General features: G+C 43.1%; 1 pseudogene; it reads right to left on the bottom strand.

Annotated features, from left to right (window-relative positions):
* Nucleotides 1-60,061: 60,061 nt before the first annotated feature.
* Nucleotides 60,062-64,468, bottom strand: LOC123405469 (annotated as a pseudogene).
* Nucleotides 64,469-72,089: the final 7,621 nt, after the last annotated feature.

Here is a 72,089-nt window from a genome sequence, read left to right as displayed (position 1 = left end):
TACTCATAGTAGATATTCACGAAGTAGGCGATCTCCTTGCCCTTACAAACATCTTTGTTCAACTCCGCAACACGAAGTAGGAGGCTCCCAAGTGACACATAACCAATCTAAGAGGCACCCACTACAGGAATCAGCTATTTTGATGATAGGTATAATCTTTGCCGTCAGCAAATCATCGGGGCAGACGGCAAACGAGAAGTTTGCCGTCATGGGCAGACGGCAAAGAGTTACTATCGTCAAAAATCATGAAAAATAGACGTAAAAAAAACCATACGGCAAAAAATAGTTTTGCCGTCAACTATTTGGGTAGATGACGGCAAAAGCACGATTTTTGCCGTCTACTTATGCTACGGATGACGGCAAAACAAGATGTCCACGCTCCTGTTAACTGACCCAAATGGCAGGCAGTTTTGCCGTCTTGGGTTAGCAAGAGAAGACAACCAAAATTAGTCTTTGCCGTCAGTTACTTCGTATAGAAGACGACAAAGAGTAAAAACACAGCTGCCCTACCTCCCGCGAGTGGAAAAAGAACATACCGGATAAAAAAACGAGCGCAAGTGCCCCTCCCTCTCGTGACTGGTGGTTCCCTCCTCTAGGGTTCACGGCGAGCCTCCCAGCCGCCGCCGCCGGGCCCTCCCCGGCCGCTGCCGCTAGTGCCCTCCCCGGCCGCCGTCGTCCGTCTGCGCGACATGGCGGGAGGGTAGGCCACCTCCAGTCGGGCCTCCCTCCACCACTCCTCCGGTCGGGCCTCCCTCCACCACCGCCAGTGCCCTCGCCGGCTAACGCCGCCGGTGCCCAGCCACCGTCGGACCTCCCTACCTGTCTCCGGTCGCCACCAACGCCCTCCTCCCATTTGGTAACCAGTGACCGATGTGTTTCAGATCATGCGCGCCGCTGCCTCCCTCTCAAACGTCCATTGTGCGTGACGCAGCGGCAGCGAGGGCGAGTCATCCTGGAGTGCTGGATTCTTTCTGTTACTTTCAAGTACGTATTTTCTTGAGGGAGATTTATACTCTACAGAACACAATACTGGTACTTTGATTGCACTTCAGTTTTTCTCTCTCTTAATGTATATCGTACATTTAAGTTTTCCCAAACCTGCATGATTTTTCAGCAGTCCGGGATAGGGTTCTAAGATTGATATCACGCTAACTAGGGACTGTACTATTGTGATTGCTGCTGGCGCTGGTTCAGGTCAGGTCAACAGCGGCGGCGGTTCAATTCAGGTTATTTGAGTGTTGCCAATCTTTAGATTACTGCTCTTCACTGATCTTCCCTGTATTTTTAATAATTTATACATTGGATTTTCAGAAAACACGAACTGCTCTGCTTTACTAAAAGTTGGATCTCTCTAAGTTATCTTATTTAACCGGTTATTCCTAAGTAACAATAAACTAAACACTTGTGCAGTAGAAAATATCATAAATGATAAATGTGCATGGCTAAAAGTGCTTTCTCTTTGGCACTAAGCCATCTACAAATATTCTGCCTTAATTTCATTATGTATATGAATACAATTAAAACATGTTACAAAATGGAAGCATTCGTTGGCTCTACATGCATTTGTGTCATGATCACCTTCGCTTGCAGTTATATTTCATTTTCCTTGGAAGTATTGAATCTTTGGGTTTTACTAGACTGTCATTCTATGACTCACCCTCGTTCATCTTACTGAACATCACTTTTGTTACTGTAGTTTATACGAAACAATTTGTTGCTCTATTTATCAGCGGAAACTGTTTGGAGAAGCAGTCCTGTAATGCCTACTTGTCACAATCTACACGTGGCATGAGGTCACTACTACGAAAACAGGTCAGTCCTTCATTTTGTTTTTCCGACCTCATCATCGTTTTCACATTTCTATTTAAAATCCATATTAAAGTGCCACATTTCTGTTACGGACCAACAATTATGTACATTAGTGCCTGCAACTTCTAAATTCTAATTATTTCAATTAAGTAGATCAACTTATTGGTTGACAAGTACTCAATTCTTCATTTCTTCATGTAAAAGAGTATATTATAGATTTCTTCATTTCCCTCTTTCATTTTTTGGGGACTTACGGCATATGAGTTACAACATCATACTGGTTTCACATGTGAATAAAGCATCTTTAATACTTTTGTGATTAACCCAATGCTTATTGTATTTTTTTGCCCATTTTGCTGAAAGAAATATCTTTTTGGTTGTTGAAGTCAATTTTCTACCCTTATTTGGTACCATAATAGGAATGAAATATTGACTTGGTATATTGGTCTCTAGGGCATTGAATTGCTCCAAGCTAATCCAAGCTGTGTTGATTTAAATCTTTGTACTGGGTTCAAATATCATTGTCACTTACAATCATATTGTGTGACCATGTGGCTGCATTGTTGCAGGGTGTTTGCTTTTCTATGCCCCTTTGCAAGGCTGAAGTGGAGGAGTCTACCGAAGACGACCTGCTTGAGTTCTCAAAAATCCGAACACTCGACCTGGGCCAGGTTCTATTTGATTCTTCAACTTTCCTTTATTTGCTTTAGACAGACTATAGTTACCGGACTGACTAGGATTGTTTTCTATTGGATGGGCAGACACTTCATGTAGATGCTTTATCTGAGGTTGACAATACCACGCAGTCGCTCCTTTCGTTTACTGGCAATAAGAGCGTTCATGGCTTATATGAAGGTATTTATTAAATTTGTACTGATCTGCAACCATTCTTTTTTTCTGAAAAGGTATTTAACATTTATAAGTAGATAGCCATTCCAACATTAACAAGAACATAAGGAAGAAAAGTAACAAGAACCAAATACACTAATCAGTTTCAAATTTGCGCAGCCTATAAGAATTTAATAAATACCTTTTAGAAATTATGACCCAGCTACTTTGGTCCATCCCAATACAAATTAACATGCAGGCTGGGGCCCCCTTGCGCTCAGGGGCCGGGCATGTCCTTAAGTATTTTCATGCTAGATATAAAGAGTCACGTGTTTTATTGGTGCTTGCAGATCAGTACGTACCATATACTATGGCTATAACTCTCAGACATGATAATCATGTCCTTATACTTTACCTCGTATCTTTGGTAGTGGCACCAACGGGGATTTCATCAGGCATCTAGCTAGTGAAAAAAAATCAGAACTCTTAGTGTGAATCTATAACTATTGACTGGCGAGAAAATTTCATTTAGGTACAAATGATTTAGCGCACCTTATTTTGTTGTTATGGACATGAAAACCTTTATTTATTGTGTGCCAAAATCTGACATATGTGCATGACTTCATTTTGTAGGTTGTCATACGGATGTTCTTTGAACTACGATATTGACATGAAGACATTTATCGTAATGCCAAATTTTATGTAGTAATGCCAAATATTGTGACATGGATGTTCTATGGATTACGCTATATATATATATATATATATATATATATATATATATATATATGGATGTGCTATGGATTACGCTATATATACATGGATGTGCTATGGATTATGCTATATATATGTAGATGTGCTATGTATTATGCTATATATATATATGGATGTGCTATGGATTAAGGATGTTATATATATGATGTATGGATTATGGATGTGTTATATGCTGTATGGACTAAGGATGTTATATATATGATATATGGATTAAGGATGTTATATATATGATGTATGGATTACGGATGTGTTATGTACTGTATGGATTACGGATGTTATATATATGTTGTATGGATTATGTTATATTTATATATATGCTGTATGGATTATGTTATATATGTATATATATGCTGTATGGATTATGTTATATATATATATATGTATGTTGTATGGATTATGTTATATATATATATATGTATGTTGTATGGATTATGTTATATATATATATATACATTGTATATTTATGCTCTTTGATGTCATGTTCATGACGGCAAATAAATGTGGCGCCCTCAACATGTGGTTTGTCGTCTTGTGTAACTTCAGAAGACGGCAAAAGTATGGCATATTTTGCTGCCATGTACAGGTTACGCAGACGGCAAAAAATGTGGCATATTTTGCTGTCATGTACGGGTGAGGAAGACGGCAAAAGGGCTAACGTCGACCGTTAGTTAGGCCGTTACGTCTTCTGACCATTTTTTGCCGTCTACCAGATAAGCTGACGGCAAAATAATTTCATTCATGGCAAACATTTTGCCGTCTGCTCTGCCGGACGCTGACGGCAAAGATACCCTTTGCGGGCACATGGTGTGACGACATTATTTGCCGACATGGGCTGACGGCAAAAATTTTGCCGACTGTAATTCGCTCTTTGCCGTCTATAGCGTCCTGACGGCAAAATGCTCGATTCCTGTAGTGACCACCTTCCAAAAGGTAATAGATATGGTAGATCAATGAACTCCTTGCTCTTGTTCTTCTAAAGATAGTCTCCTCAACACAAAATCACTCTCTCACAGAATATGCATGGGTAGGAGATATTGATTTGGTGGAAAGCTGTTTGGGGAGGCTAGAGATCAAGTTTCAAATTGTTGGATTGGAATATCTTGGTCTCAAGACATGAGTAGGTGTTTCTCTCTTAGAAAATGGATCTGGAAATGAAGTGTGTGTTCTAAGTGTGTGTACCATGAGTGAGAGGTGGGTGAAGGGGTATATATAGGTAGCATAAAAAATCCGACCATTACACCTAAAGTGGCAAACTCAGTGACACCGAAGTTACAAACTCGATGGTACCGATTCAAACAAAGGCAGTAACTTTGGAATCTCGGTGGGACCGATATACAGAACTCGGTGTCAACGAAAAGGTAGCTAACGGTCATATGGCCAAACTCGGGGGCACCGATATCAAACTCGTAAATTCTGATTTTGTGTACCGGGGCAACAAAATGTTGGTCACACTAAACTCAGTTGCACCGATATTGATTCAGTTGCACCGATTTGGTGGGAATGGCTAGGGTTTTTCTCCCTGAGGTCAAACTCGGTGGGTCGGAAGTGAGAGAGTTGGTGACACCGAATTTGAGTATGTGGAATTGGACAAGATGGATATGTGGGAAAAATGTTGAGTATTTTGGTGGCAAACTTTGAGCACTTGAGCAATCAGTTCATTTTACTACCTCACCCCCTTTTAGTAGTATTGGCTTTCCTATGGACTCAAAAGTGGTTTCTCACAAATATAAAATGAAGAGTCTTCTAGCTTGAAGCTTGAGCAAATCCTATTCCTTTCTTGCATCAAGGGGCATATCCACATAAATCTTTAGGCAAAGCTCTCCAAGGACTATTCTTGAAATATCTAGGTAAAAGTGTTAGTCCAAGAGATAGTGTATGTTGTCATTAATTATGCAAACCACCAAGGGAGCATATTGTGCTTTCAATCTCCCCCTTTTGGTAATTGATGAAAACATACAATCAAAGCTTCAAATAAAGATAAGCATTAAAATATGACAGCTTTGAAGGAAACATGACTGGTACAGGCTCCCCCTAAATGTGTGCAATTCCTTTAAAGGATAGTTTCTTTGGAATTCATGGACACACACAAGGTAGAAAGACCAAAAAAGTCATAGGCATCCTAGCTATATGCATCAAACATATGTGAATGAAGAGTTTCCTTGTTCAAGACTCCCTCTTGCAAACAATATGTGCAAGAAATAAGAGGTCATCATGAACAAGGATATGATGCATATACTTACCTTGACGATCTTGAGTGTCTTAACATAGGAGTACACTTGGGAAAACAAATGTTGCATAACACAAGAGTACTCTATTTTAAAGATGCAAAGAGCTTCAAAAGTACCAAGATATTGAAGACATATTGAAGATAGGATATGATGAAATGATATGTCTCCAAGAGAAATAAGATCTTTCTCCCCTAAGGATTAATATAAAAATTTCCTCTCCCACTCAATCATAGGATTGGATATGGGGAGTAGGTAGGGTAATATAAGGTCAAACCAATAAAACAATTTTATCTCTCTCCCCCTTAATATGTAAGGTTTGATATATCTCCCTTCACGTAGATCTCCGTGTAGATAGTGTTGGGTAACGTAGCATAAATTCAAAATTTTCCTACGCATATTCAGATCTTCCTATGGAGAGACCAGCAACGAGAGAGGGGTGAGTGCATCTTCATACCTTTGAAGATTGCTAAGCGGAAGCATTGCTAGAACGCGGTTGATGGAGTCGTACTCGCGGCGATTCTGATCGCGTTGTGATTCCGATCTAGTGCCGAACCACGGCACCTCCGCGTCCAACACACGTGCAGCCCGGTGATGTCTACGGCACCTTGATCCAGCAAGGAGGAGGGAGAGGTTGGGGAATATATCCGGCAGCATGACGGCGTGGTGTCAATGGAGAGACGAGGTCTCCCGGCAGGGCTTCGCCAAGCACCGGCAGAGAGGAGGAGAAAGAAGAGCAGGGCTGCGCCGAGGGAGAGGGAAAATTGTGTGTCCAACAGCCCCGAAACCCCCACTATATATAGGAGGAGGGCAGGCGGGATTCCACCCCTAGGGTTCCCACCCTAGGTGGTGTGGCAGCCCCCCCAGATGGGAGGTGCGGCGGCCTGGGCAGAGGAAGGGGGTGGCGCACCCCTAGGTGGGCCTTAGGCCCACCAGCGCCTAGGGTTTCCCCCCTCTCCACCTCTTGCGACTTGGGCTGAGTGTGGGGGGCGCACCAGCCCACCTAGGGGCTGGTTCCCTCCCGCACTTGGCCCATCTAGCCTCCCCGGGTCATGTCCCCCTTCCGGTGGACCCCCGGGACCACCTTTGGAGGTCCCGGTGATCCCGATACATTATCGACGACGCCCGAAACACTTCCGGTGTCCAAAACCATCTGTCCTATATATCAATCTTTACCTCCGGACCATTCCGGAGCTCCACGTGACGTCCGGGATCTCATCCGGGACTCCGAACAACTTTTGATAACCTCGTATAACAATTCCCTATAACCCTAGCATCATCGAACCTTAAGTGTGTAGACCCTACGGGTTCGGGAGGCAGGCAGACATGACCGAGACACCTCTCCGGCCAATAACCATCAGCGGGGTCTGGATACCCATAGTGGCTCCCACTTGCTCCACGATGATCTCATCGGATGAACCACGATGTCAAGGATTCAATCAATCCCGTATACAATTCCCTTTGTTTGTCGGTATAGAACTTGCCCGAGATTCGATCGTCGGTATACCTATACCTTGTTCAATCTCGTTACCGGTAAGTCTCTTTACTCGTTCCGTAGAACGTCATCATGTGACTAACTCCTTAGTTACATTGAGCTCATGATGATGTTCTACCGAGTGGGCCCAGAGATTAGAAAAGCTTTAGCATACGAACAATACGGTCTAGTGCTATGCTTAGGATTGGGTCTTGTCCATCACATCAGTCTCCCAATGATGTGATCCCGTTATCAATGACATCTAATCCCCATGACCAGGAAACCATGATCCTCCATTGACTAACGAGCTAGCCAACTAGAGGCTTGCTAGGGACACATTGTGATCTATTTATTCACACATGTATTACTCTTTCCTGTTAATACAATTATAGCATGAACAATATACGATTATCATGAACAAGGAAATATGATAATAACCATTTTATTATTGCCTCTAGGGCATATTTCCAACAGATAGACGTTCCTTTAGGAACAAATATCTCATCGATTGACATTTCTCCATCTTATATGTAAGCTTCTTGGTGATATACCTCCCTTATAAAATAGGTTGATTGGATAAGCTTTGAGTATTTCTCCCCCTTTGGCCTAAATTTCCAAAAAGGTGAGAGGGTAAGTATTCATCGAGATAAAGGGATCCTGGATAGTTCTCTCTTTTATAAGTGTTCCTTGAATTTGTCTTTTCTCCCCCTGAGATAGTGTGTAGAGTTCACCGAATGTTCTCCCCCTTTTATATGGATAAGAGTTCCTTGAACTATCTCCCCCTATGTTAGGGATCCTAGATTATTCTCCCTCTTATATTGTACGTGATCACTGAGATTTTTCTCCCCCAAGAGAAGTTTCCCCCCTAGAAAAATAATGCTAAAATGGATTTTGTCTTAGAAAATTTTCAATAAGATGTTACGAGGCAATGAAACATGGGATCATTGATAGTCTTTCTTCCCCTAAGGGAAAAATCAAGACGAGAATATCACAAAAGCTAAGGCAGTTTTAATATCGGAGTCACCGAGGCAAATTTGTTTCATAGTACCGAGAATGAGAATCATGCCTCCCGAAGAAATCGGTTGGACCGAGTTACAATAAATATCAACTCCTTATTTGAAAATAGACAGATTAGAATCGAAGAATTGTTTCAAGATACCAATTGTAAAAGATACCAATAGTGAAAGAAAACAAAAGTAAAAGAGAAACATAAAGTAATAACAAATAATATATTTTTTTTTAATATAAACATAGATGTAGATGAGAGTTGAATGGTTCCGAAAGGGTATGAAATGTCAAATGTGAACCAATCGATAATCTCCATCTAGATGTGGGGTAGTAACTAGGTCACCTATATTAGTGTATTTGACTTGAGGAGTCAAGAAAGGATGCTTGATCATAGGACATACTCATCTTTAAGCACAAAAATAGGGTTACCATTTTTTGATTAAGAATTTCAATGTCTTCATATCACTTGAGTTTCTTTACCTCATGAATTGGTGTAAAGCTTTATCAAGGATATGAGTACATACCTTCGAATGATGTTGATGACGTGGCATGTAGGTTAACTTGTTGTGGATGCTCAAAGTCGATGAAGATCATCTTGAGTTGGGAGCAATTCATGTCGTTTGGGTTCACTTTTCACCTACAATGGTTTGTCGCACAAGGAAAAACATAAAATATCCAAATGACAAGAGTGAATAGCTTCATCAAATGATAGTCAAGGATATTATTTTGTTGTCTTCTTCCTCATATCCGAATAAAAAGGTTGTTGATACTTGGCCATGTCAAGATTTCTTATGATGTGAGTTGATTGCAATCTTGTGGAGTGTATTTCTTCCAAGTACCTACAAAAGGTTAGATGCGATACAAGGGAGCATAGTTTCCAAGTTATGGGATAGTCATATCAATGGCATCATGGAATGGGCAATCAAGCTCATGCCCCTGCATGCATCCGAGTGACTATAGCTTAGGTTTGAAGCATCAATGATATTCAACTCACTCCTCAAGTGAAAGAACACGTTCTCATCAAGTGGTTTGGTAAAGATATCTGCTAATTGATTGTCAATATGGACGTGCTTGACATCTATATCTCCTTTACCAACATGATCACAAATGAAATGATGTCGCCCTTGGATGTGTTTTGTTCTAGAATGTTGCACAGGATTATAATCAATCTTAATAGCACTTTCATTGTAACATAACAATGGAACTTTTGTAACATGAATGTTATAATCCTTAAGCGTTTGTTTCTTCCAAAGTAATTGTGCGCAACATGATCCAGCAGCAATGTATTCAGCTTCGACAATAGATAAGGATACCGAGTTTTGTTTCTTGGATGACCAAGACACAAGAGATCTCCGAAGAAATTGAAATGTACCCTAGGTGGATTTTGTGTCAACCTTGTCTCCGACATAGTCCGAGTCGGAATTGCCAACAAGATTAGAAGAAGATCCCTTGGGATACCATATGCCAAGGTTTGGTGTATGTATAAGGTATCTCACTATCCTTTTTACAACCAATAGATGATACTCTTTTGGTGCTGCTTGGTATTGTGCACACATGAAAATGCTCAACGTGATGTCAGGACAGGAGGCACATGAGTATAAGAATGAACCAATCATTGATCGGTAAACCTTTTGATCAACCGGTTTGTCCTCCTTAGTGAGGTCAAGATGTCCACTAGTAGGAATGGGGGTTCTCATACCTTTACATTCTTGCATGTTGAACTTTCTGATTAAGTCCTTGGTGTACTTGGTTTGAGAGATAAATGTACCTTCTCTCGGTTGTTTGATTTTCAATCCAAGAAAGAACTTTAGTTCACTCATCATGGACATCTCATACTTCTCTCACATCAACTTTCCAAACTTTTCACTAAAATGTGGGTTAGTAGAACCAAAGATAGTATCATCCACATAAATTTGGCAGACAAATAGTTCTCCATTATCTCTTTTAGTGAATACGGTTGCATCAATTTTACCAATCTCAAAACCCTTTTCAATGAGAAACTTCCTTAGGAATTTGTACCAAGCTCTAGGGGCTTGTTTAAGACCATACAAAGCTTTATGAAGTTTGTAGATATGATAAGGTTTCTTAGGGTTCACAAATCCAGTAGGTTGTTTAACATAAACTTCTTCCTCAATTTATCCATTGAGAAAGGAACTTTTGATATCCATTTTGTAAAGAGTTATATCATGGTGATTGGAATAAGCTAGAGGAATGTGAATGGCTTCAAGTCTAGCAATAGGAGCATATGTCTCACCGTAGTCCATACCTTCGACTTCCGTGTATCCTTGGGCTACGAGACGTGCATTGTTACGTACAACCTATACATCTTCATCTTGCTTGTTTCGAAACACCCATCTTGTACAAATGATATTTTGCTCGCCTTCGGGCTTCTCAACGAGTGCCCATACTTGGTTCCTGTCGAAGTTGTGTAGCTCTTCGTGCATGGAGTTCACCCAATCCGGGTCTTGAAGGGCTTCTTCAACCTTCAAAGGTTCAATGCTAGAGATGAAAGAATAATGCTCACAAAAGTTAGCTAAACTAGATTTAGAGCGAGTGATTCTCCCGGTGTTCATGTCACCATAGATTTGATTCAACGAATGATCTCTGTCGACTCTTGCTCTAACTCTTGACAACTTCTTCTTGTTGGAAGGTGGAGGTTCTTATTCATCATCAGCATCTTGCACGTTGTCGTTGACATTGTCATCTCCTTGAGCTGGTGGTGAGGAAGGTTGAGGTGGATCATCACAATGTTCTTCTTCCTCCTCTTCATCGTGTTGTGTACTGCTTGTGGATGCTTCCATGGTGTTTTGTGGATCGCCTTGATGCGAGGTAGGATCTTCCACTTGAGTTGATGAAGTTCTTTCCTTGACCTCTATGGGACGAATCTTGACAATTGACAAGTCTTTGATAGCTTCCGAGGTTCCTTATCTCCCACATCATTTGGCAATTGTTCGACTTGCGAACCGTTAGTCTCATCAAACTTCACAGCTACCGTCTCTTCAACTTTTCGAGTGAAGTTGTTGTAAAGACGGTAAGTGTGAGAGTTTGATCCATAACCGAGTAGGAAACTGGTGAGTAGATCGTATGCTGTTTGCCGAGAAACTTGTGTAGGTAGAGTCGGTTTATGGCATGCCAAGCTCTCTCCACGGCCTCAGCCCAAAAGTGTCTCAGAGTCTTGTATTCATCACGCATCATTCTCGCCATCTCTATGAGAGTTCGGTTCTTCCTCTCAACAACTCCATTGTGTTGAGGTGTGTACGTCACCGGGAACTCATGTAAGATACCTTCATTGTCAAGAAAAGTATCCACATTCGTGTTGATGAACTCCATTCTGTTGTCGCTCCGAACCTTCTTGATCTTCACATCAAACTGATTTTGAGCTTTCCAAGCAAAGTTGTTGAAGATCTTTTGTACCTCCGACTTATCATCAAGAAATAATACCAACGTAAATGTGGAAAAATCATTAACAATGACTAAACCATAATAAGTTACACCGAGAATCTTGTAAGCATTGGGACCAAAGAGATCCATGTGAAGCGGCTCAAGTGTTCTTATAGTAGTCATGATGTTCTTAATGGGATGACTTCCACCAACTTGCTTTCCTTCTTGACAAGCACTACAAAGTCTATCTTTGTCAAAGTTAACATCTTTAACACCAAGAATATGATCACCTTTGATAACTTTGTCAAGGTTACGCATACCAACATGTCCTAGCCTTCTATGCCATAACCAACCTTTACAAGAGTTTGCAATAAGACATGTACTGGGTTTGGATATCTTAGATCACCTCTACGAAAACCAGTAAAGACAATGTTATGGTTGTCTCTACGAAACACTCTGAAGTCAACTTCCGTAAATAGCAAACTGAAACTAAAGTCTGCTAGTCCAGATACGGAAAGAAGATTGTAGCCAAGGGATTCAAAAAGCATGTAATTTTGAATGGAACTATCATGAGATACGGCCACCTTACCAAGACCAACTACCTTACCCTTGTAGTTATCTCCAAAAGTCACATACCTTCGAGGTCGACTGTTTGGTGTAATTGTTGGGGAACGTAGTAATTTCAAATAAATTCCTACGTCATGCAAGGATCTATCAATGGAGAAACCAGTAACAAGAAAAGGGGTAGATCATCTTCATACCTATGAAGATCGCTAAGCGGAAGCGTTGCTAGAACGCGGTTGATGGAGTCATACACGCAGCGAATCAGATCGCGGTGGATTCCGGTCTATGCACCGAACGTCGGTACCTCCGCATTCAACATATGTGCTGCCTGGTGACGTCTCTAACGCCTTGATCAAGCAAGGAGGAAGGAGAGGTTTAGGGTGAGCTACGGCAGCATGACGGCGTGGTGACGGTGGTGCTACGTGGCACTCCGATAGCGCTTCGCCAAGCACTACGGAGGACGAGGACGAGGAGGTGTAGGGCTGCGCCGAGAGAAAGGAAATTGTTGTCCCAAATCAGCCCCAAAACCCTCACTATATATAGGAGGAGAGGGACGAGGGTGCCACCCTCAGGTTTTCCCTCCCTAAGGGTGTGGCAGCCGTAGATGGTCCTTGGGGCGGCGGCCAAGGTGGAGGCGCCCTAGGGTGGGCCTTGAGGCCCAAGGTGGCCTCCCCACGCCTAGGGTTTTGCCCCCTCCAACCCTTGCTACGCCTTAGGCTGCTTGCAGTGGTGCACCAGCATACATATAGACTGGTTCCCATCCACCTTTAGGCCCATGTAGCAGTTTGGGGCTGGTGGCGCATCCCGCTGGACCCACTTTGGACCCAACAAATCATGAACTAGGAAATATAATAATAACCACTTTGTTATTGCCTCTAGGGCATATTTCCAACAGTATCCCACTTGCACCAGAGTCAATAATCTAGTTACATTGTGATGAATTGAACACCCATAGAGTTCTGGTGCTTATCATGCTTTGCTCGTGGAAGAGGTTTAGTCAACGGGTTTGCGACATTCAAATTTGTGTGTACTTTACAAATATATATATCTCCATCCTGGATATATCCACGAATGGAGTTGAAGCGGCGCTTGATGTGCTTGGTCTTCTGATGAAACACGTGCTCCTTTGCAATGGCAATAGCTCCAGTGTTGTCATAGAACAGAGTCATCGGACCCGACGCACTTTGAATCACTCCTAGGTCGGTGATGAACTCCTCATCCAGACTCCTTCCCGTGCTGCTTCTGAACAGCTATGCATTCCGCTTCACATGTAGATGCCGCCACGACGCTTTGCTTGCAATTGCACCAGCTAACTACCCCATTATTCAAAATATACACATATGCGGTTTGTGACATGGAGTCATACGGATCTGTGACGAAGCTAGCCTTGACGTAACCCTTTACGACGATCTCTCCGGCACCTACATAAACAAGAAACATATCTTTAGTACTTTTCAGGTACTTCAGGATGTTCTTGACCGTGTCCGGTGATGCACTCCTGGATCACTCTGGTACCTCCCTACAAACTTATGGCAAGGTTTACATCAGGTCTGGTACACAGCATGGCATACATAATAGAGCCTATGGCTGAAGCATAGGGGACGGTAATCATCTTTTCTCTATCTTCTCTCGTGGTCGGGCGTTTAGTCGTACTCAACCTCACACCTTGTAATACACGCAAGAACCCCTTCTTAGCCTTATCCATATTGAAATTCTTCCATATCTTGTCAAGGTATGTGCTTTGTGAAAGACCTATGAGGCGTCTTGATCTATCTCTATCGATCTTGATGCCTAATATGTAAGCAGCTTCTCCAAGGTCCTTCATTGAAAAACTCTTATTCAAATAGGCCTTTATGCTTCCCAATAGTTATATATCATTTCCCAGCAACTATATGTCATCTACATATAATATGAGAAATGCTACAGAGCTCCCAGTCACTTTCTTGTAAATACATGCTTCTCCATAAGTCTGTACAAACCCAAACGCTTTGATCACCTCATCAAAGTAAATGTTCCAACTCCAAGATGCTTGCACCAGCCCATAGATGGAGCGCTGGAGCTTTAATACCTTGTTAGCATTGCTAGGATCGACAAAACCTTCTGGTTGTATCATATACAATTCTCCTAAGAAAACCTTTCAGGAATGCTGTTTTGACGTCCATTTGCCAGATTTCGTAATCATAAAACGCGGCAATTGCTAACATGATTTGGACCGACTTCAGCATCTCTACGGGTGAGAAGGTCTCATCGTAGTCAATCCCGTGAACTTTTCGATAACCCTTAGCAACAAGTCGAACCTTATATATGGTCACATTACCATCCCCGTCAGTCTTCTTCTTAAAGATCCATTTATTTTCTATGGCTCGCCGATTGTTGGGCATGTCCACCAAAGTCCATACTTTGTTCTCATACATGGATCCTATCTCGGATTTCATGGCCTCAAGACATTTGTTCGAATCCGAGACGGCTGTCGCTTCTTCACAGTTTGAAGGTTCACTGTTGTCCAACAACATGATTTCCATGACATGGTTGCCGTACCACTCTGGTGCGGAACATGTCCTTGTGGACCTTTGAGGTCTAGTAGCAACTTGATCATGAGTTTCATGATCATCACCATTAAGTTCTTCTGTAGCCGGTGCAGGCTCCTCAAAAACATTTATTGTACTGCGCTACTTTCCGGTTCGAGAGGAGGTACGATTACCTCATCAAGTTCTACTTTCCTCCCACTTACTTCTTTCGAGAGAAACTCTTTCTCTAGAAAGGATTCGTTCTTGGCAACAAAGATTTTGTCTTCGGACCTAAGATAGAAGGTATACCCAATAGTTTCCTTAGGGTATCCTATGAAAATGCATTTTTCCGCTTTGGGTTCGAGCTTCTCTGGTTGAAGTTTCTTCACATAAGCATCGCAGCCCCAAACTTTCAGAAACGAGAGCTTAGGTTTCTTGCCAAACCATAATTCATACGGTGTCATCTCCATGGATTTAGACGGTGCCCTATTTAAAGTGAATGCGGCAGTTTCCAATGCATATCCCCAAAATGATAGCGGTAAATCAGTAAGTGACATCGTACATCGTACCATATCCAGTAGAGTGTGATTGCGACGTTCACACACACCATTACGCTGCGGTGTGCCAGGCGGCGTGAGTTGTGAAACAATTCCACATTTCCTTAGGTGTGTTCCAAACTCGTGACTCGAATATTCTCCTCCATGATCAGATCCTAGAAACTTTATTTTCTTGCCACGTTGATTCTCCACCTCACTCTGAAAATCCTTGAACCTTTCAAAGGTTTCAGACTTGTGCTTCATTAAGTAGACATACCCATATCTACATAAATCATAGGTTTGGATGAGAACATAACGATAGCCACCGCGAGCCTCAACGCTCATTGGACCGCATACATTGTTCTGGAGAACGGAGTCTTGGCCATCTTGCCCAGGAGGCACGGTTCGCATGTGTCAAATGATCCAAAATCAAGAGACTCAAAAAGTCCATCTGTATGGAGTTTCTTCATGCGCTTGACACCGATATGACCAAGGTGGTAGTGCCACACGTATTTGCGAGTATTATTATTAGCATTACATCTTTTGGTACTCACACTATAAATACCATTGACCAGCATGGCATGACCAGAAAACATACCGCTCATATAAATAGAACAACCATTATTCTCATATTTAAATGAGTAGCCATCTTGCATGAAGCGAGACCCCGATACAATGTTCATTCTCAAAGTTGGTACAAGATAACAATTATTAAGGTTTAAAACTAATCCCGAAGGTAGATGTAGAGGTAGCGTGCCGACGGCGATCACATCGACCTTGGAATCTTTCTCGACGCGCATCGTCACCTCGTCCTTAGCCATCCTAAGCTTGTTCCATAGTTCCGGTTTAGAGTTGTAAATGTGAGTGGAAGCACCGGTATCAAGAACCCAGGAGCTACTACGAGCGCTGGTAAGGTACACATCAATAACATGTATATCATATATACCTTTGACGTTGCCGGCCTTCTTGGCCGCTAAGTACTTAGGGCAATTCCGCTTCCAGCGATCGGTTCCCTTGAAGTAATAGCACTTAGTCTCAGGATTGGGTCCTTTCTTTCACTTCTTCCCGGCAACTGGTTTACCGGGTGCGACAACTACTCTGTTGTCTTTCTTGAAGTTCTTATTACCCTTGCCTTTCTTGAAACTGGTGGTCTTATTGACCATCAACACTTGATGTTCTTTCTTGATTTCTACCTCCCCACATTTCAGCATTGTTTACAACTGTGGAATGTGTTTTTCCATCCCTTGCATGTTGTAATTCATCACAAATACTTTATAGCTAGGTGGAAGCGATTGGAGGATTCTGTCAATGACCACATCATATGGAAGTTCAACTCCCACCTGAGTCAAGCAGTTGTGTGACCGAGACATTCTGAGTATATGTTCACTGACAGAACTATTCTCCTCCATCTTAGAGCTAAAGAACTTGTCAGAGACTTCATATCTCTCGACCCAGGCATGATCTTGAAAAACAAGTTTCAGCTCCTCGGACATCTCATATGATCTGTGCTGCTCAAAACGCCTTTGGAGCCCCGGTTCTAAACTGTCAAGCATGCCACACTGAACCAGATAGTAGTCATCACTCCACGACTGCCAGGCGTTCCTAACATCCTGGTCTGCCACGAGAACGGGAGGATCACCTAGCGGTGCATTAAGGACATATGCCTTCTTGGAAGCAGTGAGGATGAGCTTTAAGTTATGAGCCCAATCCGCATAGTTGCTCCCATGATCTTATAGCTTGGTTTTCTCTAGGAACGCATTGAAGTTGAATGAGACATTTGTGTTGGCAATTGGATCTACAATATTTCTAAAGACAATTTTAGACTAAGTTCATGATAATTAAGTTAATTTAATCAAATTAGTAATGAACTCCCACTTAGATCGACATCCCTCTCGTCATCCAAGTGTTACATGATCCACGTCGACTAGCCCGTGTCCGATCATCACTTGAGACGGACTAATCATCAATGGTGATCATCTCCATGCTGATCATATCAACCATACGACTCATGTTCGACATTTTGGTCTCCCATATTCGAGGCCATGTCTGTAAATGCTAGGCTCGTCTATTCAACCTAAGTGTCTTGCGTGTGTAAACTGGATTACAGCCGTTGTATGCGAATGTTAGAATATATCACACCCGATCATCACGTGGTGCTTTGAGACAATGATCCTTCGCAACGCTGCACACTTAGGGGAATACATATCTCGAAATTTTACTGAGTGATCATCTTATCTTTGCTACCGTCGTTCTAAGCAATAATATGAAAAACATGATAAACATCACATGCAATCATATAGTGACATGATATGGCCAATATCATCTTGCTCCTTTGATCTCCATCTTCGGGGCCCCATGATCATCATTGTCACTCGTATGACACCATGATCTCCATCATTGTGTCTTCGTCAAGTCGTCACTCCAACTATTACTTCTACTACTATAGCTAAAGTTTAGCAATAAAGTAAAGTAATCACATGGCGTTGCATCTCATACAATAAATTAAGACAACTCCTATGGCTCCTGCCAGTTGTCATACTCATCGACATGCAAGTCGTGAATCCTATTACAAGAACACGATCAATCTCATACATCACATATGTAACATCACATCCTTTTGGCCATATCACATCACATAGCATACCCTGCAAAAATAAGTTAGACGTCCTCTAATTGTTGTTGCAAGTTTTACGCTGCTGATTAGGGTTTCTAGCAAGAACGCTTCTTACCTACGTGACAAACACAACGTTGATATGCCAATGCTATTTACCCTTCATAAGAACCCTCTTCATGAAATCTGATCCGACTGAAGTGGGAGAGACAGACACTCGCTAGCCACCTTATGCAACAAGTGCATGTCGGTCCGTGGAACCAGTCTCACGTTAGAGTATGTGTAAAGTCAGTCCAGGCTGCTTCATCCCACGATGCCGCCAAATCAAGATAAGACTAGTAACAACAAGCAATTGGCAAAATCAGTGCCCGCAACTTTTTTGTTCTACTCGTGCATAGAATCTACGCACAGAACATTGGCTCGGACGCCAGTGTTGGGGAACGTAGTAATTTCAAAAAAATTACTACATCATGCAAGGATCTATCTATGCAGAAACTAGCAACGAGCAAAGGGGTAGAGCATCTTCATACCTTTGAAGATCGCTAAGCGGAAGCGTTGCTAGAACGTGGTTGATTGAGTCGTGCTCGCAGCGATTCAGATTGCGGTGGATTCCAATCTATGCACCAAACGTCGGTGCCTCCGCGTTCAACACACGTGCAGCCTGGTGACATCTCCAACGCCTTGATCCCGCTACGTGGCACTCCAACAGGGCTTCGCCAAGCACTACGGAGGACGAGGACGAGGAGGTGTAGGGCTGCGCCGAGAGAGAGGCAATTGTTGTCTGAAATCAGCCCCAAAACCCTAACTATATATAGGAGGCGAGGGAGGAGGGTGCCCACCCTTAGGGTTTCCCACCGTAAGGGTGCGACATCCCTAGATGGTCCATGGGGCGGCGGCCAAGGTGGAGGCGCCCTAGGGTGGGCCTTGAGGCACAAGGTGGCCTCCCCACGCCTAGGGTTTTGCCCCCTCCAACCCTTGTTGCGCCTTGGGCTGCTTGTGGTGGCGCACCAGCCTACATATGGGCTGGTTCCCATCCACCTTAAGGCCCATGTAGCAGTTTGGGGCTGGTGGGCCTTCCTCGTGGACCCCGGAACCTTTCTGGTGGTCCCAGTACATTACCGGTGTCGCCCAAAACACTTCCGGTGACGAATTCCTCACTTCCTATATATAAACATTTCCCTCCGAACCATTCCGGAACTCCCCATGACGTCCGGGATCTCATCCGAGACTCCGAACAACGTTTAGTAACCACGTACACTATTTCCCTATAACTCTAGCGTCATCGAACCTTAAATGTGTAGACCCTACGAGTTCAGGAAACATGCAGATATGACCGAGACACCTCTCCGGTGAATAACCAATAGCGGGGTCTAGATATCCATGTTGGTTCCCCCATGTTCCTCGATGACCTCATCGAATGAATCACGATGTCGGGGATTTAGTCAATCCCGTATGCAATTCCCTTTGTCTACCGGTATGATACTTGCCCGAGATTCGATCGTCGGTATCCCTATACCTTGTTCAATCTCGTTACAGGCAAGTCTCCTTACTCGTTCCGTAACACATGATCCCGTGCCTAACTCCTTAGTCACACTGAGCTCAATATGATGATGGATTACCGAGTGGGCCCAGAGATACCTCTCCGTCACACGGAGTGACAAATTCGAGTCTCGATTTTTACAACCCAACAGATACTTTTGGAGATACCTGTAGTGCACTTTTATAATCACCCAGTTACGTTGTGGCATTTGGTAGACCCAAATCACTCCTACGGTATCCGATAGTTGCACAATCTCATGGTTTAAGGAAATGATACTTGACATTAGACAAGCTTTAGCAGACGAACAACACGATCTAGTGCTATGCTTAGGATTGGGTCTTGTGCATCACATCATTCCCTAATGATGTGATCCTGTTATCAAGGACATCCAATGTCCATGATTAGGAAACCATGATCATCTATTGATCAACGAGCTAGCCAACTAGAGGCTCACTAGGGACACATTGTGATCTATATATCCACACATGTATTACGGTTTCCGGTTAATACAATTATAGCATGAATAATAGACAATTATCATGAACTAGGAAATATAATAATAACCACTTTATTATTGTCTCTAGGGCATATTTCCAACAGTGATCTCATGGAACATGTCTTTATCTCCGGTCATGTGATCGGTGCATCCACTTTCGAGAACCCATTCCTTTCCACCGGGCATGTAGTCTTTAAGGTTTGCCATAAGACTAAGGTTCTTCATGCTCTTCTCATATTCGATGTCAAAGTCCTCATCTTCATCATAGTAGCCATGATCCACATAACCATCATCGGATGAAGTTCCCTCATAAGAAACAAGAGTTTCATCAGAATTTTGACTAAGAAAATGTTCATGTTTATGCATTCGAATGGATTCAACAATGATATTGTTAATAGTAATGACATCTCCTTTGGCACGCATGAGGTCACGAAGCTCAAATACGCATTTATCAAAATTAGGATCGGTTGGCTTCATTTTGTGAAAAGGAATGCATTTGTGAACAATGATATCAAGATTCTGCAAGGAATAATTCGGAATATTTTCTCCAAGCCTTTCCACAAGGTATGAGCACACTCAAAGTTTTGCAATTGATTAAGCACATTTCTTGGTAATCCTCTAATTATTAGATTAACATTGTTAAAATTACCAAGCATATCCATTTCATCATCATGAGAAAGATGTATGGGATCAACGGGAGGCGCATAGGGATATTCAACATACTTGCGCAAATGGAACTCATTAAATATATCAAGCATTTAATATTTCCATTGTCTAAAGTACTCCCCATGAAGAATAGGCACTCTACAGCTAAAAATCCCGGAACTTGTCACACTCATCTTCCTCAAACAGTGATTAAAACAAGGTTTTGGAGACCTTGCTCTGGTACAAATTGAGGGATCGATAGAAGATGTGTCTAGAGGGGGGTGAATAGACTATTTGTTAAGATAAAATTTCTAGCCTAACCCAATTTCCAGGAAGGCAGAAATTCAGCAGTTCTATCAAGTCTAGTAAACTGTACACATGCTAGTCAACATATATGGCAGCAGAAAAGTAACGACTTTACACATGTAAAGGAGTAGAGCTTGGGAGACCAAACGCAAGGAGGTTAACACATGAATTTTGGCATGGTTCCGATAGGTGGCGCTATCGTATGTCCATGTTAGTGGAGACTTCAACCCACTGAGGGTAGCGACTGTGAGAGTCCAAGGAGGGCTCCACCCACAAGGGGTCCATGAAGAAGCGGCCTTGTCTATTCCACCACGGCTTCCGCCCAATAACGATAGATCTTCACGAAGTAGGCAATCTCCTTGCCCTTACAAACATCTTGTTTCAATTGCATAACACGATGTAGGAGGCTCCTAAGCGACATCTAACCAATCTAGGAGGCACCACCCTCCAAAAGGTAATAGATGTGGTAGATCAATGAACTCCTCACTCTCGTGCTTCTAAAGATAGTCTCCTCAACACAAAATCACTCTCTCACTGAATATACATGGGATATGAGAGATTGATTAGGTGGAAAGTTATTTGGGGAGGCTAGAGATCATGTTTCAAATGGTTGGATTGGAATATTTTGGTCTCAACACATGAGTAGGTGGTTCTCTCTCAGAAAATGGATCTGGCAATGAAGTGGGTGTTCTGAGTGCTTCTCCCATGAGTGAGAGGTGGGTGAAGGGGTATATATAGGCAGCACACAAAATCCAACCATTACACCTAAAGTGGCAAACTAGGTGACATTGAAGTTACAAACTCGATGGTACCGATTCACACAAAGGTAGTAACATTTGAATCTCGGTGGGACCGATATAAACAACTCGGTGGCACCGAAAAGGTAGCTAACGGTTATATGGCCAAACTCGGTGGCACCGGTACTCAAATCGGAAATTCCAGTTTTGTGTACTGAGGCAACAGAATGTTGGTCACATTGAACTCGGTAGCACCGATATGGATTCGGCTGCACCGATTTGGTGGGAATGGCTAGGGTTTCTATCTGAGGTCAAACTCGGTGGTTCCAAAGTGTGAAAGTTGGTCACACCGAATTTGAGTATGTGGAATTGGAAAGAATGGATAAGTGGGAAAAATGACTCACTATTTTGGTGGCTAACTTTGAGCACTTGAGCAATCCTTTCATTTTACTACCTCACCCCCTTTTAATAGTATTGGTTTTCCTATGGACACAAAAGTGATTTCTCGCAAATATAAAATGAAGAGTCTAATAGCTTGAAGCTTGATCCAATCCTATTCCTTTCTTGCATCAAGGGGCATCTCCACATAAACCTTTAGCCAAGCCTCTCCATGGAATATTCCTGAAATATCTAGGTCAAAGTGTTAGTCCAAGAGACAATGTATGTTTTCATGAATTATCAAAACCACCAAGGGAGCATGTTGTGCTTTTAGAGGGCCTCTACATCAACCTTGCTGCTCCCATGGTGATGTGTGAGTAGCCTACCACAGGCCTCTGGGTCCATAGTTACTATCTAGATGGCTCTCTCTCTCTCTATATATATATATATACATATATATATATATATATATTCTTCAATACAAAGTTCATCACATCTTCATGATGATCTATTCGATGTAATCACTTTGTGTGGTTTGTTTATTGGGAACAGATAAATTGTGGGTTTATGTTCATATTATTCATGATAAAGATTTGAGTCATCTCTGAATTATATGATTCTTATTTTCATGATTATTATAGCTTGGTAAGTCTCTCTGATCTATTGAGTTGGTTTGTCCAACTGGATTGAAATATCTTCAGTGAGAGGTGTGCGTTGTAGTGGGTTTAATCTTGTAGTGCTCAATCCCAGTGATAGACTCGGACATGACACATTTTGCATTGCTGCCAGTAAGGATAAAACGATGGGGTTCATTCATAGTAATTGAGTGTCCTTTGTATACATCATGCCATTGTTATCCAAGCATTACTCTGTTTACTTAATACTCTAGATGCATGTTGGATAGCGATGGGTGGAGTAATAGTAGTAGATGCACGCAGGACTCGGTTTACTTGCTTATGGATGTGATGCCTATATACACATGATCATTGCCGTGAATAAATTTTGCTTAACTCTGCACTTTTCTATCAATTGCCCAACAGTAACTTGGGTACCCATCGTATGCCTTCTTTGAGAGAGATGCCACTATAGAACACTATGGCCCCCAGGTATATTCACTTATAAATTCACAAACGCTATTATTTACTCGCTACCTTTATTTACTTTTATTTATTTTACACTTTATATTTATCCAACTATCATCTAGATTACTTATCTTCTTGCAAGTAACGAGTTCAAGGGGATTGCCAAACCTCTTGTCCGTGTTGGGTGCAAATGTTTATTCTTTTGTGCATAGATGCTAAAGACATGAGTTGCGTGGTCCTCCTATTGGTTTCATAAGCTTGGTTCTCACTGAGGGAAATACTTATCTATACTACGTTGCATCATCCCCTCCTCTTCGGGGAAAAACCCAACACAGATCACAAGTATCACGAAGGATTTCTGGCTTCGTTACCAGGGAGTATCATCAACTTAGTATCAAGTACCTTCTCACAAATTATCATTCACTTGTTATACTTTTTATTTGCTGTTATATTTTGCTTGCTATAAAAATCAAAAATACAAAAATATTTACCTTTGTTAGTTTACTTGTTTGCTTGCTTTACTTGCTACTTTCCTGTTCTGCTTGTGACTTTGCTTGCTCGGTCACCATGTCCCAAGACAATACTAAGTTGTGTGACTTCTCAAGTACTAATAACAATGATTTTATTAGTTCTCCTATAACACCCACTACTAGTGCAAAGACTTATCATATAAATGCTACTTTGTTGAATCTAGTAATGAAAGAATATTTTCTGAGAAGTCCTAATGAGGATCCCGATGCTCCTCTTAATACCTTTGTTGAATTATGTGATATAAAAAATAAAAAGGACATGTATAATCATGTGGTCAAGCTAAAATTATTTCATTTTTCTTTACGAGATAAACCAAAATCTTGTTTCTCATAGTTATCACACAATAGTATTGAAACATGGGATAAATGTAAAGATGCTTTTATTACCAAGTATTTTCCTCCTCCTAAGATCATCTGCCTTAGAAATCAAATTATGAATTTTAAGCCAGATGACCAACAACATCCTGCACAAGCTTGGGAGAGGATGAAATTGATGATAAAAAATTATATACTCATGGTTTGAACTTGTGGATGATTATCCAAAATTTCTATGTTGGACTAAACTTTGTATCTAGAAAACTTCTAGATCCCGCCACAGGTGGTACCTTCATGGAGGTGACACTAGCAGATGCCACCAAACTTCCTGACAACACTATGTCAAACTTTTCTCAGTGGGATACATAAATAACTCCAACTGGTAAGAAGGTAAATTATGTTGAAGAAATCGCTACTTTGAGTGAGAAAGTGGATGCTCTTATTGATTTGGTTGCTAGTAAAAATGCTCATGTTGATCCCAATGATATGCCCTTGTCTACTTTGATTGAGAAAAATTATAATACCATTGATGACAATTTTATCTCGCGAAACAATTCCAATAACAATACTTATAGAAGTAATTTTAATGCTAGGCCATATCCCGGTAACTCCTCTAATAGTTATGGAAACTCTTATGGTAGTTCTTAAGAGAATCCTTCTACCAATAATAATAAGTTACGCTCTAACTGAGAACTCCATTAGAAAATTCATTTGTTCTCAAAAAGTTTTTAATACTATGATAGAGGAAAAGTTACATAAAGTTATTGATATGGCTAGGAACATGGATAAAATTGCTCTTGATGTGGAAACTCTTAAGAATAAAGATTTGTCAACAAATCATCATATCAATTAGTCCATTAACTCTATTCAAATATATATTAATGAGATTTAGGAGAGAACCGCAAGGTTGAAAGCCAAACGAGAATTCCTAGATAGGGCTCTTCCACCCGGTTTCTCCCATTGAATCTTTGTTTACTAATCTGAAAATACATTATTGAGGGACTTAATATGGTTCATCTTTAGCTAGAAGGCATCCCAATTGCTTGGAGGGTGATGATTATAATGATAAAATAAAAAAACGGGTTTGGAGAGGTCAAAACCTTACATAGTGATGTGCCCACTATCTTGTATTACAAGGAATTTAATTATGAAAGTTGCTATTTTAGTAGAATGTATTTCCTTTGTGCAATTCATTATTAGCCACCCAATGTTTATGAACAACACAAGGCTTTTACTAAACATAGTAGAAGCAATGATAAAAGCCTATGATGAGAAACTTGAGCTAGAAGTCTCTATTCCTGGAAAGTTGCATGATGAGTGGGAACCTACTATTAAAATTAAGCTCAAATAATATGAATTCAATGTTTTGTGTGACCTAGGTTCTAGTGTTTCAGCAATACCTAAATCTTTATGTGATGTACTTGGTCTCTCCGGTATACATCAGTGTTCCCTTAACTTGCTTCTTGAGGATTGTAGTATAAACAAACCTTTGGGAAGAATAAATGATGTTATTATACTTGCTAATAGAAATTATGTTCTTGTATATTTCATAGTTCTTGATATTGGATGCAGCCCACCTTGTCCAATAATACTTGGGAGACCTTTTGTATGAACTATAGGTGCAATAATTGATATGAAAGAGGGAAACATAAGGTCCCAATTCCCATTAAATAAAGGTATGGAACACTTACCAAGAAATATAATCAAACCACCTTACCAAAATATCATGAGGGATACTTGTGGGTGGAGTGTCAAATATGACAACAATTGATCATATGCATTATGCCTAGCTAGGGGCGTAAAACAATAGCGTTAGTTGGGAGGCAACCCAATAGTTATCTTATTCTTAATGCTCTAATTTATGTTTGTGTGAGATAACATGATTATTTATACTATAATTATTGTTTTTATGTTTAAATTAGTGTTTGTTTCAATTAAATCCTTTGGTATAATTCAAATGATAAGTAGAATTCATATGGTGCAAAAACAGAAACTTCCGCGTCCAGTTCATAATTTCTACGATTTTTATAGAATGTACTTTTGATCTGAAATTTTTACACATTATTTTTATACAAATTATTATGGTTTTCCGAAATTTTCATAATTTTAGGAGTTACATAAGTAGCATGTTTTTGCTAATCACTACAGATTGTTCTGTTTTAGACAGATTCTGTTTTCACTTTCATAGTTTGCTTGTTTTGATGATGATATCGATTATATAGGGGAGGGGGTATAAGTCATGGAGAAGTTATAATATAGTAACTTATGATATAATAAAATATGAACCAATTTATAACACTACTTAATGTTTATTGTTCACCTATCCTATAGCGGATCTCACTAGTTTTCTGTTGAGTTTTGTATGCTGAAGTTTTCAAGTTTTGGGTGTTATCACGATAGATGAATGAATAAGGAGTGGGAACATCCAAATCTTGGGGATGATAAAGGCATCCCAAGGTAATATTGTAGGAAGAATCAAGTGTCTAAGTTTGGGGATGCCCTAGAAGGCATCTCCTCTTTTGTCTCAATCCATCGGTATGTCACTTGGAGCTATATTTGTATTCATCGCATGATATGAGTTTTGCTTGGAGCATCATTTTCTTTAGTTTTAGTTTTAAAAAATCATTGTTTGTTGTACACACCAACTTGATCGAGATACATGTTCACCATGATCCGTTAGAATACTCTTTGTGCTTCACTTATATCTTTTGGGCTAAGAAGTTTCTCTAGTACTTCACTCATATATTTTAGAGGACATTGGCTTACAGATTTGATAGAAATAATTGCACTCTTGTCTTGACTTAAATTTGTTTGATACTTAATAAACAACATTGGAAATTTGCATGGGTTATAAGACTAGTCCAAAAATAATAGGTATTCAGGGAGTGCATAATCAAAACCACATGTAGCACATAAAACAAAAATTGTGGGTTAATGATATTGATATGGTAATATGAAAAGATATGAGCGCATGCTTGTTGGTTAGTAAAACTATCAATAGTTAAAGGATGTTACTTTTCTATTCATCTAAATATTGGTTATTGCATGGTGATGATGCTTGAGCATTCTTATAACTTGTTGAAGTTATGTGTTGCCTAGTTTGGGGGCACGTGATGGTTAACTCCTACCAACCTCCTCCCTAGGGGCATGCGAGTAGTACTTTGCTTCAAGAGAGCTAATAAAACCTTCTGTATGTATGTGAGTTCTTTATGACTAATGTGAATCCATGGATGTACACATTCTCACCACCTCATATTTGCTAGCCTCTTTGGTACCGTGCATTGCCAATTCTCACCTCGAGGATTGGTGCGAACTTCGGCGGTGTAGCCAAGCCCAACGGAATGATATGCTCAGTTGCACATAAGACACCTTATATCTTCCTAAAAACAGCGACCATACCTACCTAGAATTGAATTTCCATGGCCATTCCGAGATATATGGCCATGCAACTTCCACCGTCACATCATATGACTAGTACATCCATTGTCATAATGCTTTGGATGATCAGGTAGCTGACATAGTATTTGTGGCAAATCCACTGTTCAACATGTTATGCTAGATCATTGCACACCTAGTACATTGTGAGGGGCATTCATATAGAGTCATATTGTTTAGTAGTGATTCATATCGAGTTGTAAGTAAATAGAAGTGTGATGCTATTCATTATTTAGGGCAGTGTCTGAGTGAGAAAAGGATAATGGAGACAATGATTCCCCCACAAGTCGGGATAAGACTCCAAAAGAAAAATAATACAAATAGAGAAAAAGAAAGAAAAGAAAAAAAAAGAAAAGAGAGAAAAGAGAAAAGGGAGAGTGCTACTACCTATTTTTCCACACTTGTGTTTCAAAGGAGCACCATGTTTTTCATATAGAGAGTCTCTTGTTTTATCACTTTCATATGATAGTGGGATTTTTATTATAGAACTTGGCTTGTATATTCCGATGACGGGCTTTCTCAAATCCCGAGGTCTTCATGAGAAAGCAAGTTCGATGCACACCCACTAAGCTTCAATCGAGCTTTCATACACTTATAGCTCTAGGGCATTTGTTGCATGGCAATCCCTACTCCTCGCATTGATATCTATTGATGGACATCTCTATAGCCTGTTGATACGCCTAGTTGATGCAAGATATTATTCTCCACTTTTACCTCTTTGAAACCTACCACCATATTCTATTCCACACGTATGCTATTTCCATGGTTCATGCTCATGTATTGAGTGAGTAATAAAAAGCTGAAGTGCGTCAAAAAGTATGATCCAATTGCCTAGCCTAACACGATGGTTCATGGCATTTGTAGTTATGGGATGAAGACGGAGCCATGCCATGCTAATATTTAAAAATGAATGGGGGGTAAATAATGTTTAAGGATCGCATATTTTGAACATTCATGATCATGTTACTTATATTCACGGATATTATTGTGATGATGTTTGTTAATTAATTGTTTCTCAGTTATCACACCTGCAATAGATTACATGTTGGGTAGCATGTCACCTCAAAAATTCTGTTTTTATCATTTACCTACTCGAGGACGAGCACGAATTAAGCTTGGGGATGTTGATACGTCTCCAAAGTATCTATAATTTTTTATTGTTCCATGCTATAATTTTTTCATTCTAGGATACTTTTGGGGCATTTATTTGCCGATTCATATTTTTTTAGCACTAACCTATTAACCTAGTGCCAAGTGCCAGTTGTTGTTTTCTGCGTATTTTTGGCTTTTCAGGTTTACAATAACAAACGGAGTCCAAATACCACATAACTTTTTGATGATTTTTTCTGGACCGAAAGAAGATATCCAAGCTTCGGGAGAAGGTTGGGGGCCCCACAAGTGCCCCACAAGCCAACAGGGTGCGCCTAGGGGAGTGGTCGCGTCCTGCTAGCTTGTTGTCCAGCCGCTCGTCTCCCGACCTCGTTCTTTAGATTATAAATTCTCATATATTCCAAAAACCCCAGGGGAGCTCCCAGAAAACTCTTTTCTCTGATACAAGTCTTTGTTCCGCCGTCTGTCCATATGGAGCCATGTTTCGGTGCCCTGCCGGAGGGGGTCAATCATGGAGTGTCTCTACATCAACCTTGTTGCGCCCATGGTGATGTACGAGTAGTATACCACAGACCTATAGGTCCATAGATAGTATGCAGATGGCTCTCTTTCTCTCTATGTTCATCGCATCTTACCATCTTTGCTATGGTCTATTCGATAATCACATTGTGCGGTGCGTTTGTCGGGATCTGATGAATTGTGGGTTTACGTTCAGTTTATTCATTATAAAAATTGGAGTCTTCTCTGAATTATACGATTCTTATTTGTATTATTATTATAGCTTCATAAGTCTCCCGATCGGTTTGGCCAAATAGATTGATCTATCTTCAGTGAGAAGGGTGCGTTGTAGTGGGTTCAATTTTGCGGTGCTTAATCACAGTGACAGAAAGGGACATGACATGTATTTGTATTGCTTCTACTAAGGATACAACGATGGGGTTCATTCATATTAATTGAGTTTACTTTTGTCTACATCATGTCATTGTTCTTCAAGCATTACTCTATTTTACTTAATAGTCTAGATGCATGTTGGATAGCGGTCGATGGGCGGAGTAATAACACTAGATGCATGCTTATGGACGTGATGTCTATATACACACGATCATTGCCCTGAATAAATATTGCATAACTATGCGCTTTTCTATCAATTGCCCAACAATAATTTGTTTCCCAATTGTATGCCTTCTTCAAGAGAGATCTCACTAGACAACACTATGGCCTCGAGGTCTACTCACTTATATATTTACAAATGGTATTATTTTACACTTCATATTTATCCAACTATCATCTACACTAGTTATCTGCTTGCAAGTAATGAGTTCAAGGGGATTGACAACCCTCTTGCGCCTGTTGGGTGCCAGTGTTTACTCTTTTGTGCGTAGGCATTGAAGACAGGAGTTGCGGCGTCCTATCGGTTCGATAACCATGGTTCTCACTAAAGGAAATATCTATCTATATTGTGCTACATCATCCCCTCCTATTCAAGAAAAAAACCAACATAGATCACAAGTATCGACAACCGGCAAGCATGCCATGGTCTCTGGTCAGCCGTTGGGCTCGCCGATGCCCGAGTATCCACACACCTAAGAGATCAACTTAGAAGATCCTAAAAAGGATAGTGACCATGTTCTGGTGCTTGATAAGAACAGGAAGAGGGGGGCCTTGATGGAGGACGAGTAGATCATCTTCACCAACATGACTCGGGTAGTCAAGGAGGTGGCCACCACCATCAGGGAAAGAAAGTCCCTTGTCATCCACCCTGACCAGTACATCGTTGTCATGGAGCAAGGTTCCTTCAGCGAGGAGGCTCTCATGGCTGCTCTAAGCCACGTACTGGACAACAAGGCCCATGGTATTGAATTTTTTGCCATGGGAGACGCTCAGAGGGTGCTCTAGCTCGGGAGCTAGCTCGGCAAGCATTACTACTAGAGCTTGTTGCTGGTTAGCGCGTGTATGATCCTGAACGGCGATGCTGACGACAATGACAATGACAGTGTACCTTTTGTGTAGCTAGGGCTTGAAAACTTGATGGCCTCTTGTTAGAGCATATTTCTCCATATGTGGTTTTCATAATTTATGACAATCCCTATGGACTAATGGTTGCCTTAAGTTATATTCAAAGGATTTGTCCATAGGCACTTCTTGAAGTCCATCTATTGGCTTCAAGGAGTTTATATGATGACCAAGGTGGTATTCAAAGTATTATCCAAAGATTGTTCATAAAGGCACAAGGTTGATCAAGACTAAGCAGAGAGTAAATCAAGATGATCAACACACAAATCGTACAAGATGTACCGAGAAGGATCAAGTGATCCCATGGTATGGTAATCATTGTCCATAACGCTTTTGTGTACTAACCCATATCTTCGTGAGAGTTATATGTGGGGTTAGCACTACTGGAAAACAGTAATTTGCCATCAGCCAGTTCTTTGTCGTCTGCTGGCAGATGGCAAAGACCCTCTTTGCCGTCAACTAACCTAAAGCGGACGGTAAAGGGCTCACTGATGGTAAAAAGATTATTTGCCATCCGCCAGGGCTTTGCAGTCTACTTGCGGACGGCAAAGAGACCTAGGGCAGACGGCAAAGAGGGCAGATGGGTCCCACTAGACCTTGGGCCTGGCCAGGTCCAACAGACGGGCTCTTTGCCGTCAGCCTAGCCTTTGCCATCTGCTGTTGGGCCCTTTGCCGTCCGGGGGCAGACGGCCAAGCTGACGGCCATTATCCCCTACCCCCCCCGCTCCACTTCCCCACTCCCCGCTCTATCCCTCCTTCAAACCGTCGTGCGCGCCTCCCTCCTGCACCACCTGCGGCTGGCCACCCCTGTGCCGCCCCCTACGCCGACCCCTGCGCCACCCCCTGCGTCGCCCCCTCACCTGCCCCCCCACCGCCGCCACCACTGCCCCCCACCGCCGCCACCACTGCCCCCCGCCGCCGCACAGCACCCCACCGCCGCCACCACTGCCCCCGCCGCCACCACTGCCCCCCGCCGCCGCACTGCCCCTGGCGACGCCCCACTGCCCCGTCGCACCCGTCCTGCTCACCGCCCCGATGCCCCAGCCGCCCCCGCCGGTGAGTCCCCCCATTTTATTTTTGTTTTTCCTTATTTTTATTTATGTTAAATTAGTTAGGTTAGTTTTTTAGTTTATTAGGTTAGTTAGGCTAGTTAGTTAGGTTGTTAAATTAGTTTAGTTTAGGTTCAGTTTTAGTTTGGGTTTAGTTAGGTTAGTTTCTTGTTTAGTAAAGGAGAAAAGGAGAAGAAGAAGAAGGAGAAAGGAGAAGAAGAAGAAGGAGAAAGGAGGAGAACAAGAAGGAGAAAGGAGAAGAAGAAGAAGGAGAAAGGAGAAGAAGAAGAAGAAGGAGAAAGGAGAAGAAAACAAATAAGAAGAAGAAGGAAAAGAAGAAGAAGGAAAAGGAAGGGAAGGAGAAGAAAGAAGAAGAAGAAGAAGAAGAAGAAGGAAAAGGAAGGGAAGGAGAAGAAGAAGAAGAAGAAGAAGAAGAAGAAGAAGAAGAAGGAAAAGGAAGGGAAGGAGAAGAAAGAAGAAGGAGAAAGAAGAAGAAGAAGGAGCAAGGAGAAGAACAAAATAAGAAGAAGAAGGAAAAGAAGAAGAAGGAAAAGGAAGGGAAGGAGACTTTGTTGGTGTAGCAGCAATGGGGCGGCTAGGGAAGGGAAGAGGCTTGCCATACCTTGGAGCAGCAATGGAGATGGGGCGGCTGGGGCAGATGCGGCGGCTGGGGCAGCTGCGGCGGAGGCGAGGCGCAGCAGCGCTTGGGGCGGCTAGGTCAGGGTGGGGAATGAGCAGAGAACGGGAGCAGCTTCTGCCCAGCTCGTGTGACTTATACTAGATGAGGCAGGGCAGTTTTGTCATTTCAGAAAATAATTAGACTAGTCGGTGCTATTATTTGCTTAATGTAGAGCTAATCAACTCAAAGGGGGCCATTGGCAACGTTGTTAGCACAACTGGGGGGTTAAAGGGGAGCCAAGCAAACAGGGGGGCTTATGTTGTGGTGGCGCACGAATAGGGGGGTTAAAAGGAAAAGGAAGGGAAGGAGAAGAAAGAATAAGAAGAAGAAGAAGAAGAAGAAGAAGAAGAAGAAGAAGAAGGAAAAGGAAGGGAAGAAGAAGAAGAATAAGAAGAAGAAGAAGAAGAAGAAGAAGAAGGAAGGGAAGGAGAAGAAAGAAGAAGGAGAAGAAAAAGAAGGAGAAAGAAGAAGAAGAAGAAGAAGAAGAAGAAGGAGAAAGGAGAAAAAAAGAAGAAGAAGGAAAAGAAGAGAACGAGGAGAAGGAGGAGGAGGAGGAGAAGGAGGAGGAGAAGGCCAAGGACCTTCTAGTCCTTCTCCTCCTCCTCCTTCTCCTCCTTCTCCTCCTTCCTCTTTATTTCTTCTTCTTCTCCTCCTACTCCTCTTTCTTCTCCTCTTTCATATTATCCTTTCTTTAATTAACCCAACAATGACATAATTAGCCCATATAGCTCCAAAATACCATAATAAGCTCAAAATAGCATAAGAACCTTGGTTAGCTCATGAATATTATATACTTAGCTTGTTTTCCTCTAAAATGGGATAATTAGCCCATTTAGCTCCAAAAACACATAATTAGGTAATTTAGCTCAAACAAGAGGAGAAGAGGAGAAGAAAGAGGCAAAATGAAAAGAAAGAAGAAGAAGAAGAAGAAGAAGAGAAGAAGGAGAAGGAGGAGGAGGAGGAGGAGAAGGAGAAGGCCAAGGACCTTCTAGTCCTTCTCCTCCTCCTTCTTCTTGATTTCTTCTTCTTCTCCTCCTCCTCCTCTTTCTTCTCCTCTTTCATATTATCCTTGCTTTAATTAACCCAACAATGACATAATTAGCCCATTTAGCTCCAAAATGCCATAATAATCTCAAAATGGCATAAGAACCTTGGTTAGCTCATGAATATTATATACTTAGCTTGTTTTCCTCTAAAATGGGATAATTAACCCATTTAGCTCAAAAAAGACATAATTAGGTAATTTAGCTCCAACAAGAGGAGAAGAAATAGGCAAAATGAAAAGAAAGAAGAAGAGGAAGAAGAAGAAGAAGAAGAAGAGAAGAAGGAGAAGGAGGAGGAGGAGGAGGAGAAGGCCAAGGACCTTCTAGTCCTTCTCCTCCTCCTTCTCCTCCTTCTCCTCCTTCTTCTTGATTTCTTCTTCTTCTCCTCCTCCTCCTCTTTCTTCTCCTCTTTCATATTATTCTTGCTTTAATTTCCCCAACAATGACATAATTAGCCCATTTAGCTCCAAAATGCCATAATAACCTCAAAATGGCATAAGAGCATTGGTTAGCTCATGAATATTATATACTTAGCTTGTTTTCCTCTAAAATGACATAATTGGAATATTTGTGTTGACCAGGTGGATTTACATGTGATAGTTGTCTCGTCGCTGTGAGGTCTGCTGTGCGAAGACCTGCCCGTGCGTTGTACGAGCTCCGCCCCTGCATTCGTGGGTTAGTACAAATTTCATCTCCAGCCGCCCCTTCATTTACTGTGGCTCGGTTTCCAGATGAAACTTTCTAGATTTAGGTAATTCAATTAATTTATCAGTATGCGTGACCAGTATGCATCTCCCGTTCGAAAGGGCGACATCTGTAAATATGCATGTCTTTGCATATTTATAACTGCCATCCTTTCGAATTGTCCAACATTATCCATGGACAGCCCGAGTATGTGTAGATTGGGTTCGTTTTCCCATATGCTGTGCTCTGGATCCGATGCGGAATTTCGTCAGTGCCTCCCTGTTGTTCTCCGGATGCACATCCTCTCTGTTTATTGCCGAAACGTGTATCAGGAGAACAGCGGGGAGGTGCTGCCGAAATTTTGATTTGGATCCGGAGCAGAGCATGGGAAAAAGAACCCAATCTACACATACTCGGGTGGGATTAGGACCTATCTTTACCTATTAGCGTGTAGGTTGCCTGGACGTAATAAAAATGGCGAACCTGATTAACCGATGAATATAAATGCTAAATTATATATATATATATATTTCTTCTGTCTTTAGTAGCTACGCAAGATGAGTGATCGTGCGTGGATGTATACCGGTCACCCTAGTCAGAAAGAGATGACGAAACAATGGTTTGTAAAAACAAAGGAATTTGTGAAAGCCGCATTCGCAAATGGCCAGGAAAGAAACTATTGCCCCTGTCCTGGATGCGACAACTATAAAAAGACGACAGAGGCTGTAATGATTAAACACCTGCAGAGGAGGGGTTTGAAGGCTAATTATACGATGTGGACATTTCATGGTGAGTCTATACAACGCACAAGAGCTCAGGTGGTCCGTCGTCGCACGGACGAGCATGGTACCAAGATCGAAGACATGGTGCAAGACTTTGATGATTCTCGGGATTCGGAAGATGAGATGGAGGAATCTGCAAAGGCCTTTTATGAATTGTTGGAGTCTTCAAAACGTCCTCTCCATGAGCACACTGAGCTCTGTCAGCTGGATGAAATTGCACAAATAATGGCTCTGAAGGCTTAGTTCAACTTGGGAAGAGAATGCTACGACGCGACGATGACACTATTTGGACGTTTCCTACCCAAAGGCCATGTCATGCCTGCAAACCTGTACCAGTCGGACAAAATACTTCGTGTACTTAAGATGCCCTATAAGAAGATAGATGCATGTGAGAAAGGATGTGTCTTATTTAGAAGGAGTATGCACACTTGGACTATTGTCCCAATTGCGAGTCTTGCAGGTATCTTGTGGTAGACAACGGTATGCGTGAGAAAAGGCAGACCAAAATCGCAGTTAGTGTTCTTCGGTATATGCCAATCCTACCAAGACTTCAACGTCTTTTCATGGTCGAAGAGACAGCCAGACAGATGACATGGCACAAATTGGGCAAAAGAACCGAACTAGATGTGGATGGGAATAAGATGATGGTACACACATCAGATGGGGAAGCGTGGAAACATTTCGATGGATTGCATCAGGATAAATTGATAGATCCAAGGAATCCTCGAGTCTGCGCTGCCACGGATGGTTTTAATCCCTTCGGCATGACGACAACCCAATACAGTTGTTGGCCTATATTTGTCATTCCACTCAATCTCCCCCCGGGGCAGATTATGCAAAGAAAGAACATATTTCTGACGTTGATAATTCCAGGGCCTAATTATCCGGGGAAGAATATGAATGTGTACCTGCAACCGCTTAAGGATGAATTGGAAGAAGCTTGGGAAAATGGGGTCAAGACATACGATGCCGCTAGAAAAGAAAACTTCAAAATGCATGTGTGGTACATGTACTCTATGCATGACTTGCCAGCGTATGCACTATTCTCTGGATGGTGTGTGCATGGAAGATTCCCGTGCCCCCAATGCAAGGCAGCTCTTCGGTTTCATTGGTTCGAGGAGGGTCGGAAGTATTCTTGCTTTGACTTGCATAGACAGTTCCTGGATCCTCACCATCAGTTCAGAAAAGACTAGAAGAACTTTACCAAAGGTAAAGTTGTCAAAAATTTGGCACCACCTACGTTCACAGGCCAACAGATCCTAGATCAGTTAAACGCCCTCGAGCCTGATCTAGAGCGTCCAGGGTATTTCAAGGGGTATAATTCAAAACACGCCTGGACTTACAAGCCATGCTTCTGGGATCTGCCTTACTTCATAGACCTCCTTCTTACACACAATATCGACATGATGCACACTGAAAAGAATATCGAAGAGGCTATTTTTGGTACATTGTTCGACATAAATGGGAAGACAAAGGATAATATTAAGGCTAGAGTCGATCAAGAGACACTATGTCATAGACCGTTACAAAACATGCGAGAAGGCAAAGGAAAGCAGAAGTGGTCGAAGCCAAAGGCCTGGTTCAATATTGGAAGGCTAGCTATGAGGGAAATTATCTTGTGGGTCAAAATGCACTTGATGTTCCCCGATGGGTATGCAGCGAATCTAAAGAGGGGAGCGAGTCTTCAAAAATGAAAAATATTTGGTCTCAAGAGTCATGATTGGCACATATGGCTAGAGCGAGTAATGCCGGTGATGTTACGTGGATTTATTCCTGAGGATGAATGGCTAGTACTGGCGGAGCTGAGCTATTTCTTCCGTGTTCTTTGTGCGAAAGAATTGTCGCCTGGCTTAGTAGAAGACATGGAGGAGTTTGCACCGGAGTTGTTGTGCAAGTTAGAGAAGATCTTTCCATCGGGCTTCTTTAATCCAATGCGGCATTTGATTTTACATCTACCGACTGAGGCAAGATTGGGTGGGCCCGTGCAAGATCGTTGGTGCTATGCAACTGAGAGGATGCAGAAGACCCTTCGAGCTAAATGTAAAAATAAGCTTAGAATTGAAGCATTGATGGCTGAGGCATTCATTACTGTGGAGGTGGCAAACTTTGTGACAACACACTACGAAGCCAAAAATCATCATTTGCATAATCCGAAGCCTCGGCACAATGATGCAGGCCCTAAAAAAGTTGGGTCCAACCTCAGCCTATTCGAAGGGAAGCTCACACCAGCCGGTGCTTCGAAACCAATAACGTTGGATGTCGAGGAATGGCGGAACATTTCGTTGTATATCTTCAACAACCTAACAGAAGTGCGGCCATACATCGAGTGAGTTCTCGGCACATTTTCTCGTAACTTCTAATTCATTTGAACTGCTCTTATTCCCGGATATTTCAAACAGCCGTTACGTCGTCAAATTCTCGGATGGAGCGGTGATCGAAAATGATTCCGTCGAAAAGTATGAGCTTCTGTCAAAGACAGGAGGTAGCTATCCCGGTTTCATCTCTTGGTTCAAACAAACGGTAATTATCAATAATGGACCATTTCATTCTTGGTCTAACTTGCGGCTAATGCAACAACCATTTCGTATTGAACTTGTAGGCTAATTCAGAGTCTATGGACGCCGAATTGAGACAAGTTGCTAATGGTTTTGACTATAAGGTCCGTTCATTTGAGAAATACAACATCAACGGGTATCTCTTTCATACCTTTGGCAAAGAGCTATCTATGCCCGACCGGAAATCTACAAATTGTGGTGTCTCTGCTATCGGCGAAGGTGTTATCGAGTATTATGGAAGAGTTGAAGCAATTTATGAACTTCAATTCTATGGTGAAAACCCACCGAACGTCGTAGTCTTCAAATGTTATTGGTTCCAGCCGAAAAAGACTAGAAGGACTCATGAACATATAGGACTAGTCGAAATCAATCCAAACACCCATTTAGATGTTCCTGATGTCTATATTACGGTTCAACAGGCGACCCATGTTTTCTATCTACCGTGGGCATGCCAAACGGATAAGAATCTGGAAGGTTGGTATGTTGTTTATGAAGTGCCGCCACATGTCAGACCACCTCTCCCAAATGAACAGGATTATGAACCTCACATTAACCCAGACACATATGATGGAGAATTCTTCCAAGAAACACGTCTTTCCAAGAAACGTTTCACGAACCGTCGTGCTTCACCCAAGAACATGGAAGTAGACAGTGACAATGAATCCGACTCCAGCCCTGAGCCGGAACAAGAAGACCTAGAACTCATAGAGGTTACTGATGCGGATGACCTGTCAATGCTTCAACGATTAAAGGAAGGCCTTTCACAACTTCACGCCGTTGAACCCGATGAGCACGTCATTCATGAAGACATGCGTGATAGTGATGATGATGATGCATTTATTGATGATGATTATTAGTTTGTAAGATTCACAACTTAAATTATATATATTTTAATCTTTATTATTCATGTACATATTATTATTCATGTCAGTTATTCAATTTTTTTATGTTGTACTAATTTCTTTTAATCTTTATCATGGCAGGTCACCAGGTGTGGAAAGATGGTGGGTGCTGGTCCAGAGCGCTCGACGGGTTCTTCCCAGGCGCCCCACACAAGGGGTGGTACTTCCCTTCCACCCCTATCTCTCCGTAGAGCCTTGGCAAATAGTCTGTCGACACCACTCATGGGTTCTTCTTCGTCGGCGGCATTGCCCACTGGGAGATGTGCTGGTCGGGTAGGGGAGAAGGGGAAGGGTACAGGGAGAGGTGGTGGCCGCGGAAGATCCAGGAGGTCTGTTGAGCCGTCCTCGCCACCACCACCAGCTCATTCACCCGAGCATAGGACTACTATGGTCGACCCGTTTGCGGAGGAGGCTACGGGGACTCCGGTCCAGGAGCCTGGTGTTGATGGGCATTCGTCACATGAGACTCCGGTCCAGGAGCAGCCTCGGGTCGAGGTGCATTCGGCCCAGGAGCATCCGGAGGAGACTACGGTTCCGCAGGCTTCACCCGACGTGGAGAGGCCCGGATGGGAGACCTGGCCGGATCGTACCGAGTTGCCGGATTGGACCGAGGGTCCGGGTGGCTCAGGGGGCGGGGATGGCGGGGATGAGCTTACGAATAGTGAGGGGGATGTGCAGGTGGACAGGGCCACCGTGTACAAGCGTGATAGTACATGTCTCCCGGTCGCCCCGGCTACCCGCGAGCAGAGGCCGGTGATTAAACCTGAAGGAGATAGGTAAGTAAATTTACCCTTTTTTTAGCTTTTGCCTTCAAGTTTGTTCAAATATCTAATGCGTTGACCTTATCATACTGTAGGGGATGGGTACACCTCTTGGAGTCCGCAGGCCGAACTCCGTCCTTGGTGTGCTTTGCCGGACAAATTTCCCGGGGTTTGTCACGTTGCCTGGTGAGGGTTAGGTTCCTACACTAGCATTTACCTGGGAGCACTACCAGGCTGCGCAGGCCCCGCCGGAGGAGATTATAGATGGTGTCTTGTGCCACACGAGGGCCCAGATGGTGATCAAGAGCTTTTGGGTAAATTATCCTTTTACAGAATCTAAAATTAATAATATAGCTAATTATTGTACTAATCGGTCTTTTCACGTTTGATTGCAGACCTTCTATAGGTGTGAGGATGGATATGAGGAGGAGGCGACCAGGGTTCTCGAGGCTGAGTGTAGGCGGTTACTACAGAACTTGCGCCACGAGGCTCGGCCGCAGGCTATTCGAGATTACTACGCCACGCGTGGTATTAAGAAGCAGAAGAAGGATTGCCGCGGAAAGTTTCTGAAGAAGGAGCAATACATGAAGGTAATTACCTATTCTTAAGTCCTTCTACATAGTTTTCTTGATTTCATTCATAGGCGTAGCGCTGAAAATTCTTTCTAATAACTTACAGGTGCCCCCGAGATGGTGTGCGGATAAGATGGATTGTTGGGAGGCGTTGGTTGATGAGTGGTGCACAGGCAGCTGGCGAGCCGTCCACGAGAATGCGAAGGATCGGCGTAGCCAAATGGTTGGTGTGCCACACCATCAAGGCATCGCCAACTTACTTCAGTTTGGACGAAACTGGGTTTGTGATTTGCTTCATGATTCATGCAATTCATTCTTGATGCTAATATTTAGTTCCTCTCTTTTAGGCGCATCACAATAAGACTGAGATGCCACACATGTACGACCTTTATGGCATGGCCCATACTGCCTCGTACAAGAAGGCGAAGGCATTCTCTGAGTCTGACCTGGATGATCCCAATAACTTCACCAACATATCATCCCACCAGAAGCTCGTGGCATACAGGGACGCGGGGAAGGCTACGAAAGGGGATGACTTTAACCCTAGCCAGGAACCTTTGGATCCAGAGCTGGTGATGATATCTGGTGGCGGGAGGCCCCATGGCTCGATAGCCATTGGAGATGGGATAATTCGTTATCCACACACTCTTACGGAGATCAAGGCGCGCCAGTCGAGCAGCTGTCCTGAGATAACGCGTCGTCCACGGCCAGTCGAACTTGCCATCGAGTTTAGTTGTACGGACTTAGAACACTTTCATCCATTTCATTATGTGTGTCACCATAGATCATTACTGTGGTAACGAGGAATGGTGTTTCAGTCTGCTCTTCAGAAAGAGAGAGCGGCAAACCAGGCTCTCTTGAGAAAGAGAGATTGGCAAGCGAGGGTGCTCTTTAGGCTGCTCTTGATGAGAGGGTCCAAACCACGGCACGATTGCTTGAGGAGGAGAGGGCCCGGAATGAGGCGGGTCAACGGGCCCTGTACGAGCTTTTTGTGGTATGTTTTTTTTCACAATAGCCAAATCATGTGTGTAATGTCTGTTTCAATACTAACTAATACGACCCACTCTTCAGGGTCTGTGCGAGAAGAGCGGTCAAGTCCCTCCGCCGATGCCCGTCTTCTCTTCGATTGGCACGGTGAGTTTCATTATAAACTAGTATTAACAATTGAGTGTCATCATGCTAACTGAGACATTGCAAAATATCTTTTCTGCAGAATAACTCCCGAGAGGCATCGCACGACCCTTCTCCAGGGAAACCGTCTCCAAACGAAGCCGGCGCGAGCAACCGTGGTGTTTCTCCTCCTTGATGACCACTACGGTAAGTTTCTCCTCCAAACTTACCTTGTATTCCTCTAAAATGAGATAATTAGCCCATTTAGCTCCAAGAAGACAAAATTTGTAATTTAGCTCCAACAAGAGGAGAAGAAATAGGAAAAATGAAAAGAAAGAAGAAGAATAAGAAGAGAAGAAGGAGAAGGAGGAGGAGGAGGAGGAGGAGAAGGAGGAGAAGGCCAAGGACCTTCTAGTCCTTCTCCTCCTCCTCCTTCTCCTCCTTCTCCTCCTTCTTGATTTCTTCTTATTCTACTCCTCCTCCTATTTCTTATCCTCTTTCATATTATCATTGCTTTAATTTCCCCAACAATGACATAATTATCCCATTTAGCTCCAAAATACCATAATAAGCTCAAAATGGCATAAGAACCTTGGTTAGCTCATGAATATTATATACTTAGCTTGTTTTCCTCTAAAATGGGATAATTAGCCCATTTAGCTCAAAAAAGACATAATTAGGTAATTTAGCTCCAACAAGAGGAGAAGAGGAGAAGAAATAGGAAAAATGAAAAGAAATAAGAAGAAGAATAAGAAGAAGAAGAGAAGGAGGAGAAGCAGGAGCAGGAGGAGGAGGAGAAGACCAAGGACCTTCTAGTCCTTCTCCTCCTCCTTCTCCTCCTTCTTCTTGATTTCTTCTTCTTATCCTCCTCCTCCTATTTCTTCTCCTATTTCATATTATCCTTTCTTTAATTTCCGCAACAATGACATAATTAGCCCATTTAGATCCAAAATACCATAATAAGCTCAAAATGGCATAAGAACCTTGGTTAGCTCATGAATATTGTATACTTAGCTTGTTTTCCTCTAAAATGGGATAATTAGCCCATTTAGCTCAAAAAAGACATAATAGGGTAATTTAGGTCCAACAAGAGGAGAAGAGGAGAAGAAATAGGCAAAATGAGAAGAAAGAAGAAGAAGAAGAAGAAGAAGAAGAGAAGGAGGAGAAGGAGGAGGAGGAGGAGAAGGCCAAGGACCTTCTAGTCCTTCTCCTCCTCCTTCTCCTCCTTCTCCTCCTTCTTCTTGATTTCTTCTTCTTCTCCTCCTCCTCCTCTTTCTTCTCCTCTTTCATATTATGCTTGCTTTAATTTACCCAACAATGACATAATTAGCCCATTTAGCTCCAAAATACCATAATAAGCTCAAAATGGCATAAGAACCTTGGTTAGCTCATGAATATTATATACTTAGCTTGTTTTCCTCTAAAATGGGATGATTAGCCCATTTAGCTCAAAAAAGACATAATTAGGTAATTTAGCTCCGACAAGAGGAGAAGAGGAGAAGAAATAGGCAAAATGAAAAGAAAGAAGAAGAAGAAGAAGAAGAAGAAGAAGAGAAGGAGGAGAAGGAGGAGGAGGAGGAGAAGGCCAAGGACCTTCTAGTCCTTCTTCTCCTTCTTCTCCTCCTTCTACTTGATTTCTTCTTCTTCTCCTCCTCCTTTTTCTTCTCCTCTTTCATATTATCCTTGCTTTAATTTCCCCAACAATGACATAATTAGCCCATTTAGCTCCAAAATACCATAATAAGCTCAAAATGGCATAAGAACCTTGGTTAGCTCAGGAATATTATATACTTAGCTTTTTTTCCTCTAATATGGGATAATTAGCCTATTTAGCTCATAAAAGACATAATTAGGTAATTTAGCTCCAACAAGGGTAGAAGAGGACAAGAAATAGGAAAAATGAAAAGAAAGAAGAACAAGAAGAACAAGAAGAAGAGAAGGAGGAGGAGGACAAGGACAAGGACCTTCTAGTCCTTCTCCTCCTCCTTCTCCTCCTTATCCTCCTTCTTCTTGATTTCTTCTTCTCCTCAGCCTCCTCCTCTTTCTTCTCCTCTTTCATATTATCCTTGCTTTAATTTCCCCAACAATGACATAATTAGCCCATTTAGCTCCAAAATACCATAATAAGCTCAAAATGGCATAAGAACCTTGGTTAGCTCATGAATATTATATACTTTGCTTGTTTTCCTCTAAAATGGGATAATTAACCTATTTAGCTCCAAAAAGACATAATTAGGTAATTTAGCTCCGACAAGAGGAGAAGAGGAGAAGAAATACGCAAAATGAAAACAAAGAAGAAGAAGAAGAAGAAGAAGAGAAGGAGGAGAAGGAGGAGGAGGAGCAGGAGGAGGAGGAGAAGGCCAAGGACCTTCGAGTCCTTCTTCTCCTCCTCCTTCTCCTCCTTCTCCTCCTTATTGATTAATTCTTCTTCTCCTACTCCTCCTCTTTCTTCTCCTCTTTCATATTATCCTTGCTTTAATTTCCCCAACAATGACATAATTAGCCCATTTAGCTCCAAAATACCATAATAAGCTCAAAATGGCATAAGAACCTTGGTTAGCTCATGAATATTATATACTTAGCTTGTTTTCCTCTAAAATGGGATAATTGGCCCATTTAGCTCAAAAAAGACATAATTAGGTAATTTAGATCCAACAAGACGAGAAGAGGAGAAGAAATAGGCAAAATGAAAAGAAAGAAGAAGAAGAAGAAGAAGAAGAAGAAGAGAAGGAGGAGAAGGAGGAGGAGGAGGAGGAGAAGACCAAGGACCTTCTAGTCCTTCTTCTCCTTCTTATCCTCCTTCTCCTCCTTCTACTTGATTTCTTCTTCTTCTCCTCCTCCTTTTTCTTCTCCTCTTTCATATTATCCTTGCTTTAATTTCCCCAACAATGACATAATTAGCCCATTTAGCTCCAAAATACCATAATAAGCTCAAAATGGCATAAGAACCTTGGTTAGCTCAGGAATATTATATACTTAGCTTGTTTTCCTCTAATATGGGATAATTAGCCTATTTAGCTCATAAAAGACATAATTAGGTAATTTAGATCCAACAAGAGGAGAAGAGGAGAAGAAATAGGCAAAATGAAAAGAAAGAAGAAGAAGAAGAAGAAGAAGAGAAGAAGAACAAGAAGAGAAGAAGAAGAAGGAGGAGGAGGAGCAGGACGAGGAGGAGAAGGCCAAGGACCTTCTACTCCTTCTCCTCCTCCTCCTTCTCCTCCTTCTCCTCCTTCGTCTTGATTTCTTCTTCTTCTCCTCCTCCTCCTCTTTATTCTAGTCTTTCATATTATCCTTGCTTTAATTAACCCCACAATGACATAATTAGCCCATTTAGCTCCAAAATACCATAATAAGCTCAAAATGGCATAAGAACCTTGGTTAGCTCATGAATATTATATACTTTGCTTGTTTTCCTCTAAAATGGGATAATTAACCCATTTAGCTGCAAAAAGACATAATTAGGTAATTTAGCTCCAACAAGAGGAGAGGAGGAGAAGAAATAGGCAATATGAAAAGAAAGAAGAAGAAGAAGGAGAAGAAGAGAAGAAGGAGAAGGAGGAGGAGAAGGCCAAGGACCTTCTAGTCCTTCTCCTCCTCCTCTTTCTCCTCCTTCTCCTCCTTCTTCTTGATTCCTTCTTCTTCTTCTCCTCCTCCGCCTCTTTCTTCTCCTCTTTTGTATTATCCTTGCTTTAATTAACCCATTTAGCTCCAAAATACCATAATAAGCTAAAAATGGCATAAGAACCTTGGTTAGCTCATGAATATTATATTCTTAGCTTGTTTTCCGCTAAAAATGACCTAATTAGCTGAAAAGAATCATATTTTGTTCTTCTTCTGACTTTCTTATTCACATTTTTGCAGATTGGATATACTACATGCATGGAAGCTGGCATTCATGGAGTTGAACAATGTCGATGGATGAACTTTATATGTATATCATCTAGTTTTCATTTGAGTTGATGAACAATGTCGAACTATATGTATATGTATATATGGATAAACAGTGCAATACTTTGTATGTTGGTTCTTTGGATATATGGGGATGTACATTAATTTATATGTATATCGTATATGTTTGGTGAATTATATATATGTGTTGGCAAGTATATGTGTGGTTAACTATATATCATATATGTGTGGTGAATTATATAAATGTGTTGTCAAATATATGTATATATATATGTGTTTGTTGTGAAATAATATAAAACAAAAAATCAAGCACTATATGGGCTCTTTGCCGTCTGCGAGCTGATGGCAAAGACCTGTGCCATCAGCTGGCAGATGGCAAAGGTGCCACATGGCAGCCAGCTGTGCATCCTGGGGTGTCTATATAGTCTCTTTGCCGTCAGCCTCCAGGGTGGGCAGACGGCCAAGAAGAGGGCACAGAGGAGGGGGGAGGAGGAGGCAGACGGCAAAGAGTGGAGGGGGGGAGAGGCAGACGGCAAAGATGGAGGGGGAGGCAGACGACAAAGATGGAGGGGGGAGGGGAGGAGTAGGCAGACGGCAAACATGGAGGGGGAGGCAGACGGCAAAGATGGAGGGGGAGGCAGACGGCAAAGCCTCCGTTAACCCCTAACGGAGGCAACGCCAGTCGGCTACCGTCTCGAGCACTTTGCCGACTGCTCCTAAGGAAAGCTGACGGCAAAGAGCTTTGTCGTCCGCTTTGGGGGGGCAGACGGCAAAGAAGGTCCTATGCCGTCGTAGCCTGACGCAGAATTTTTGCCGGCCGTGAGAATCTTTGCCGTCCGTGATTTTACCTTTGCCGTCCGGGATTTTGTCTTTGCCGTCTGTGATGGCAGACGGCAAAGAAGCTGATTCCTGTAGTGTAGGTGTGTTTCCATGGGTTTGCGTCAAGAGGAAGATCTCATTCAACCTATGAAGGATGTCATTAAGATTGCGGTGTGCAAGTTCAAGTGGAGCATCACGAAGATATCATGCTTCAAGCCTGTCGTCCATTGTGGTGGCAATGGACTTGTGAAGAATGTGCTGAAGAGTGGCTCACCCATAGTGAGTATGGGGGAGCAATCAAGAAAGGTGGTCCATCTTGAGGAAGCTAAGATCATCATCATCTAACTCAAGAGGACTAGGTGCAAGGTATAGGTTTGCCCTTGATAGGTTATTCTATTGTAGGATAGTTTGTCGTACTGTCAAGAGGGGCTCTCAAGTGAGTAGCTTGATCGTATCATTTGCTGAGATCTCAAACCATTTGCATCCATGCATCATATTTTGGTTCTTGTTTGGTGTTTCTCCTTGTGAGTTTTAGAGCTTATGTTCATCTTCATGACAAGCTCGAGTTCATCGAAAACGGAGTCCATATGCATCTTCTATGATGTTTTCGACGTTGGAAGTTTTTGTCGGTTCTTCATTCATAGAGGTATCATATCTCTATATCGTTGCTATTGGATAGCTCTTGTCTTTGTGAATTCAACAAGCTTGAGTTTGCTCGATTCAGAGTTCGTATGCGAATGTTATGGCAGTTTCAGTATCCAGCGGTAGTACCGCTCCTGGTGCCAGCGGTAGTACTGCTTCTAGAGCGGTAGTAATTTTTTACTACCTCTCCCGGGCGGTAGTACCGCTCCCTCGGACGTTCTGGCAGCGGTAGTACCGCTCCTAGCAGGTGTAGTACCGCTCCGGTGAGACTGTGAGTGGGGGTAACGGTTGGATTCTTTATCACACTATATAAAGGAGGTCTTCTTCCCCATTGGATATTATCCATCCATTGGGCTCTTGTTCTTCCCCATTGGCACCTTCTTAGATCTTGCTAACTCTCAATCCCTCCAATGATTCTTGCTAGTTCTTGAGGGAAAAGAGAGGAGATCAAGATCCACATCTCCACCAATCACTTTCACCTCTATGTGAGGGGAACCCCTTGGATCTTGATCTTGGAGTTTTTTGTGAGCTCCTTGTTCTTCCTCTGATATTTCTCAATAGCTTTTGTTGTTGTGGAGGGATTTGAGTGTGAGAGACTTGACCACTTCGTGTGTTCTTGCCATTGCATTAGTTGCATCTGTTTGAGTTCTCCACGGTGATACGTGGAAGTGAGAAGTTGAGAAGCTTATTACCCTTGGGTACTTGGTACCCCTAGAAATTGTTCTTCGTGAATGCTTTGCCGTCCTAGAAGCTTGGTGGTGCCTCGGAGCTCAATCATTGTGGTGTAAAGATCCGGGCAAGCATCAGGGTCTCCAATTAAGTTGTGGAGATTGCCCCAAGCATTTGTGGTCACCTCAAAGCCATATGCCATTGTAGTGAAGGTTCATGGTGTTGTTGGGAGCTTCCAATTAAGTTGTGGAGATTGCCCCAACCTTGTTTGTATGTGTTCGGTGACCGCCCTCAAGGGTCGCTTAGTGGAATCACGACATCTTGCATTGTGCGAGGGCGTGAGTAGATTACAGTGGCCTTAGTGGCATCTTGGGGAGCATTTTGTGTTCACACTGATCCTAATGGAAATTAGTATCCGCAAGGGTTTGAACTTCGGGATACATCATCGTCTCCGCGTGCCTCGGTTATTTCTTACCCTAACCCTTTACTTATGCACTTTACTTTGTGATAGCCATATTGTTTCTTGTCATATATCTTGCTATCACTTATTTGTTTATCTTGTTTAGCATAAGTTGTTGGTGCACATAGGTGAACCTAGTTGTTTTAGGTTTTGTGCTTGACAAATTAAACGTTAGTTTTATTCTGCATTTGTTCAAGCTTAAACCGTAATTATTTTAAAGCGCCTATGCACCCCCTCTAGGCGGCATTCACGTCCTTTCAATTGGTATCAGAGCTAGGTCTCTCATTATTAGGTTTAACCACCTAGAGAGTAAGGATGTCGACTAGGGGTTTAGGATTCTCTCACACTCTTAGTTTCGATGGCACAAATTTTGATGTCTGGGTAATTCACATGCTTAATCTCTTGAGGGTCATGGACCCAAATTTAGAGCGAATTGTAGATATGGGTTTTTCTCCTCCAAAGGATTCTCAAAATATATCTTTAGAGGATGAGAAAAACTCTTATCTCAATGCTCAAGCTTCTAATGTGTTTTTTCATGATTTGAGCAATGTGGTTATATTTCAACTCATGCCATTCCGGGATGCTCATGAGGTGTGGATAAAGCTTCAAGATAAAATGGTGTGTCCAAGATTTGTGGGAATGATTGTTCTCCCTCCACCCTCGGTCGTGTGGTCTTCTCAAAGTTAATCTACTTCACCTACATGTGGATTGCCACTAGGTAATGATATGGTGAGCAGTGGTGATCATCGCAATGATAATAGTGGGCTTATTGTTGATGATCCTTCATCACTATATTATTGGAATGCTTCATCTTTGGGCGTTAACACTTTGAGCACTCTAATTGTTTTACATGCTTGTGTTAATAGTCCTTGCATATCATGTAAAAACTACTTGACAAAATCTCATGATGATATGATTTCTATATCTTGCTGCCATGATAAAAATGTATCTATTTCCTCGAGTTGTGCTGCTAACAATGTAGAGGAAATCCACCACTCCATGGAACAAGATGTGGCGTTGAATGATGCTTCAAGGGATCCTACATCATCATCTATTGTTTCTAACTTTTGCTTTATGGATAAGGCTTCAAAGTTATCTCCTACCTTGAATCCCAATATATCTCCTGATGATGATGATGATGATGATGATGAGGATGATGATAATGATGAAGATAGTGATAATATTGCATCCTCACAATTTAAAGGTGAAATAATTTTTAAATCTCTTTATAAGAATAAACTTGCCTTTTCCAACTTCATGGAAATCATGTCTATTGCCACTCAGGGCGAGAAATACACTGAGGAGTTGGAAGCTCATCTCGAGGAGCATGAGGCCACCATTGTGACAATGGAAGGTCATGAGCGTGATTACGCTGATGAGATAGCTGAGCTATCACAAGCTCTTGAAAATGAACAAACCACCAAGGAATCTCTTAAGCAGACCTTTTCTCTAGAATTATCTAGATTAAAGAAATCCCATGATAGAGCCCTCGAGGTGGCTAACAATTTTAGAACTAAAAATGATAATCTTGAAGTTGCTCATGCTAACCTCCTTGAGGACTATGAGCACCTCGAAAATGGCTCAAAGGCTATTATGAGTTCGCTCATCGAACTCACCGAGTGTCATGCCTAACTTAAAGCTTCTTATGCTAAAGAGCTTGCCAAGTTGCCTTCTCCTCTTATTGTTAATGATGATGCTTGTGCTACTAACTCTCTTTCATGTGGAGCATCCATATTGAAGAAGAATGTTGAGTTGCTATCGAGCAATTATGAAAAATTACAAGAAAGTCATGTAATTCTCACAAGCTCTCATGAGGATCTTCTAGTATCCCATAATGTGCTAAAATTAGCTCATGAGGCTATTACTACCAAGGTAACATCAAGTGAGGCTCATGTGGACATTCGCACTACTTCTAGTAAAAATGCTATATTGCCATGTGCTAGTCCTCGTAATTCCTCTACTTGTAATGTTGCTACATCTTGTGATGAATTACTTTCCTTGACTTGTTTCTCTAATAATGATGCTTATACTACCTCTAGTACTTGTGTTGATACTAACCATGTAGAGGAAATTGAAGAGCTCAAGGCCCAAGTCACTTCCTTAAAGAAAGACTTGGAAATGAGTCATGAAGGGATGTACATACTCAACAATACCTTGTGTGGGCAAAAATCCCCAAATGACAAAGGTGGACTTGGATTCAATCCCAACAAGAAGAAGAAGTCCAAAACCTTAAAGAAGAAGGGCAAAGAACAAGTCAAGAATTCGCCTAAGATTGTTTGCTTCAAGTGCAAAATTGAAGGGCACCATGTTAGATCTTGCACATTAAAGAAGAAGCCCCAAAGTCACAAGCAACAAGGGAAGCGGCCACAAGTTCAAACACATAATCAACCACAAGTTGAAGAAAGGCCTCTCCCCAATAAGACTCAATCCAACACTCCTCAAGTTGAGAAATCAATTGGGAATAAAGTAAAGGGTAGATGTTGCTACTTATGTCGTGAGAAGGGTCACTTCGCTTCTTCTTTCACGAGAGGTAATTTATCCAACCCAATCATTATTGATGATATCTATTCTCTTGGGAAGGATAAGGTTGGCAATGTGTTTGCCAAGTTTGTCAGTACTCAAAGTGGTGTCAAGAAAATAAACATTTCGGTAGCCAAGGCTATTGTGACTAACCTCTTAGGACCCAACATGGTTGGGGACCAACAACCTCAAACTTTATCAAAAGGTGATATTGGAGGACATTGGAGACTTGGATACATAATGAAGAATAAAGGGGTCTTCATTATTCATATTATCTCAATCCAAGTCATTTATATTATCGAGTCTCTATCTTATATCCAATGTGCCTTGATACGTCTGTGTCGTATCTACTTTTTTGAACTCTTTTGCCCTTGTTTTGGACTCTAATTTGCATGATTTGAATGGAACTAACCCAGACTAACGTTGTTTTCAGCAGAATTGCCATGGTGTTGTTTTTGTGGAGAAATAAAAGTTCTCGGAATGTCCTGAAATACGAAGATTTTTCTGGAATAAAAGAAAAATACCTGCGCAAAGATCCACAGGAGGGGGCGTGCCAGTGGGCCACAAGCCCACAGGCCGCAGCCACCCCCCTAGGCCGTGCCGTGAGGGCTTGTGGGGCCCACGTGGCACCACCGCCCCCAAACTCAGCTCTATATCTTTCGTCCTTCCCGGAAAAAAAATCAGAGAGAAGGTTTCATCGCGTTTTACGATACGGAGGCGCCGCCACCTCCTGTTCTTCATGTGGAGGGCAGATCTGGAGTCCGTTCGGGGCTCCGGAGAGGGGAAATCGTCGCCATCATCATCATCAACCTTCCTCCATCGACAATTCCATGATGCTCTTCATCGTTCGTGAGTAATCTCATCGTAGGCTTGCTGGACGGTGATGAGTTGGATGAGATCTACCATGTAATCGAGTTAGTTTTGACGGGGATTGATCCCTAGTATCCACTATGTTCTAGATTGATGTTGCTACTACTTGGCTATGCTTAATGCTTGTCACTAGGGCCCGAGTGCCATGATTTCAGATCTGAACCTATTATGTTGTCGCCAATATATGTGTGTTTTAGATCCTATCTTGCAAGTTGTAGTCACCTACTATGTATTATGACCCGGCAACCCCGGAGTGACAATAGCCAGAACCATTCCCGGAGATGACCATAGTATGAGCAGTTCATGTATTCACCACGTGTTAATGCGTTGGTCCGGTTCCTTATTTAAAGGAGAACCTTAATATCCCGTAGTTTCCATTAGGACCCCGCTAACACGGGAGGGATGGACAATATATGTCATGCAAGTTCTTTTCCCTAAGCACGTATGACTACATACGGAATACATGCCTACATTAGATTGACGAACGGGAGCTAGTTACATATCTCTCCGTGTTATAGCTGTTACATGATGAATCACATCCGTCAAACTCATCCATCACCGATCCACTGCCTACGAGTCTTTTACTACTGGTCCTTGCTACGTTACTTTCTCTTGGCTTGTCCCTTGCTACAAAAGGGATTGGGCCACTTTGCTGCTGCTGTTGTTACTCTGTTGCTACTGCTGTTACTCTGCTGCTGCTGCTACTGCTGTTCCTTGCTACTTTGCTGTTACTTCTTGCAAGATCTTTTCCGACACTGTTGTCGAGGAAGAATAGTTACTCGTCCACGTGCAACTTACTGGCGCCATTGATACAACAGTTAGGAATAGTCTGATGTCAACAGTTTTGTTTCTGGCACCGTTGCTATCATACTACTTTGCTACTGATACTTTGCTTGCAGACACAAATCTTTCAGGTGTGGTTGAATCTGACAAACTCAGCTGCTAATACTTGAGAATATTATTTCTCTTTCCCTTTGGTGAACCAACAAATTTGGGTTGAATACTCTACCCTCGAAAACTGTTGCGATCCCCTATACTTGAGGGTCATCAAGACGTTTTTCTTGCGCCGTTGCCGGGGAAGCACAACTATATTCTCTGAGTCACTTGGGATTGACGTATGCTGATCACTATGAGGAATCGAAAAGATCAAAGAACTAAAATCTTGCCTTCCACTACGAGGAGAGGTAAGGAACTGCCATCTAGCTCTGCACTTGATTCACCTTCAGTTTTGAGTAAGTTTGCGACTTCGCCTCCTGCTAGAAATCTTGATATGTCGCCTATGCTTGATGATGCTACTTCTGCTGCTTTTGATGCTATGCTTGATACTATGCCTGATGATGCTATGCTTGATACTATGCCTGATGATGCTATGCTTGATACTATGCATGATGATACTGCTTTGCCACTAGGTGCATTCCTTGATGCACAAATTGCTAGAGTTGCTGCTAGATGTGATGATACTTCTGAAACTGCTGATACAATTGAAGTAGAACTTACTATGCCTGAATTGCCTGTTATGCCTGATACGCGCTATGTTATGGAGGGGGAGATAGCTGAGGATTTTCTTGCGTGTAAGGATAGCTATGATGTTGAGAAACTTCTGCGCAAGTGGAAAGAAAAATCTCTGAACGCTAGGATGAAATATGACCCGAAGTTTGCTACTTCGCCTATCTTTGTGACCGATAAGGATTATGAATTCTCTGTTGACCCTGAGTTAATCACTCTGGTCGAATCTGATCCTTTTCACGGTTATGAGTCTGAAATGGTTGTAGCCCATCTTACGAAACTGCACGATGTAGCCACCCTATTCACCAGTGAGGAAAAGATCCGCCACTACTACATGCTCAAGCTGTTTCTTTTCTCGCTAAAGGATGATGCTAAGACTTGGTTCACTTCTCTTGCTCCTGATTGTGTGCGTAGCCCCCAGGATATGGTTTACTACTTCTCTGAGAAATATTTCCCTGCCCATAAGAAGCAAGCTGCCTTGCAGGAAATATACAACTTTGCTCAAGCTGAAGAAGAGAGTCTCCCACAAGCTTGGGGGAGGCTCATCCAGTTGTTGAATGCTTTACCTGATGACCCTCTTGAGAAGAATGAAATACTTGATATCTTCTATAATGGACTTGACGATGCTTCCAAAGACCACCTAGATAGTTGTGCTGGTTGTGTTTTTAGGGAACGAACTATAGAACAAGCTGAGATTCTACTGAATAACATCTTGTGCAATGAGAATGCTTGGACTATTCCCGAACCACCTCCTAAGCCAACTCCGAAGAAAAGATGTATTCTATTCCTCAGTCCTGAAGATATGCAAGAATCCAAGAAATCTATGCGAGAGAAAGGCATTAAATCTGAAGATGTCAAAAATCTACCACCTATCGAAGAGATCCATGGTCTCGATAACACGATACTGGTAGTAGAAGTAAATTCTCTGCGTAGGTTTGATGAGAGTGATATTCCTTTTGATAAACCTACTAGCTTATGCATGGATGAATTTGATAACTTCGTTGTCAAACAAAGGAGTTTCAACGATTATGTTAGCAGACAATTGGAAAAGAATGCTCGTATGCTTAGTCATTTAAGTGCTTGTGTGGACAGAAATGTCAATGATCTTAAGCTCCTGAGTAAACATGCCTCTATGGTTACTACTCAGGTAGAACAAGTACTTAAGGTTCAAAATGACTTGCTCAATGAGTTGAATGACAGTTCTGTCAGAGTCGTTACTAGAGGCGGTAGAATGACCCAAGAACCTCTGTATCCTGAGGGTCATCCGAAGAGAATTGAACAAGATTCTCAAGGAGTTAGCACTGATGCACCTAGTCATCCTAGAAAGAAGAAGAAAGATGATAGGAACTTGCACGCAAGCAAACCTATTGCTGCTACACCTGAGAGTCCAAACGATGTCTCTCTCTCCGATGCTGAGACACAATCTGGTGATGAACATGAGCCTAATGATGATATCAATAGTGATGTTCATGTTGATGCTCAACCTAGCAATGATAAGGATGTGGAGATTGAACCTGTTGATCTTGATAACCCACATCCTAAGAATAGAAGATACGATAAGAATGACTTCACTGCTAGGAAGCATGGTAAAGAAAGGGAACCATGGGTTCAGAAACCCATGCCCTTTCCTCCCAAACCATCCAACAAAAAGGATGATGAGGATTTTGAGCGCTTTGTTGAAATGATCAAACCTGTCTTTCTGCAAATGCGTTTGATAGATATGCTCAAAATGTCTTTGTATGCTAAGTACATGAAAGATATTGTGACTAATAAGAGGAGGATACCTGAGGTTGAGATTTACACCATGCTGGCTAATTATACCTTCAAGGGTGGAACTCCTAAGAAACTGGGTGATCCTAGTGTGCCCACTATACCTTGCTCCATTAAAGGTAAGTACGTTAGAACTGCTTTATGCGACCTTGGAGCCGGTGTTAGTGTTATGCATCTCTCTCTTTATCGTAGACTTGAACTAGATAAGTTGACACCCACTGAAATTTCTCTGCAAATGGCCGACAAATCAACTTTCTTCGCTATCGGCATTTGCGAGGATGTGCCTGTTGTGGTTGCTAATGTCACTATCTTAACAGACTTTGTTATCTTGGATATTCCCGAGGACGATGCCATGGCGGTCATCCTCAGAAGACCCTTTTTAAACACCACAGGGGCTGTTATAGATTGCAACAAAGGCAATGTCACTTTCCATGTCAACGGTAATGAGCATACGGTGCACTTTCCGAAGAAACAATATCGAGTACATTGCATCAATGCTATCGAAAAAACTTCATCGATTCTTATTGGGAGCTTTGAATGCCCTATACCTCGTGTCAAGATGAAGTATGATTTGCTTGTTGGGGAGATACACATCCCCATTGAGGTGACCTAGTGACTATTCGAAAATTCTTCGTTCTCTTTTGCGATTCGAAAAGGTTTGTCAAGGAGACTTGATCAACCTCATCGACGGATTTCTTTCGATGACCATGAGATGGATGAATCGAGGAGTTACAACCTCTATTCAAAGTTTTCACCTTCGGTTGCTTAGAATAAAAATGATGTGTTTAGTTTAGTTTTCCCTGTTTTCTGTTTTAGCGTCCGGTAGAAATGTACCCCAAAAATAGAAGTTCTCCGAACGTCCTGAAAATCAAGTATGATTTTTTCTGGAACTTCTGAAAAATTCTGAGACAAAGAGCTTGTTTGGGGGCCACACCAGTGGGCCACAAGCCCTAGGGGTGCGGGCACCCCCTGGCCGTGCCACCTAGGCTTGTGGGGCCCATAGGCACCCCCTCCACTCATTCTTGCTCTTATCTGCTTCTCCTACCTTCAGAAAAAATTGTTGCGCAGCTCAAACCCGTGTTCTTGCTCCTCTTGCTGGGATTTTCGATCTCTTTGCTCAAATTACCGTTCTCCGAACTGTTTTGGTGAAATTACTCCTTGGTAAGTGACTCCTCCATTGGTCCAATTAGTTTTTGCTCTAGTGCCTTATACTCCGCGTATTTTTGCTGCCTTGGTGATCATGTTCTTGAGCTTTGATGCTAATTTTAGCTGGTCCCAAGTAGTTTTGATGCGTAATATTGCCTCTAGGCACTTGTGGGAGTAGTTGCTACGAGTTTTGTTGATCCTTGTTCACCTTTCCTTGGAATCACTGAAAATTTCAGAAAAGGAAGATGTTCAGGAGAAACTTTCATGGTGGTTCCTCAAGCAAGAGAGGTCCCCGTCTTGCGATTCGGGAGCCTGATCCTTACCAACCAAGGGATGCGCAGGTACTACAATGTGAATGGCCTTCTGATGAATTTATGATTGAGGCAGGTTTCAAAGACAAGTTTGATGCACTTGTTCACAACGTCGGACTCGAAGAATTCATCTCTGATAAATGTGAACAGTATGTTGCTCTCACTGCCTCTTTTGTTCGCAGATTCAAATTTTCAGCTGGCCGTGACACATCGGTACTGTTTAATCTCTATGACAAATCATATACCATGGATTTAGAGGATTTCAATAGAATTTGCAAGATACCTATTTGGGGTAGCCTCAATGATCCTCCTAAATCTTCAGTTAGAGATTTTTTTCTCTGGTATAACTGTTGGAGAAACTAGAGATATTACACAGGCTACCATGGGGTGCATTCATTTTCCTGCCTTGCATTACTTTGTCCTCTTCATAGGCAGATGCATTAATGGCAAGATTGAGCGTTGTCAGCTCTGCGCACCCGACCTTAGTACCCTTAAGAGCGCAGTAACGGGTGATAAGAGTTTCAACATGGGAGCTATTATAGCAAGGAGGCTAAATAATAATGCTAATGAAGGGCATTTCTTTGGTGGGATCTATGCCACTCGCATAGCAAATTTTCTTGGAGTACCCATCCGCGAAGGAGATCCCTCGCTCCATACAACTTTCCTTGACCGCGTCGCTCTGACACGCTACCAGTTCTTTGAGAGGGATGACGAATCCCTCCTATACTGTTTGATATTTAACCGGCTGTGTGTTTTCCATATTACCCTTCCTGCTCCTGCCTTCTTTGACTTTTAGGTAAAACGGAGATATTACATAACCAGAGGAGAGGCAGAGGAGTATGAGCGGGAGGCAAATGCTGCTCGTCTCCGTGAGGCAGCTATTCAGGCAGTGGCTGCAGCGATCCCGTATAACCCCCATTATGATTTTGGGTTTCGCCAGGACCATCCTTGGGAGTAGACCAAGTTAGGCCAAAAGCCTAAGCTTGGGGGAGTACGTGTTCTCACCGACTTTACATTCTTCCTTATGCTTTCACTTTGTTCGTCGGTGTTCACACTTTGCCACTGTATCATCCATGTTAGTTTATTTATTTTTCTCGTTTTCTTTTCGTGTGTCTATCTAGTTTGAAGAAAAACCCAAAAAGATTTTCTTTTTCTTCTTTTGCTTGTTGGGAATTTTCCCGTGTAGATAGTTTTCTTTTTCTTTGGGTCAATGTTTAGTGGCTCTTCCATGAATACCTGTTTAGCTTTCAAAGAGCCATATTACTTTGTCTTCTCCTTTGTGTCTGCCTGCAGAATCCAGCTTTAGTCCAATGCACGAGCACGCTTATTATTGTTCACATCGTTCGGTCGTGCAAGTGAAAGGCAATAATGACGATATATGATGAAGTGACTGAGCCTAGAAAAGCTGGTATGAACTCGATCTATTTTGTCTTTGTAAATATGACTAGCTGATCATGCCTGATTCAACTTTGTTGTGAGAGAAACATGTTTGCAATGACAACTTAGAGATCATAGTTGCTTATGCCATGCTTACTTAGCTAGGAGCTTATAATGGTTTGTCTTGGATGCCCACATGAATTTTGTGATGACTGTGTTGTAGTATGATAGGATGGTATCCTCCTTTGAATGATTCAAGTGGCTTGACTTGGCGCATGTTCACGCAAGTAGTTGAAACAAAATCTACATAGCCTGTATGATGTTCATGTTCAAGGTGATTTATGTCCTACTCATGCTTGCACTCAATGTTAGTTAATCTCAATGCATTTTGATGACTATTGTCGCTCTCTAGTTGCTCGCTTCCCAGTCTTTTAGTACCCTTCACTTGTACTAAGCAGGAATACTGCTTGTGCATCCACCTCCATAGACCCAAAGTTGTTCCATATGAGTCCACCATACCTACCTATATGCGGTATCTACCTGCCGTTCCAAGTAAATTTGCATGTGCCACTCTCTAAATCTTTAAGAAATAAAGTGTTTTGCATGCTCGAACCGCTCATGTGGTGACAGGGGGCTATTGGTATCTTCCATGCTAGGCGTGTTATCCTCGATATGTGTTTATTCACTATCATTCACGAGAAAGGGGACGGTAATTGGAAATCCCAGTTCCATGGTCAAATCGAAAAGATAATTGCAAACAAAACTCCCCCAGGATTGATGTTGGTATGGACGGTACCTGAGGATTCGGCTAGCCGTGGAGTGTGATTGATTGGTGGTGGGGGAGTCAAAATTTTAATTTCTGTTTGGGAACCGCCTATAGCATGTCTAGTGTGGAAGATGTTGAGAACTCTTAGTCATTGCGTTGACAATGAAAGCATGCCACCCAAAATTATTATCTCTGTTTTCAAAGCATGAGCTCTGGCACCTCTACAAATCAATGCTTCCCTCTGTGAAGGGCCTGTCTATTTATGTTCCTGTTGAGTCATCCTCCTCTTATAAAAGCACCAATTAGAGAGCACCTCTGTCATTTTTATGCTTTGCTTTTAACTGTGTTGAGTATGACTCTGACTGGATCTTCATTGCCTTGAGTTACAATGTTTAGTCAGCCCTCGGTCTTTGAAGGTGGTCTGGATTTATGTTTTGCAGTCTCAGAAAGAGCTAGCGAGATACCAGCTGTTCGTACTGCTTCATGTTGTTTTGATTGAAGTGTTGACATTTGAGGCTTATTATTATTTGCTCGCTAGTTGATTATGCCATTGATATGACTTTACCGTGAGAATTAGATGTCATTTACTTATGTGGTTTGCTTGTGATGTTACTGAAATTCTGGTTGTGAGTTAGACATAGTTGCAACAACAAGATCAAACAGAGTTCGTCAAAGTTTTTCTTTTGTCTCTCTCAGTTTGTCAACTGATTTGCTTGAGGACAAGCAAGGCTTTAAGCTTGGGGAGTTGATACGTCTCCGTCGTATCTTGCCTCGTTATGGTAACTTTTACTTAAACTGTTTACATTGTTTGTTACTTGCCCCTTTGCATGTTGTGGTTTTGTACCATGCATGTGTTTGTATATGATGTGCTTCCAACTTGCTTATCTTGAGTAATCAAGTATGTGTATATTCGTTTGCACATCATGTATATGTGAGTCTTGTGTTGAGCCTTTTTGCATCCTCTTTGTATCTTTGTTGGCTCTTTTGAGGGATTAATGGATTATCCATTGTGGGGGAGTGATGTGCTGTGCGCACCTCACAATCCTATAAATGTGTATACATGAGTAATACCACTTAGGATTGATATTACAAGTTTATCTAGTCTTTATGTGGTATGTCCTACTCATGAGAAATTTGAATTCTAAATGGTCCATTAATTATCTCTTGTTGGTTTTCATTTTCCACTTGCTAATAAATGTTGGGTTATCACATTATGGGGGAGTAATATGCTATGTGCATATTACAAGCCTAGAAAATATGTATATTTGAGGTATTGCCACTTAGTGTTGATATTGTAACTTATCTTGTTCCTAGGTGGCATGTTAGCTCTACAAGTATAATTTGCTTGCATTTTAGGAGTAAAGATGATGTTGGATATTTTTGCAATCTACCAATGGGAATTGTGTCAAAATACTTCTTGTCCTTTGACAATTGGTATTCCCTTCATGTGGTAGATATTGCTAATCATCTTTACATTGGATTTTATGTATCGTTTCTCTTCCTTGCCCCTTGTGGATTGGTTTGAACATATCTTGTGTTTCTACAGATAGAGAGAAAGTGATGATACCATCTTGTGCATTTTGTATTCAAATGGAAATTCTATATAATGCACATCCCTTGGGGGAGCTATCCTATTTTCTTTGGAACACACTCTTTATACGTCTATCGTAAAATCTTTTGATCCCTGATACGTCCATTTTGCATCATGCTTTCATGTTGATATTTATTGCTTTATGGCCTGTTATATTACTTTGTGGTACCATATTTATGCCTTTTCTCTCTTATTTTGCAAGGTTTATTTGAAGAGGGAGAATTCAGGCAGCTGGAATTCTAGACTGGAAAAGGAGCAAATCTTAGTCCACTATTCTGCACATCTCCAAATGCCCTGAAAAGTTACGTGGATTTTTTTGGGATTATATGAAAAATACTGGGCTAAAGAAGTACCAGAGGGGGGCTACCAGGGCGCCACAAGCCCTGCCACCGCCACCCCCCTAGTTGCGGAGGGCAAGCTTGTGGGCTCCCTGACGGCCCACTGGTCCCCCTCTTTTGCTATATGAAGGGTTTCGTTCCAGAAAAAATCATTCGGGACACTACAAGGAATATGCTAATACACGACGCTATTTTTTCGTCGCTACAACGTCACGGTTTTTAATTTACGACGATCTCACGATGATAAACCAAGCGTCGAAAACGGAGCATCAGAAATGAAGAGCAACGACGTTTTGATCAAAATCGTCGTAACTTTTACGACGATTCCTGGATTGTCGTAACCTTTACGACGATCCTAAAACATCGTTGGCAATCAAACCCATTCCTACGTGGCAGTCCTACGTGGCAAAATTACGATGAAATCAAAACGTCATGGTTGAAATCAGCCCAACCCATTTCATTTGATCACATGGGCTGATTTTATTATTTTAGGCTTTTTTATTGGGCTTCTTTTTGGGCCTTAGCCTATTTATAGCCACTTTTAATTTTAATTTTTTCAAATTTTGGTTTATGGCCTTTTACTTTCTATTGATTTTTTTTGGCCATTTTATTTTTGTATTGGTCCAACATGTCATGCTGATCTTAAAGTTTTGGCAAGTTTTGGGCCTCGAGATTTTTACATTTTGATCTGTAGCATTATGAAGGCACAAATATATGTGAGAGCACAAACTTAGAATCAACCTAAATTTAATACTAATATATTGTCTTTAACCATTTTCAATCCAAGAATGTATTTCAAATATAACTAAGAACACATAAAATTGATCAAATATACGAATAAATAAATCTATTACAATCTTTACAACACAGATGTGCTACAATATGCTACTCTAAACCGAGTAAGACTTCACAGCTTCACAAATGTGCTACAATATGCCACGGAAGCGGTCGATGTACGGGTTCACGGTCCGCCCGATCTTCGCCCACGCGCTCTAGTGGTAGCTGGATGTCACAGGCGCGCGGTACATCACCTTCAACACCTGAATAATAACAGACGAGCAAGCCAGGAAAAACGACCAGTAAGTGAAGATGCATTGGAAAAGCAACTATCCCTATAACAAAGTTGCAGCTGCTAAAGGAAGTGCCGCTAGTTGAAAATTGATGGTTGTTAGGTGTACACTCAGCAATGGCTTGAAACATTTCGCAAAACACATCAAATTGTGCCTCATGTTATTCCCCAGCTATGTAGTGAATGCATGGAAGCAGTAAGAACATATATAAAGATCAGATGTGCAGAAGATAACTTACGTTCGAGTACATGAATGTCTGCATGAAGTTGCGCTGCCACCTGCAAGATAACAAGGTGTTGTAAGTCATAAGATGCATTAACTAAGATGAAATAAAGTCTCCATGATTCCAAGGGAAATCAGATCAACATACGAGAACAGCGATATGATCAGAAGAAACCCCAAGGGAAGTTCGGCATTTGAGCTAAGAAGGCTGAGCGTGGTGTTGTTTGTGTCCACCCAAAGGCAAGGCTCTTCCAAGTATCCCCTAAAAAACATAACAGAAATTCAGAGATAATTCGACAGATAACTACAGGGCAGTGGAGACTGGTTGCGCCGCAAACTACACAAATGAAATTTAAAGATAGTTCGACAGATAACTACCTATAGAAAGACGAGCGGGAAAAGTTACGCCTTAGGAATCTGGCAACATGATAAAGCGCCCAGCAGAACACAGGTAGGGCAGCAACTATGAAATAAAAAAAGAAGATCAGAACTTCTAAAACATATATATGGAAGTTTCAGAAAACAGATATCAGAATCATGAACTTGCAAGAGAAAAGCTATATATTACTCTTTAAGTGCAGCTGAGATGTGACGAGCAACAGAGAGAACATTAAATGGATAAAATCCTTGGCTCCAAGTACTGACTGCAACCAACTCTGAATTGCAGGCATGTTCAATTCTCTTGGTTTCTTCATGCACAACAGGAAAAAAGGTGAATTAGATCAACTGGGTCATCAGGGCGAGAAACACAACAAAAATAGGATGGACCATTCAAGGTTCACGTAGGAAGGTATTTTACCCCATAAGTACTGTATAAAGAGTATCCTGAGGAGAGGACTGTTCCCAGCAATGAAAGCTTGCAAGCTCTGTCTGCAAGGTGTTTTGGCAACATCGGAAGCATTCCCACACCAGCAACAACTAGTACCTGATCAGATGGAAAAGTTTGACCATGTCATGTTCAACTACAGTGCACCAACAAGCAAGAGATAAAGGTAAGAACAAGGGTAACATGCACAAGTGATGTAAGGAAACCGTTGTGATAGCATTTATATATAAGAGATGATTTTCCAATACAGAATGAAGGTGTTGATAAGGAGAAGACTAAAAAGGGAGATGCCATGTCAGGTTGTCTGCAAGGATCCCGTAATTGTAGGAGCAAACTAGGTTGTCCACAAGGACCGCCGTAATTGTAGGAGCAAACTAGGCTGTCCACAAGGACCGCCGTAATTGTAGGAGCAATCAGAACCAATGAATTTGCTCCGTTCAGCAAATATTACACAATTACGCATTCATACAGTGAAGAGAAAGGTGTCTTCTTCCTTACCCAGGCATTTACAGAGAAATGTATAGTCCGTGCATCAAAACGTAAAGGATTTGCAGCCCCTGCTTGTGGTGCTGCTGGTGGCGAGGCAGCTGATCTAGAACTAGAACCTACACACATGATATTGATATGTATGAACTCAGGTGTCAAACACAGTCCATGAAATCGTTGGATCTTATATGGCTAGTAAAAGTGCAGTATGTTTTACCTGAATTGCGAGCCCTGACATTCTCACTGGATGCTGAAGGTGAAGACCTTATGTCTGGCCTGCTCGGCTGAATGGAACCAGTGGTTGACATAGGCTCGACCACCAAATCACGATCCTATCAAGTCAAGAAAGCAAACCAAACAGATTTAGATATTATGATGCTTTGCAGGATTGTAAAGACTGTTGCTAGTATTTCCGTGACGGCAACATGAGAGTTCTAACTGTATATTGTGCCTGAACTTTCCCCATCATTTTGGAAGGTGGGGATCCAGAATTTTTCACAGATACTGTATGAACGCCTATTCAGAATATTTGGTAGTACTAGACTTTTAATGTTACTGATAAACTTGGTGAAATCTGTAATCTGTCAGTATGAATTCAACTGAGTATGAATTCCTATTCATGAACCTTAAAACAATGATATAAGAGTACCTGACTTCCCTTTGAATGTTAGAGTATTTGTGGTGGTGGCGTGAGGCTGGGTGCTAGTCCAGACAGTTTCAGGATTCAGCCTCAGCAAAATGCAATGTTTTAAAAGATACATTACATAGTGAAGCATTCTCTCACAGCAATAAGATTCATTAATCTCTTCTTTTTATACGATCGGTCCATGTTAGTAGATACGGCCAAATTTTTATTGTAATAATGTTTAGACCATACCAGAAGCCCATTTGTTCGGTTGTAACCTGAGTGTGTTTTAGCACGAATAGGATGATGTATAGAAGACTCACAGGTATTAAATCAAAGGTGACCACCTCAGGTTGTGAATTATGGCTAACAATAAACTGAAAATAAAAGCATACGAATATGAATGTAGGCAGCAATAACCTCTGATAGAAAGTAGGACAACACTTACCCATGCGTAACAGAGAAACCTCTATCAGGCCATTGTCCACTCATTACTGTAAACATCTATCAGGCCATTGTGTGAATCATTACTGTAAACGGCCGATCGATGTACTGAATTAGCTTATCAAAAGCAACATGACTGCAATGTAAATATTGTATCAATTCACAAGTTCACATATGAACACCAAGTGAAACAGAAATGAGTGAGTGATGGGATCAAATTCACTTGGCTGAACAGATGTACTAGAGATGGAGAACAATTGTTTACCCAGTACACCCCAAATACGGACCTCCTTCATGCAGCAAAAGCCCCTGATCCTTTCTTCCAAGCAGTAAGGCCACAACTAACAGTAGCTACACACAGAAGGACCTGTGAAAGGCAAAGAAAGAGAGCGAAGCAGCCTAGCAAGATTTGAGGACAACGAGGTAGCCGTTGCCGATCCCGGCCCCCACACGGCCGACGATGTGGAGACGGCCGTCGGAGGCCTCGAAGACGTCGCGGCCGACATTGGTGCCCGACCGCACGACGAGCGCGAAACCCAACTTCTCGGCCACGAGCACCATGGGCTTGCCCTCGACGGCCACCGCATCGGAAGCGGGCGGGGACAAACAGGTATGGCTCTGTTGAACAGAGCAGGGTAATGAGTGCAACTGATAATGATTGGATAAAGAAGTTTCAACTACCTAATAGGTTTGTACACCAAACTTGACACGGGCACAACTCACCCTGAAGTTGACAAGGTTACCGCAATATGGTTTTTGATGAAGCTCCAACATTTCATGTCAATGATGTTAGTATTATGTCAGAGCATGATTTTATATATACTTAAAGTTGTTTCCAGATTATCTTCAAGATCACAGTTGGCGACTTGATTTCGCACAAGGAGCATGGGAAATTCTTTTCAAGAACTACCAATTATTTATTCCTATTAATCATGGTTGTGGTTGCAGTTGTACTACCGAATCAAGATACTCAGTTCAAGCAAGCCATTAGAGACTCTACTCATACTAACTGACCGAGTTGGTGATGTAGTAGACGACGATGGCGGCGGCGGCGCCGCGGTACTACATGGGCGCCAGGCTGTGGTACCTCTCCTGACCGGACGTGTCCCAGATTTCAAACTTGACCGTCTCGTCGTTGACCGCCAGGGTCTGTGAGAAGAAGGCGGCTCAGATGGTGGATTCCTGCGGCCGGCCAAACGTACCAGCAAAACAAAATCAGCACACATAAACAGACAGGTCATGGCCAGTTTGCGGCATAGCCTGGGGCATGTGAAGGAAGGGAAGGGAAGGGCGAGGGAGTTGGCCTGGAACTCGACGAGCTGGGCCTTGACGAAGCGGAGCACCAGGCTGGACTTGCCCACGCCCCCTAGAAGTACCTGGCCATCGATCCAACACCACATGAGCATATATCGGAAAACACAACATAGGTCCTTGATCGGATCGAGGGCACGGAGCAGCAGGAGCGAATTGCAACAGGGCTACTACCACCCAAACGCGTGGACCGGAGATAAAATAAAATAAGAATACAAAATCCAGCCTGTCGCCGGAGGAAACGACGGGAACGGGGCGGAGGCCGGAGGGAAAGGGGGCGGGGGGTGCTCACCGGCTTGGCGTTGCGGATCTTGCTGCTGCCGGTGCCGGCGCCAGTGTTGGCCACCATGGGGTGGATAGGGCAGGGGTTGGGGGACCTCTGTCCGGCGGGATCCGATTAATCAATTGGGGGAGGGGATGGAGGGGGCGGCGAATCTGGGGAGAAAGGAAATCTGGTGGCGACGGACGGACGGATGATGAGGAGGACAGATCGATCGAGAGGAGAAAGTTTAGGACTTCTCTTCTTGGCGACTCGCGTGTGTGACACACAGAGAGGGAGAGAGATGCTGCGTTGTGTTCTTGCATGCCGCGCTACGAGGAGATGGGGACGAGGGAGGACTGGATCAAGAGGGGGGCGGGGACGGGAGGAGGAGGTGGTGGCGGCAAGGGGATGGGGATGAGGGAGGAATGGTGTGATGGGGGGAGGGGTCGATGGGATCTGAGCTAGGGTTTGGGCTGCGGGTGGGTTTTTTTTTCATTTTTTTTCCTGTAGATACATGGATGTGAGATGGTGAGATAAATGGATGGATGGATGGGTGCCATGTCATCGATCCGTGGGAAAAGTTCTTATTGGTTCGAAAAATCATTGATTTAAAATAGTTTTCAAGTAGTAAAAATAGAGGAATTTTGTGAAACATCTATCAAAAATATTTTACAAAAGGGCATCACACAAATCTTTACAAGAGTTAGATCACATTTTATGGATGTGGACCACATTTTTCTTCATATATGATCCAAAGTATTTATGAGATTTTTTCAAATTTTTTTGAAATGATAGAATAGTAGGTTGCTTCACAAACTAGGATGAGATCGGATAGAATGGACCCACGAGTGACATGTCAACATAGTTAGAACATGTTACGACATTTTTGTAATCATTGTAAAAGTTATGACGATCTCATCTTATGCGGTTACAACGTTTTTGACTCACATCGTCGTAATTTGTATCTAGATTTGGTCCCCTCAAACGCTTTACGACTATCTCGGATGAAATGGTCATAAATTTAAGATGAATTCATCAATGACATATTAAAAAAAGTCATGTATGAGCATATTTCTTGTAGTGGGATCTTTTTGGTGGTTTCGCCGCCGCCACGAGGCGGAACTTCAGCAGATCCAATCTAGAGCTCCGACAGAACGAAACTGCTTGGGAAACTTCCCTCCCGGAGGGGGAAATCGTCGCCATCGTGATCACCAACACTCCTCTCGTTGGAGGGGAGGCATCTTCATCAACATCTTCATCAGCACCATCTCCTCTCCAATCCCTAGTTCATCGCTTGTAACCAATCTCCGTCTCACGACTCTGATTGGTACTTGTAAGGTTACTAGTAGTGTTGATTACTCTTTGTAGTTGATTCTAGTTGGATTACTTGGTGGAAGAGTTTATGTTCAGATCCTTGATGCTATTCATTACAGCTCTGATCATGATTATGATTATGCTTTGTGACTAGTTAATTTTGTTCCTGAGGACATGGGATAAGTCATGTTAATAATAGTCATCTGAATTTGATATTCGTTCGGTATTTTGATATGATGTATGTTTTCTTTTCCTCTAGTGGTGTTATGTGAACATCGACTACATAACACTTCACCATATTTGGGCCTAGAGGAAGGCATTGGGGAGTAGTAAGTAGATGATGGGTTGCTGGAGTGGCAGAAGCTTAAACCCCAGTCTATGCATTGCTTCGTAAGGGACTGATTTGGATCTACTAGTTTAATGCTATGGTTAGACGTTGTCTTAATTCTTCTTTTGCAGTTGTGGATGCTTGCGAGAGAGGTTAATCATAAGTGGGATGCTTGTCCAAGTAAGGGCAGTACCCAAGCGCCGGTCCACCCACATACCAAACTATCAAAGTAACGAACGCGAATCAGATGAACATGATGAAACTAGCATGATAGAAATTCCCGTGTGTCCTCGGGAGAGTTTTCCCTCCTATAAGACTTTGTTCAGTCTTGTCCCTTGCTACAAAAGGGATTGGGCCACTTGCTGCACCATTGCTACTACTTGTTACTTGTTACTTTTCGCTTGCTACGTTTCGCCTCACTACACCATCACTTGTCACCGCTACTTTCAGTGCTTGCAGTTATTACCTTGCTGAAAACCATTTATCAGAGCCTTCTGCTCCTCGTTGGGTTCGACACTCTTACTTATTGAAAGGACTATGATAGATCCCCTATACTTGTGGGTCATCAAGACTCTTTTCTGGCGTCGTTGCCAGGGAGTGAAGCGTCGTTGGTAAGTGGAAATTGGTGAGGCAAAATTTACATACTGTGCTAAAATTTATTGTCACTTGTCAATATGGAAACTGTTCCTTTGACGAGTTTGTTTGGGGTATCTTCACCATGAACGGAAGCACGAGGAGTTGTTCCTCGACCTGAGGTACCTACTGAAAATATCTTTTATGAAATTCCTTCGGGTATGCTTGAGAAACTACTGGCTAATCCTTTCACAGGAGATGGATCTTCACATCCACACTTGCATCTGAGCTGTGTAGATGAAGTTTGTGGTTTATTTAAGCTTACAGATTTGCCCGAGGATGAGGTAAATAAGAAAGTATTTCCTTTATCTATGAAGGATAAGGCGTTGACATGGTATAGGCTATGTGATGATACTGGATCATGGGACTACAATCGGTTGAAATTGGAATTTCATCAAAAGTTCTATCCTATGCATTTAGTACATTGATGGGGTCATAGTCCCAGGGTAGGGTCATAGGCCTGCCCTATAGGTCCTACCCAAGGACTACCCTTCTTAAGGGACAAGGCCCTTTGTCAGTTCCGACTGAATTAAGGACTTCCCATCATCCAGTCGGTAATGATTCCCCCATCATCCAGTCGGAGATGAGCATTCGGAGCGTATTAAACTGCCGACTGGATTCCACTATGTATATCGTAACCTCGCTGGAGGGCAACGGTCGTACGTTTTCATACACCATTATTAGCATTTAAGGCATATGTTACCTGTAACGTAGGCATTTATTCGCCACTACTCCACCCCTGCGCACCGGACCGTTGTGAAGGGCAGCGTACTCTATATAAGCCGCCCCTCCCCACTGGTGCAGGGGTTAGCATTTTCACTCTAATCCATATTTCACTCAACATTAAGCTCCGAAGAGCACTGAGACGTAGGGCTTTTACCTCCACCGTAGAGGGGCCTGAACTCATACAACCTCGCTGTAGCTAAGGCTCTGCCCATCCTTTCGTACCCTACACATCTACTGTCAGACTTATACCCACGACAGTTGGCGCCCACCGTGGGGCAGGCATATAAGCGACTTCCGGCGAGTTTGCGACTACATCTTTTCATCAGGTCGTCCGGTGGAGGTTGGTGCATGGGTCATGAGATCCTCTTCGGCGCACTCTCCTTCATCGTCGACGATTCGGCATGGCTTCGGGATGCGCCTCTCGACGTCGACGCGCTCCCCAGTCACGGGGCTACGCACTTCCGTGCCGGCGCCCACGGCATCCTTCTTCTCCAGCAGTCGGCTCCGGTGTCGATCTTCGCCCCCGTCACGTGCCGTAACAAGCGGTCATGCCGTCCACGGCTCCAGCATTGGGTGCGACACGCCCAGGAGCGCCAGAACGCGTCCTCTCAAGTGGCGGTCCTCGAGTCGGTTGTGGTTGCGCCGCCGTCCCAGCGCTCGGACTCAGTTCCGACTGAGTTGCCTTCCGAGTACTTGGGTCGCGGGCCTGCAGCCGAAGTTCACATGGCCAATTCCCATGAAAGTCCCCGCCAAACTGGTCGGAACGAGGACCAGGTCGGCGAGTCATCCGGCGCTCGCCATCAGCCCCGCCATTCTGCCAGTCGACGCACTCGTCAGAGCAACGTCGAGGTGTTCCGCACACCCGTCCTCAACCTGGCTGCCGCCAAGATAGCCGATTCCCTCCAGCCCACTGATTCAGAGGCTGGCAGAGGGATTGAGCAGATCCGTGCCCTGTTGCACACGGCGCGGCAACAGAATTCAACGGTCTCCCAGTCGCACAACAGGATCCACAATAGTTCTGTTCACGCGAACACGCATCGGTCAGTTTTCAGCCCCGATTCTCAACATCGACACAGAGGAGGCAGCCGTTCCATGAACCCCGAAGATCGTCGCCGTTCACACACCCCTTCGCGGGGTGGGCCCTACGGGCCCCGACATCATGATGATCGGCGTTCGGTCGGTGACACATATGACCCAAGGCTCGACGCAAGAGGGTACATCACCCAGAGTAAGGTCGACAGGAGTTGAGCCCACCGCGATGGTCACGATAGAGACCGTCCGAGTGGAAGCAGGACTATCGTCTCTGGCCTCGAGTGTGTCAGTCGGGCCATCCGTTCGGCTGACATCCCTCCCAACTTCCGATTGGCGACGGGGATCAGCAAGTTTACAGGAGAATCCAAGCCAGAAACGTGGCTGGACGACTATCGGGTGGCGGTCCAGATCGGTGGTGGTGATGACCAGGTCGCCATGAAACATCTGCGCCTGATGCTCGACGGCTCGGCACGAGCGTGGCTGAACCAGTTAGCTCCATCAAGCATCTACAGCTGGGCATATCTGGCCCGAGTCTTCATCAGGAAGTTCGAGGGGACGTGAAAACGCCCTGCTGGCCTCGTGGAGCTCTAGCACTGTGTCCAGAAGCAGAATGAGCCCCTGCGCGATTTCATCCAGCGTTAGACAACCCTCTACCACACGGTGGAGAACGTCACAGAGCACCAAGCAGTCTGCGCCTTCAAGGCAGGCGTGCGGTACAGAGATCTGTACCTGAAGTTCGGTCGGACAGGCGACATCGCCATGAGCAAGATGATGGAGATAGCGGCACGCTATGCAAATGGCGAAGAAGAGGACCGCATTCGTAGCGGCAAGCATAAAGCAGTCGCCGATGGAGATGGGAACAACACTCGGAAGGAGAAGCAGAAAGCTCCGTCCACTCCGCAGGCAGAGGCCGCAGTCGTTACCAATGCCAAGTTCAAGGGCAAGGGGAAGGCTCAGTTCACCCCCAAGAAGAAGAAGTTCGGAAACCACATCCTGGATCAGCCATGTCCAATACACACGAAGATGGACGAAAAAGGCAACGCCATATTCCCGAAGCATACCACTCGGCAATGTCGCCTCCTGATCCAAGGGTTCGGCGAAGGGCAGCCGAGTGAAAATGACAACGAACAGAATGACGAGGACAAGGAGGATCCGTTCCCCCAAGTCCATGCAACACTGATGATTTTTGCTGACGTGGAAAGCAAGAGTCGTCTGAAGCTGGTGAACAGGGAGGTGAACATGGCCACCCCAACCAACCCCACGTTCCTCAAATGGTCTCAGACTGCGATCACCTTTGACCAGTCGGATCATCCAGCACACGTGCCCACCCCAAGGAGGCAGGCTCTGGTCGTCGACCCGGTGGTGGAAGGAGTTCGACTGCGCAAAGTCCTCATGGACGGCGGCAGCGGCTTGAACATCATGTACGCCGACACTCTCAAGGGGATGGGCATTCTGATGTCCAAACTTACCGAGAGCAGCATGAAGTTCCACGGAGTCGTCCCTGGACGAAAGGCCAAGTCACTCGGGCAGATCTCGTTGGACGTCGTTTTCGGCTCCGACAAGAACTTCCGCAAGGAAAAGCTGACATTCGAGGTAGTGGACTTCCAGAGTGCATACCACACGATTCTGGGCCGTCCGGCGTATGCGCGTTTCATGGCCCGTCCATGTTACATGTACCTGAAGCTGAAGATGCGAGGTCCCAAAGGTGTGATCACTGTCACAGGCAATCGGCAGCGGGTCGAGGAGTGTCTGCAGCAGGGGTCGAGGATCGCCGATCAGCAGATGGCTATCCTCGAGCTCGACGAGTACAAGAAGACAGCCGACCCCGCTGACTTGATGCGTTCGAAGAAGCTAGCTTCGGAGTCCGCATTCCAGTCGGCGAGAGACACGAAGAAGGTCAGCATCCACCCGACGAACGACACCGCTGCCCCGACGAACATCTCCACCACCCTCGATCCAAAATAGGAAGCCGAGCTCATCCAATTCCTCCGTGAGAACTGGGACGTCTTTGCATGGAAGCCCGCTGACATGCCAGGTGTACCCAGGGAGTTGGCTGAGCACCGACTGCATGTGGATCCTGCTGCTCGGCCTGTCCGAGAACGCCTGCGTCGGTCCGCCGCGCACAAGAGGAAGGCAATCGGAGAGGAGGTGGCTAAAAATTTGGTAGCCAACTTCATTCGCGAGGTACACCACTCCGAGTGGCTCGCCAATGTTGTTATGGTGCCCAAGAAGGACAAGTCTCTCCGAATGTGCATCGACTTCAAGCATCTCAATAAGGTCTGCCCGAAAGACCATTTCCCGCTCCCCCGCATTGATCAAATTGTCGACTCTACTGCGGGTTTCGAGCGTTTGTCATTCCTTGATGCCTACTCGGGATATCATCAGATCCGTCTGTATGGCCCCGATGAATTAAAAACAGCCTTCATCACCCCATTCGGGTGCTTCTGCTACATCACTATGCCGTTCAGTTTGAAGAATGCAGGAGCAACTTTTATGCGCATGATCCAAATATGCCTCCTTAACCAGATCGGTCGAAATGTGGAAGCGTATATGGATGATATCGTAGTCAAGTCACGCAAAGGTTCCGACCTGCTGACTGATTTGGCAGAAACATTCGCCAACCTTCGTAGGTACGATATCAAGCTCAACCCTGCCAAGTGTTCATTCGGTGTTCCCAGCGGAAAGTTACTCGGTTTCTTCGTTTCCGAACGAGGGATCGATGTCAACCCCGAAAAGATCGGGACCACCGTCCGAATGGAGCGACCGGTCAGAATACACGATGTTCAAAGGCTCACAGGTTGCCTAGCGGCTTTGAGCAGGTTTATCAGTCGACTCGGCGAGAAAGCGCTACCTTTGTACCGACTCATGAAGAAATTAGATACTTTCGAGTGGATAGACGAAGCCCAAATTGCATTCGACGACCTCAAAGCCCTGCTTTCCACCCACCCGGTTCTTACTGCTCCGCTTAGTAAAGAACCCCTTCTTCTGTACATCGCCGGTACAAATCTAGTCGTCAGCACTGTTCTCACAGTCGAACGCAAAGAAGAAGGCAAGGCATACAAGCTTCAGCGGCCAGTGTATTATGTCTCCGAAGTCCAGACTCCTTCCAAGCAGAGGTATCCCCATTATCAAAAGCTTATTTACGGGATTTACATGACTGCGAAGAAGGTGGCTCATTATTTCCAAGACCACTCGGTGATCGTCGTTTCTGATGCTCCGTTGTCGAAATCCTCCACAACCGGGACGCATCAGGCCAAGTGGCGAAGTGGGCAATGGAGATGTTATACTGCGACATCAAGTTCGAGGCCAAGAAAGCTATAAAGTCCCAAGCCCTGGCTGACTTCATAGCAGAATGGGTAGAACAACAGCAACCGACCCACATCTACTCGGCTCATTAGACAATGTTCTTCGATGGGTCCAAGATGTTGAATGGCTCCGCGCTGGCGTTGTGATCATATCGCCAAAAGGTGACAAACTCAAGTATGTGTTGCAGATACATTTCGATTCCTCCAACAATGAGGCAGAGTATGAAGCTCTCCTTTATGGATTGCGCATGGCCATCACACTCGGCGTCCGTCGCCTGATGGTCTATGGCGATTCAGATTTGGTGGTTAATCAAGTGATGAAGGAGTGGGACGTAAGGAACCCCACCATGACTACATACTGCAACGCAGT

The sequence above is a fragment of the Hordeum vulgare genome, chromosome 6H, assembly GCF_904849725.1.
Source record: "Hordeum vulgare subsp. vulgare chromosome 6H, MorexV3_pseudomolecules_assembly, whole genome shotgun sequence".
NCBI lineage: Eukaryota > Viridiplantae > Streptophyta > Magnoliopsida > Poales > Poaceae > Hordeum > Hordeum vulgare.
This window is presented reverse-complemented; position numbering and strand designations above follow the sequence as displayed.